The sequence below is a fragment of the Adiantum capillus-veneris genome, chromosome 22 (assembly GCF_014529385.1).
Source record: "Adiantum capillus-veneris isolate H3 chromosome 22, ASM1452938v2, whole genome shotgun sequence".
NCBI lineage: Eukaryota > Viridiplantae > Streptophyta > Polypodiopsida > Polypodiales > Pteridaceae > Adiantum > Adiantum capillus-veneris.
In genome coordinates, this window is record NC_140952.1 from 31,645,692 (window position 1) to 31,717,780 (window position 72,089).

The following is a 72,089-nucleotide window of genomic DNA, read 5'->3' on the forward strand; positions in this document are numbered from 1 at the left end:
AGGAGCCTGAGCCACAAGAAGCAGCAGGGTCTGAACAACAAGAAACAACTACTTCCAAGCGAGCCAAAGCAAAGGAGCCAGAATCCAAAAGGGTAGCAAGTCTTGAACCAGAGGAGGCAAAAAAGTTTGAGCAAACAAAGGCACAAGAACCAGAAACCACACCCTCTACAACCACCCAACACAAAACGACAGAGGCATCCATGAAGCCTCAAGAAGATGAAGCAGCAAAGGCATCCACACAACCTCAAAAAGAGGTACAAACCCCTCCGCAACCGAAAGTAACAGCCAAAGAGCCACCCACCAAGACTGTTGAAACATCTAGGCAACTCATAGAGCAAGAATATTGGCAGAAAAATGATGAAGTCAGTCTCCAAGTAAACAAATATGCCAAGCAGATGTAGGAAATGACCAAAAAAATGAGATCAACAGCACTTAGCTACAGTGCTAAGGCTAGAGAATTGGAGATAGTAATAGATGCTCTACAAGGAGAACAAGAGGATATGATGACTGTCATCACTGAGCTGCAGAGACAGATCCAAGAGTTGAAAGTTGAAGCTGAACAACACCAGCTGGCCAAAGAAAAGCAACAAAAGGAAATGGAAGAGCTAGGTGAACTTCTCACAAAGTTATCAGACCTTCCAAGACTAAAGACGAACAACTGATAGAGGTTACCAACGAACTCTTAACTAAAACTCTGTCAGTTCAAAAGATCCAAGTGCAACTCGACGTGGACAACGCTTCATTACAATATTTAGAGCAAAGGATCAATGATCAGGCAACCTTCTTGCACCAATTAAGAGAAAATTCCGCAGTTGCCTCGATCAAAGGTACAAACGAAGTGTATAAAGCACTAGAAAAGAAGCATAGATATCTCACACTCGAGCTAAATCTAGAGAAGTCACAATGTAGAGACATTGCATTAATGCAGGTACAAAGAGAGGAAGATCTACTCAAGGAGATAACAGAGCTCAAAAGAGTTAACGAGCTACTACGATTTGGATAGCAAGAGATGCATGAGGAAGTAGGTACTTCAGAACAACCTCATGTTGACATTCCCTCAGTCTCTTTTGCTGAGATGGAAACATAGCCGGCAGAAGGGCTTGGTGGAGAAGAAGATTTTCAGGTACCAATCACAGATTCCGATCAAGTGCCAATGGTCCAACTGTCAAAAGCTGAGGAAGATGCACTTAAGGAGAAGATCACACAAGAAATGGATGAGCAATGGAAATCAATGATGGATTGTAGTTGAGAGTTCTTCATTCAGTCAACGTTACCCAACTCACTCCCAACCAAATTAATGCACAATGGCATCAATAATCACTTCCATACCCCTTGATCAAGGTAGAGCTGCTACATATTAAGGAATGACTATATAAAGACATGTAAGCAGAAGGCGCAGATGAAGTCCACCCCAAGTGGAGAAAGAGCTGGTTGAACAAGAATCCCAAATACTTGATTCTGTTCACAAGAGCACCTAATCCCTTTAGAAGGACCCAACTTTTTGTCATGTACTAAGAATAAGGGCATGGCAATCACATGAGGCAATGACAAAGAAGCGGCCTACATGGCTGAATTATCTGAGATTGCCAGCTTGAAAAAAGGGGATGCCTACAGAGGAATACATGGTGAAAACCCTAACGGGCGCCATGTCATTCTTCAAAGGTCTCCCTGATCTCTCATGTGCTATTCTCTACAAAATTTGCCGAATGCTGCTCACATGCATTGAAGCCTTTCACAAGCCAAAGCAAGCAGGAGCATCGTGGATGTCCTTCCTCGAGGGAAATAAGGGTCTATGCTACAACCTAAGCGGCCAACGTTCCGAAGAAGTCCTTTATGGCTTCTACGCCCGCTACATGTTCTTGCCATCTCATAATATGCTGGCATTTGAGGAAGCATTCTACACAAGGTTTTTCACTTGGTGAATGAAGATTTTTGGGCCAGTGATCAGCAAACTAACTTCACTATGCAATTTTGCAGGTTCCAGACAAACAAAGGAAGACTAGATATGAGAAGGCACTCCATGCAGTTAAAGACCGCCTCGCCAACCGTCAACCCGAAGATTTTTTCAGCCCATAAAGTTGTGTCAAGGGAGGAGGGGGGAAATGTTAGCAGCAAGCTAACCCGGATACCATTTTTCGGAGCTCTCTTTGTAAAAACATTTATTATTTTGATGAATCGGGAATATTGTAACTCCTATTTTTTGGATAAACCTTGTAATCGATGAGCCGGGGCTACAAGCTTCCAGATTGTATCAACCTATCATTAGTTAGAGCTCCTAGATTATTAGTTTTGACCGCCAAAAACCTTGGCTAAGGTATAAAAGCCAATTTTTATAAGTTATTATCAAGTTTTTGGATAATGAAATACACAACATGAGCTACGGTGCTCACTTCTCTCCTTCTCGTGCTTCCTAATCCCTTTCCAGTTGTCACATTACAGTTGCGTCTGCTGCGTTGCAATCGCAGGTAAGAGCTCTACGCATTGACGTAAGCATTTCACGGTATTTCGTAGCTTTTGGCGTCACTGACCCGCAACCTAATCTCATCATAAGTAGGAATTTAAGCTTTAAAATCAAAAACTAAGTATAGGTGGGGTATTGGGGCATCATTTCTAAGCATTTAGATGCATTTTGGGTCAAAAACGACTAGGTCAAAAATCCACTGTTGTTACTAATCGCAACTTTTGCATTTGACCTAAAGTGGGATTTTAGACCATAAGCATGTGCGCTTAGGTCTTATAAACATGTCCTAAAAGTTTCGTTATGTTTGGATGTCATTTGATGTTGTAACTGTTGGGGTATAAATCCCAATGTGGTCGCCCAGGTAAGTGGGCGGGCCGCCAGGTATGTACACATATTCTTTTTTTGTAAAAAACCTAATAAGAACTCACTACGCTCTACACATTACAGTAGAGCGAGTTCACCATATCATCGTTCTCTTCTTCTCGCACTCTCTCTCGTGTCGCACTTCCGCTCGTACTCCTTCAACTGGTATCAGAGCTCAGATCGAGGCTCGGGGCAGCACTGCAGGAGGCTAGAGTCACCAGCTCAGATTGGAGTGAAATTCGACAGGCAAAGACACGGCCCCAAATCTTGTGGGATAACTCGTAGGGCTCGGTGTGCTCAGAATTTCATTCTGAGGTCATCTCGGTCACCGTTCGTCTTCGACAAAGTTCTGCGCAGGCCATTTTTGACTACGTGGTCTCAGCGGGTGCAGATCCGACTCTGCAAATTTGGGGTTTTCGGCCTACGACTGCAGGTGCTGAGGATATCGACACTCCCAGAGTGTTGATTTGTGGCTGTCTACACATCGAAGGACGGCTGACAGTTCTTGGAGGCGTGTCACATACGACACGGGCGCATCTACACACAGACTGTAGGCGATATCCACTAGTTCATCAGGTAGCTTGTGTTAACTGCTTGATATTCCAGATTTCATCCTGACATTGCAGGTACTTCCACATGGGATGTAGTGTCAGAGATGATGTATGTCTGTTGAGGGTTTTCAGGTTGTGAGTCACGCAGCAAACAACCGCCGCAGCGGTTACAGCATACAGTGGGAAATTTGTGGATGTATGACTTTGTGGGAAGTCTATGTACTGTCAGATTTACTGCAGCCTTTGTTGAGGTTCAAGTGAGGTTTTATTGAGCTGGGGGATTCTCGAATGTTGAGATCCTTTCGATGATACAGGTCTTGGAGCGATCCCTCGAGCACCCTTAGATATGCAGCTAGGATGTATTTACTGTGCGTTAGACAGTTGGGATTGCATCTTTGCTTTACTGCCGTTGAGGCATTGTCGCAATCTATGCTTACAGGACAGTGACAGGACAGTCAGAGACAGTACAGGTGCAGGACAGGTTTACCCACAGCTTACAGTGTTAGAGAGACACTGGTTTTTTGAGCTGTTTTTGGTCTGTTTTTAGTACACCAGAGCCATTTTACAAAGGAGACTCTGCCAAAATTTCTACAGAATCTGAAGCTTTCTTGGTTCATTTGACAGGTTGATATTGGTTCAGAGGTCAGTTTACAGGGGAAACTCTGCCGAATTTTTCCCAGGAAAGTAAACTACTGTGAAGCGTAGCTATGGCTGGATCACAGGACACTGCTCTTTACAATATCAAGAAGCTAGATGGAATGAATTTCCCATTGTGGAAGAAGCAGATTTGGCACGTGTTGGTACAAAAGAAGCAGATAAAACCTATAAAGCTCAAGGGGATAAAACCAGAAGATATGGACGAAGATGAATGAAGAGAAATGGATGAATTGGCACTTTCTACCATTATGCTGACTTTGGCAGAAAGCGTTTACTTCAATGTCGCAGACAAGAATTCGGCTTATCAAGCATGGTTAAAGCTGAGTGATCTTTATGAGAAGCAGAGTGCAGCTTCACAGGTATACTGGCTTAAGAAGCTTGTTGACTTGAAGATGAAAGAAGGGACACCTATGTCCAATCATCTGAATGAATTCAACACAATCTATAGTCAGTTGTCAACTCAAGGTGTCAAGTTTGATGAACCTGTTAGAGCTATGTTCTTGTTGATCACATTGCCAAAAAGTTGGGACACTTTTTGCACAGCTTTGAGTAATTCTGCACCTCCATATGGTTTGAACATAGCAGGTGTAGAAGGAAGTCTGCTTACTGAAGAAACCAATAGAAAGACAATGGACAAAGGCAAAGGAACAACCTTAGTTGTCAGGGGAAGGACCAAAGAAAAGTACAAAGGTGGAAAGAGGAATCAGTCTCGTAGCAAGTCCCACACTGCTAAAGGCAAGAGTAACATAGAATGCTACCATTGTGGCAAGAAGGGTCACATGAAAAGAGACTGCAGAGAATGGAAAGCAGACAAAGGCAAAGAGAAAGCTGAAGACCATGGTGAGAAGAACAAGTCCTCAGTGAAGATTCAAGAAATAAATGTGACAAACATTGTTGCAGAGGATGGCAGACTAGAGTCAGGAGACATCTACTTCTTGAAGAATACAAGGGACTCAGCTCTTCTTACAGCATCTGATGGAAATGCACTGAGTGACTGGATTATAGACTCAGGGGCATCACTTCATGTGTCTCCAAACAAGGAGTGGTTTACCTCTTATGTGACCACTAAAGATCAAGTTCGGCTAGGCAATGGGCAGACATGTGAGATCTTAGGTGTTGGAGATGTACAATTGAAGTTTCAGAATGGCTCTTCTTTCACGCTGAAGAATGTGAGACATGTTCCCGCAATTACAAAGAGCTTGATCAGCACAGGTTTACTTGATGATGCTGGCTACGTCACCACTTTTGGACAGAACATGTGGAAGATATCCAAGGGTTCTATGACAGTAGCACATGGAGTAAAGTCTGGAGGACTTTACATGATTTATGTATCAAATGTCTCTAAAAATGTAATCAATGTAACCGAGCAGCCGAACGTTTCTTTGTGGCATAGCCGGTTAGGACATATGTCCAAGAAGGGAATGGAAATCTTGTCTCGTTCTGGTTATTTTCCTGGCTTTTCATTTAATGATTTTGAATTCTGTGAACATTGTCTGTATGGTAAGAAAACACAGCAGCCACATAAGCATAGAAACAGTAGAAGAGATACACAGTTGGCACTTGTTCATAGTGATTTGTGTGGACCTATGCCTAACCTATCTCTAGGGGGAGCTTCTTACTTTATGACATTTATAGATGATTACTCGAGAAAAGTATGGGTTTACTTTCTCAAGCACAAGGATGAATCGTTTAGTGTTTTCAAAACGTTTGTGACACTTGTGGAGAATCAGAGTGGCAAGAAGCTTAAATGCTTACGCACTGACAATGGTGGAGAGTATGTTTCAAAGGCCTTTCAGGACTTTTGTGAGTCAAAAGGTATAAAACGTGAACTTACTGCTCCTTACAATCCTCCTCAAAATGGTGTTGCTGAGAGGAGGAATAGGACCATACAAGAGAAGGTCAGAAGTATGTTGTCTAATGCACAGCTGCCAAATGGGTTTTGGGCTGAAGCTGTATCAACAGCTGTTCATCTTATAAATAGATCTCCTAGCAAGGTTTTGCAGAAGGATTTAGTGGCAGAGATGGTATGGTCAGGCAAGGTCCCCTCATACAAGCATCTCAGAGTCTTTGGCTGTGAGGCATATACTCACGTTGCAAAGGAATTTAGGAACAAACTTGAGCCAAAGAGTAGAAAGTGCACCTTTCTAGGCTATGGTAATTCTGGTGAGATGGGGTACAGACTTTGGGATCCCGAATCCAGAAAGGTTATCCGCAGCAATGATGTTCACTTTAATGAAGCCAAATATCATTCTAAACCAGAGAGGGTAGAGGAGATTAGAAGAGTTGTCTTCCAAGAAGATGGACCTGCACGTGCAAGACAAAATGTCAGGGCTCAAGAGGAGCAAGGACAGGATAGAGTGGAACCACAGGTTGTGGCTGAGCCTGAGCCTGAGCCTGAGCCACCTATTGTGCGTAGATTTGGACGTGTCACGCGACCTCCTGATAAGTTTGTTCCATCTATGAACTATGTCATGTTAACTGATTGCAATGAGCCTTCATGTTACAAGGAAGTAGTGCAAATGAAGGACTCCGGGAATTGGCAATTGGCCATGCAGTTAGAGATGACAGCTCTGCATAAAAACAAGACATGGAAGCTAGTTAAATTACCACAGGGCAAAAAGGCTCTACCTTGTAAATGGGTTTACAGGTATAAGATCACCGCTCATGATAGTCAGCCAAAGTACAAAGCAAGGCTTGTTGCCAAGGGCTTTAACACTAGGTTGGTAACCTAACAGGACATAAAAGTGTCCTTTCAGGGTTTTGAAAAAAACCTCCAAAACCATAGTAGATCCACTCATTTTGTGAAATCCTTTCATGAGGTTATAGTTCAAGGCCTACTAAACATGGAAAAAATAAGAAACTTGTAAAATTTCTCATCTTTTGGTCACACCAAGCCTCCAAAGTTGATGGACCAGTGAATTTTCATCAAAACAGTCATTTCTTACGTTTTGTTGCATAAAAATAAGATTAGGGATTTTTGTAGGACTTGAGATAAATTCCCTAGTTAACTTCAATCGGTTGGTGATGAGAACATATGATTGCTTCTCACTCACTATTTTTTGTTTTTCCAAAATAAATAGGTACAAAAAAGTTGAATTTTTACCATTCTGCAAACCTATCATCAAAGTTTCTATAGCCACGTTCAATACAAATAATATATGCATGTTTTCTTATTTCCCTATTGTCCTTTATGTTCATAAGGAGCCATGGAGCATGTCAAAAGAATAATACATCTCTTACCAAGGGGAATCTTGGGGACAAAGATGAAGTGTTAAATACAACAAACATGAAAAAACTGGGTTGAACATTATGAGTTGTAGAATCCCATAGAAACTATTCAATATCTAGCCAAATTTGATCCTTATGACTAGATATGGTTACTACCTACAAAATGCATGTAGTTGTCACAAGAAACTAACAATATTGAAAAAGCTCTACTTGATATACCAGAATGTTTCGTTTTCTTCCATAATTGAAAAAATCAACCATCGTTGTGTACTATGCAAAATAGGGTATTAGGTGCCCCAAAACTCAAGGAATGTTAGCTTTATGTTACTATATGCGACATAGAAAATCAAAAATGAATTTGGATATCATAAAATCCACCAAAAAAATCATAGAAGAGCTAAAATTGGCTAAAAAACAGGATTTGACAATTTTTGTAATTTGGTCATAACTTACAACTTTAATATTTATTTCTCCCTAGAAGCATCAAGACACGTTGAGGACTACTAAAGATAGTTATCTAGCATTATAGACCTCACAAACATGAATTCTAGAGTGGTATAGTTGCAAAAAGTTGAAAAAAACCAAAAATAGGACCCATTTTTTCACACAGTTTAGGTTGTGAAATGTTGTGCAAGGACAATGTTAAAGATGGAATTGATATTCCAAAAAAATGTTGAGTTTTTTTCAGCTCATGAGACAACTTTCTAGATAGATAGCACCTCAAAATCCATTTTGAAACTCTTGACATAATTCAAGGAAAATGGTCACTTCACAGGACATAAAAGTGTCCCAGGACATAAAAGTGTCCCATTACCAACCTAGTGTTAAGCAAGAACAAGGCATTGACTTTGATGAAGTCTTCTCTCCGGTGGTCAAGATGACTACATTGAAATGCTTTCTTCCATTGGTTGCCATATTAGATTTGGTGTTGCACCAAATGGATGTCAAGACAACATTCTTGCATGGTGATTTAGATGTGGAAATTTACATGCAGCAGCCAGAAGGGTTTGTTGAGAAAGGCAAGGAAGATTGGGTATGCCAGTTGTTAAAGAGTCTTTATGGCTTAAAAAAATCACCGAGGGCATGGTACCATAAATTCCACAAGTTTATGCTTTCTCAAGGCTACAAACGTAGTGAGTTTGATCACTGTCTATATACAAAGAAGGCTAAGGATGGTAGTTGGCTGATCCTTATTTTGTATGTGGATGACATGTTGATTGCTGGCAAGCACTTGGAAGAAATTTCAGCTTTGAAGTCAAAGATGGCAAAATCGTTTGACATGAAAGACATGGGTGAGGCAAGTCATATACTTGGTATGCGCATTGAGAGAGACAGATCAAAGAAGTTGATTTGGTTATCTCAAACAGAGTATATTGACAAGGTTTTGCAACGTTTCAATATGGAGAAGGGAAAGGCACTGAGTGTTCCATTGCCACCATATGTGAAACTTAGCAAACAAGATTTTCCTGTGTCTGAGGAAGAACAGGCTGAAATGGATAAGATTCCATATGTGTCTGCAGTGGGTAGTTTGATGAATGCAATGATTGCTACTCGCCCAGACATTGCATTTGCAGTGGGAGTAGTAAGTCGATACATGTCAAACCCAGGTAAGAAACATTGGGAGGCAATGAAAGGAATATTGAGATACCTGAAAGCTACAAAGAGTATGCGTATATGCTATGGGAGTCAGGAGATAAGTGTAAAGGGTTTTACAGACTCAGATTATGCAGGTGACTTAGACAACCAAAGGTCTACGTCAGGGTATGTCTTTACATTGGCTGGTGGAGCAGTATCATGGCGTTCTAGATTACAAGATTGTGTTTCTCAGTCTACTACAGAGGCTGAATATGTTGCAGCATCAGAGGCATGCAAAGAATCAATTTGTCTTAATCGACTAGTAACAGAATTGGGAATCAAAGAAGAGATGCCTGTGTTATATTGTGATAGTCAAAGTGCTATACAATTGGCTCGGAATCCAGTTTATCACTCAAAGACAAAGCATGTGGATGTGAAGTATCATTTCATCAGGGAAATGCTCGAGGATAAGCAACTTCAGCTTGTCAAAGTTCACACCACAAAAAATCCTGCTGATCTACTTACAAAAGGACTTCCCTCAGAGAGCTTTGCGCATTTTCGCAAGCAGTTAGGTGTAGGGTAGTACATCACTTCTCTACATCTCTTGTATATTAGCTTGTATAGTAGCTTCTCTCACACTTAAAGTACCACATTGGACTTTAAGTGGGAGGTTGTTGGGGTATAAAGCCCAATGTGGTCGCCCAGGTAAGTGGGCGGGCCGCCAGGTATGTACACATATAATATCTTTTGTAAAAAACCTAATAAGAACTCACTATGCTCTACACATTACAGTAGAGCGAGTTCACCATATCGTCATGATCTTCTTCTCGCACTCTCTCTCGTGTCGCACTTCCGCTCGTACTCCTTCAGTAACGAATGTGATTTGTTTGCCGATGAGCGATTGGCTTTTGCTGATTTCAGTCACTTGAGTGTAGCCTGAGTTAGATGAGAGTTGTTTGTTGTTTTCCAAGAGATTGACAACCTCTTGTAGCTTCTATGGACTAGTTGAGTCAGCTTCGTACCATGGATTGACAAATTATTCGTGGTTCTCCCTACATCTGCAAGATAGGAGTGAAGTTAGACACCCGTCCCACAATGTGCTTTTTGCGAGCATGAAAAACTGGGTTCCTCGCAACTGCTAATGCGCTCTGACTCTCAGTGTAGATAGTATTGGCAGTGTCCTGTCCAACACCCAAATCAGCCATAAGGCATCTGGGCCATACACACTCAACTGTAGCTATGAAGACTGCCTTGTACTTAGCCTCACAACTAGAATTTCTTCTTGCTCGACCATGATATACATGAACTGCCAAACATGAAACAAACACCACTTGTGGACACTCACATGTCAAAACAACTAGTCCAATCTAAGTTCAAAAAAAGCATGTAAGTCTGGCGGAAATGATACTTCCTTGCGATAAAACAAGACAAGGAATAAAGTGACACTAAGGTAGCGAAAAATCCTCTTGATAGCCTGCCAATGCTTAGACCCTGGGCTATGCATAAATTTGATGAAATGTGAGACTGCAAACTAAATATCCAGCCTTGTGTTGCATACATAAATGAGGCATCAAACAGCAGTTTGGTAAAGAGTGACATTTTCAAGATCACCCGCATCATGAAGACTCCAGTTTAAACATGTTTCCATGGGAGTGGCAATAGGTTTGCAATCCTCAAGTCCAAACTTACATAGCAATGTCTCTATGTAACTTTTCTGACACAAGGCAATACCACCATCACACTACTTAAACTGTATGCCCAAGTAATGATGCAACAGCCCCAAATCTTTCATCTTGAAATTAGCATTCAAATCAGCCTTCAATTCAGAAATATGTCTCTCATTTGGAACAAATCATCTACATAAAGAACCACAATGAGAAATACATCACCCGCACGCTTTACATACAATGTTGTTTCTGTTGGATTGTTACAAAAGCCTCGTTTGACCGAATGAGTGTCAGCTTTCTCCTACCAAGCACGAGAAGATTGCTTCAACCCATACAAAGCCTTCTTACATTTGCACACTTTGTCCTCTTGTCCTTTCTTGACAAAATCACGAGGCTGCGTTACATGAACTTTTTCAAATATGTCACCATTCAAGAAAGCAATAACAATGTCTTATTCATGTATAGCCCAACCAAAATGAGATGCCAATGCACATAGAAAACGCACAGTAGTCATACGACAAGTGGGAGAAAAAGTCTCTTTATAATCTATGCCTTTTGCTTGTGCATAACACTTTGCAACAAGTTGAGCCTTATGGCGATCGGTCTCACCATCTGGCTTGCTTTTCAACTTGTAAACCCACTTCGTACCAATGGCCTTTTTTCCAGGAGGCAAATCATCCATGTGTCATTTTCTATAAGTGCATCATATTATGATTGCATGGCAGCCATCCAATTTTTTGAATTATGTGCTTCATCAAAAGACAGAGGTTCCTCAACATCATGTAAGCTAGACATAGCCAAAGCATAACAATCTGATGCATAAGATTCATGGCCAGAGCCTGAATGAGTACGACTAGACAAAGGTGCATCGAATTTCCTATCACGCAATGTATGCATTAGCCATTTTGGCATACCTTTAGCTTGCTCATTTTCAGCCCTTTCCTCATCAAGTACATCATGTACATCTGCATCAGTAATAGGCTGATTTGTAACATTTTTGGAAACCCCATAGGCTGTACATTCGCCTCATTGGAAGTTACATTCGAACTTCCACCACTGAAAAGAGGCAACAAAGTGTCATAAATGTCATGTGAGCTTACATTATTGTCTCTAGTACATGACAGCAAGGGTTGAGCAGAATCTTCCACAAACACTACATCCCGTGAAACCAAAATACACTTTTTTTTGCGGATGATACAACCTGTAACCTTTGCTTTCAGCACTATAACCAGCAAAAATACATTTGACAGCCTTATCATCCAATTTTCTACGCTATGTTTGTGGCACCAAAGCATATGCCAAACAGCCAAAAACACGCATGTGCTCAATAGAAGGCTTTCTATAATTCCATGCTTCATATGGAGTAATAGATTACAAAGCTTTCGTAGGATGCCTGTTTAGTACATAAGTGGCACACATGATGGCCTCAAGCCAAAAAGAATGCGAAGAAGCTTAACTTTTGACCATACATCTTGCCATTTTCGTAAGTGACATGTTTTTCCTCTCAACAAGACCATTTTGCTGAGGTATATAAGGCACTATACATTGGTGTTTTATCCCATGACTAGCCAGAAATTCATTAAGTTCATGAGACATATACTCCCCCCCTCGATCGGAACGGAGGGTGCCCATAGTACATTTCGATACATTTTCAGCCATAGCCAAAAATTGTTTGAAGCACATAACTTCGGACTTCGCTTTAAGCGGAAATACCCATGCATGCCTAGAGTAATCATCAATGAAAGTCACGAAGTAAAGGTAATTGCCCAAGGATGGAGTTTGCATGGGCCCAAAAACATCACTATGCACAAGCTGCAACCTGCATGTGGCCCTAACTGAACCATCCTTGGGAAACTTCGAACGCTGCATCTTACTCAAAATACAGCCCTCACAAACATGTTTGATGGGTGCTTCAAGAGGTGGCAAAGAAGCAACCATATCAATTTTTTACAAATGCAGCAAATTGGAAAAATTCAGATGCCCAAAATTTGCATGCCACAGTTTTGTATTGTAAACATCCCTTGAATCTGCAACTGTATTTGCATAATTTTGTCCACACTTGTCATACAAAGTGAGCTTATACATCCCACAGCACAAAAGGTCAGATGTAATAATTTCATCACAAGTCCAAGTCTAGCAAGTGCAGATACACCAAATCCCGTTTATATTTTTACCTCACTTTGAAGAAAACTCAGACAAAAGCTTCAAATTTTGACCTTAAAACTGGGAGAATTTCAAGTTTGTGTTCAATTCAAACACCTCCATTTGGAATGGAGAGGAAGTGTTTTACTATTTGAAATCCTCTCTATGCAACGTCCAACACCCTCAGCAAAAGTTATTATGCCAGCTTGACAATGTCGGCAGCGTCATGTGCACACTTCAATGTTCGTTCACAATCGTTCAATAGAGAGTCACCATCATATTGATTGCATCTCACGTGTGCACTATTTTAGAGTCTCTCTCTCTCTCTCTCTCTCTCTCTCTCTCTCTCTCTCTCTCTCTCTCTCTCTCTCTCTCTCTCTCTCTCTCTCTTAAGAGTCTGACTGTAGACATGCTAGGCCAATGAGAGAAATTCCTTGTAGCTCGATGTCACTTTTGAGAAAAGGTAAAGTTCTACCAAAAGAAGTGTCTTTGTTGGTAGACATGATTAGTACGATAATCCTCACTCATGAAGGCCTAGGCCTGATTGCATCGATTTGTCAAGAACCCATATCCTCTATGAGGAGCACTATACCTATGATGGGATTAACATCCGTGGACGTGCAAGGTGTTGGCTTGAAGATCTCCAAATCTTGTGGTAGATTCACTAGTGCTTGCAAAGTTGTGCTTAGTTGTTGGCTTGAAGATCTAATCTCACCTACCTATCAATCGCTTTGAAACAGGCTGAGAGAAGATTTTGCAAGCAAAGATTGCTACGAGGATCACACACTAAGTAGAAAACAAGCAGAATTAAATGGGCTCTATCCTCTTTTAAGTCATCATCTCCAAACTATTCTACAATTGGTTTGTACAGTTCCTTTCCAAACTTATGGTGTTTATGTTTTTGTATAAGCCAATGTTCTCCTAAAATGGCAGGCTTCCTTCAAAAGTGCATTTAATCATTAAATAAGAAAATTATGCAGATAATTCCCATCAGTGTAAATATGCATTAACATAGGAGGTGATGCACTCATAGGCACAATCATGTGAGTCACAATTATGGAAGATAGGTTTTTGTTCAGTTTCTATATATCATAATGTCATCTTAGACCTTTGATAGCTTCCTACTTTATGGATGCAGGAGCTTGGAATTGGAGCTGGTCTCTTCAGACAACTTATTCTAGTGTTAGAATTTAGAGCTACTCGTTATGTCGTCAGTTCAATTAGTGAGACTAGAACAGAGTACTAGACTGAATAGGGAACTAAACTAGAATGTTATAATGAAACAAGAGACATAACTGAAAGACTAGAAATGGTATTTGCAGATTCAAATTAATAGCTCAAGGATGACCAGTACATTATACAATGGATTTAAACTCAGATAATTACAGAAGCAATGATTACAGGGTGAAGCTAGAAGCTAAGAGCTTGTAAACCCAAAAGTGCTTAGAAAGCCAAAAGCCAGAAATACAAGATGCTAAGAAGCCCAATTACAATGTAGTGGGTCCTATTTATAGCTCTCAGGAGTTACTATAGTAACTGCCTGCGGTAGTTATTGCCAGTGTGACTGCTCCCCGTTCGTCGGCCTTCTAAGGGGCAGTCCTCGCCTGCTGGAACTATCTTCGCCTTCTACATCAAGTTGTTTGAAGAGACCAGCTCCAATTCCATTTTGGTGATCAAGGTGGTTAAAGATGTTCAATCTTCGACCAGAAAACTCTTATCTCCTAGTTAGAATTTGCAGCTATACACATGGCACCCAAAGTCAATCGTGGTGGAAAACCATCAACCCAGGTTAGGCACTCATTCCTCCCGCATCGACCCTATTCCTGAGGAATCAGAAAGAGAATTTGATCCTAATAAGGACCCTGAGAGTGAGACTGAGGCTCAGGAGGAGCACATTCATGTTGAAGAGGCTAGGGACTCTCAGCACTCCAATCACTCTAGGAGGAGAAGGACAGAGCATGAGGAACGCAAAACCATGAGTTCTCGGTCTACACACAAGGTAGTTGAGGCTAAGGGTAGCAAGGGCAGTCATCGCAGTTCTAGCAGGAAAGCTAGAGAAGAGACAAAGACTGAAACTAAAGGAGAAGTTGACTAGGATGCTGACATAGATCACTACAGGAAGACTTCAAGACAAAGTCAGGTTCCCAAGGTCAAAAGAAGCAGAGATGATACCGACCGGCATGATTATACTTCTTCATTGAATATCTCTTTCCCAGTGTTCAAAGGAGGAAAGAAAGATGATCCACATGTTCATATTCAAGCTTTTGAGCAGTATGTTGAGTTGAAGAATATATATGAAGATGACTGGAGAGAATATTTTTCTCAGACACTGAAAGATGCAGCAAGGAAATGTTATCACCGTTACCCAGCTTGCCAACTCAGATCTTATAATAAAATGCTCAAGGATTTTAGACTTGAGTATTTAGACAATAAAGGAGATGAGGACATCCTCTGCGAGCTAGACAAGATCAGACAAGGGAAGTTGTCTGTGAGAAGTTATGTTGAATAAATCAAGGAGTTAACGTAACCAGGCAGTTGCAGGAGCACCATCAAAAAAGAGGCTACCCGCATGGTTTCTAAATGGGTTTTGCAGTAAGAAGCTCAGAGAACAAGAGGTACCTGCACCAACAAAGAACTTTAATGATTTGGTGCAGAGAGCTCTGAAGCTTGAACGACAAGCTAAGAAGGAGAGAAGCCACCAGAAGAGGAGGTCCAGCAGTAGTAGTTCTTCCACTGAGAATTTCGATTCTAGTGAGACCTCCAACAACTCTGATAGTAGATCAAATGAAAAGAGCAAGGACAAGGCTAAGAAAGGGTCTTGGTCCCGGAAGCTTGATGAAATGGTCGGCAGATTGCTGAAATCAGTCAGACTAGACAACCAGCTAGGAGAATGGAAATGTGGTGCTCAAGGTGCAAATCTAAAGATCATGTTTCCAATGAATGCCCACAATGTACCTATTGCAAAGCATATGGTCATTTATGGAACAATTGTGGCATTTGCATTCATCACTTCAAGAAGGGAAAGGATTTGTCTCTAGTGTCATTTACCAATGTTGAACCAACTAAGGTATAGACAACCAGTGTACCCCAAGAAGAGAAATCAGGTACCAGTGGCACTTGTATTGGGTGTGGCAAATACCAAGGAGGTACTGGCCGAGGCCGAGGACAGGGTAATTTTCAAAATAGAAGCCTTAATTTCTATACTTGTGGGAAGTATGGGCACTTTGCCGCTCAGTGTCCAGAGGCACCCAATACTGTGGCTACTGAGGCAAAAGCCCCAGAGCTAGTTCCAGTACAAACAGTTACACGCAATAAAGGGGTAGTCATTGAGGAAATCCCATATGAGCCGGTAAAACCAGTCACTCCTGAAACTAGCAAGTAGACTCAGCAGAGAGAGGTATGAAAGGCGAAGGGCAAAGAGGAGATAATCAATGAATGGAAAGAGCATAGAGAATTGGTGGCTAAGATCAGAGAAGATCTATCCAAGAAGCTACCAAAGTAGCCATAAAGTTCTAATGCTTGGATCATTCAAAAGATACCATCCTAGCCTTCTAAGAAAAGACAGCCAGATCAGTCAAGATCTAGAATTTTTGAGACTGGGCTGGCTACAGTCCAAGGACTGGTGGAAGATCCAAGAAACGTCAAATCAGATCTATCTGCAATGGGAAACAATGAAGTGGGCGAAGCAGACACCAGAATAGAGGATTGGCACTATGAAGATAGTCCTGATTCCTCAAGTTCTAATAATAACTCTGATCAAAAGAGAGAAGAAATTCATGTCAAAATCTGTGAAAGAATTCAAAAACTGACAGTTGAATTAGAAGACATCAGGAAAACTTCCTAAAGCAGCAAATTTTATCAGACAGCAAAGAAAGGCTGAAGCCGATGCCAGAGCATTTGACTTGGAAGCTGTCAGAGATGATGAAGTGTCGGTAATCCAGGTAGACTACAAAGTCAGGAAACAATGGAAGCAGCTATCCAATGTCATAATGCATGAAGGGATAGGTGTGAATATCCTGGCGGCACATCTTTAGCAACAAATGGGTATCACAGACTTGAAACCCTTTAAGGTTCAAATGGCCGATCACAGAGTTGTGCAGGCAATTGACACGGCCATTATCAAGCAGGTTCTTGATTCCTTTAATGCTAAGGAAGATAGTTCTATTGTCAATGGTGTAAGAATCACAGCAACACCTGACGATACATTGCCTATGCTTTCAAAATTCCCAATGAGCCAAAGCCAACCACAGCGTCTGCAGAGCAGATAAGTCTAGCTCTGAAGGAGGATGAAGCAGCTAAAAAGAAATGAAAGGCTAGTGCACAAGGGGTTCCAGTAAGCAGCACTGGACGCCCCCCATTAGGAAAAATATGGACTCTCCTTGGGCCTTTTTTATTAGTGAAGGCTTAAGGGAGAACCAATGAGAAGGCTCTTGGGATATCACCTAGAGGGGGAGGAATGGTAGGGGTGCAGCCTAATTGTCTCCCTCTTCAATGCTTGGTTCTTAGAGAGAGGTGGGAGGTAGGCTAGGGGGGGGGGGGGGTTTAAATAGGAGGAGAGAGGTGTCATAAAAGAGGGAGGGACCCCCCAAAAAAAAACGTGCATGCTTAAAAACCCAAAAAATTAAAATTTTTAAAAAAGTTTTAAAGTTGACCCATTTGCCTCCAAAACTGCCCCAAAACATAAACTAACTTAAAAAAGTCAATTTTTCCCCCCAAAATCCACTTTTCTCTCTCTCCTTCATTACTTTTCTCTCCCACACTCTCCCTCTTCTCCCTCCTCCCATTCACTCTCTACAGTCAAGGCAGCCATAGCCAAAAGCTTTCCACCACTCTCTTCCTCTCTCTCTCCATAGCTCCCCCTTCTCTCACACCTCCATCAACCCTCTACAGTCCCACACTCCATAGCCCACAGCTCCACTATCGTCTCTACCTCTCTACCTCTCACTCCTCTCTTTCTCTATCTCCACTGTCAAAGCCACCATAGCCACCATAGGCAGCTCACCTCACCCTCCCCTCAGCTCTTCATTCTCTCTCCACAGTACTCAACTCTTTCAAATCCCTTCCTAAGCCCAACTTCCCAAGCATGTCCATGCATAGACGGCCCAAACCAGAGATAGAGGAGATTGTGTTGCACAACACAAAAGACTCAGAGGGGGTATGGATCCCACAAGTGTTCAAGAAGGGTGCATGGATCTACATGCAACCGTCACGTGCTGGACCTCATCGCGTACGGTGTCGAGGCGTATTGGAACGTCATTGGAAGGGCCGGCTATTGACATTCAAAGAAACAAAGTCCAGAATGGTGGCCATCGTGCAACATGTCTACAGTGCATCCGAGCTCCACCTCAATAGAGCTTCTACTCAATTTGCACCTCATTGTAAGTTTTCATGGTTTAGCTATCCCATGCATATGCCATGTTTACGTTTATGTGATTATTATGTTTAACTAAGGACATTTGTAAAGATGTTTTTCCATCCAGCTTAGTTGAGGAGCAGCCGCTTGAGTGCCTCTCAGGAACGTTCATGGTTGTGCATGCTCACATTGGGGAGCTTATGTTTCCTAATGTTTCATCTAAAAAACTTCATGTACTCCCACAAGTACGTGGTGCCGAAGTCAAGCCAAAGCTATGGTAGGTTAGAAGCCGTGGAGACACCCTCATTGCAGAGTGCAGAATGGCCAACTCCAGACCATTGGGATTTGCTTTCTTTCAAGCGCAAGGTGCTGCAAGATTTCCAAGGGTCCCTAAAGTTTGGTAAGGCAACCAGATCGGTGGGTCTCAGTTGGCATTGTCCCATTCATTTGTTTGTGCATGCATTCCGCTCTCTACCGATTGTAGAAACACCAACAATGTTTGTTTGCAAAGAAGTTGACATAGATGCAATGGACACCATTCTAGGTGTCAATTGGGGCTATGTTGACGGTTTGCATGATGGTGACCGTTATAACTGCAATGTGTCCCCCACACAGCTTTGCCTTCGGTATTTGAAAGCAAGGTGCACCTTGTATGCACGGTTTAGCTATGAGAGGTGGATGCCCAAACGTGGCAAATGGATACCCTTGCAGCTGACAACCAAAGAGATTCAATCCTTTGAAATTCGTGTCCGCATGCCCAATAACGAGGTGGAGGTGGTTGCAGTGAATCCGCATTGGACTCTTGCCAATCTTCGGGAACACTTTGTCATAATGGGATTCGAGGATGTCGGTAATGTAAGTTTCAAACTAGAACAACGCAAGGTCTGCTTTGTGCTTCCTTAGCTACCTTTTCTTATTTTCTGTGGGTTTTTGTATTTTGATTGCCAATTTTTGGTTGTATAGATTGGAAGGCGGATGGAGGCCACTATGCTTGTTTACAAAGATTGGGCTACATACGAAATCATCTTGTCTAAGTGAATTGGCTTGTAACTTTAATCGTTTATATATTGGATATTTTATTAAAGATTTTGAAAAGTTTTAAGGTGTTGTACTGATTTTGTACTTGAGTTTTAAGGTGGTGTAAATTTATTTTTTAAATCCATATTTTTAATTTTTCAAGATAGAATATGTCTATATAAGGAGGACCGCCTCCTCATTTCACCATTTTCATCCCAGCATTGTAGAGAGACCTAGCATACCCAATCACGCAAAGAGAAGACATGGCTGCTACTAGTGCTTTAGATGCATTCCTTACTGAGGTTGGGCATGCAAATCGCCCTTAGCTTCAAGCATTTTTCACAACCCAACCCGATTTGGAAACCACCTTGACCCTCCACTCTCAATCTCTTGAGCACATTACTTCATACATTTCCACGTGCATGGGGAGATTCATTGTTGAGTTACCAAACCGACCAGGGCAATGGGTCCCTAAAGGCCTTCTCCACCACATCTACCAATGGGACAGGCCATTTCATCAGCGGCTTGCACGCTTTGCCACCATAGCACAACCCGTTGGACAATATGTGTGGCTTGAAGCTGATGATGTGCGAGCAATGCGTAAGGGAAGGATCGGAAACACTTTTTTCTTTGTTCAGGCCATAATGATCTTCCTCCTTCACGAGTGCCCAGTAGGCCCTGACGTAGTGCTACCTCACTTGCAGATCGGCGGGGTATTGGCTGATGTGAAGGACCCCAAGCCCGCGGCCATTGACTCATCCGCAGAGGAGAGGACCCTGTAGGGATTCAAGGCCTCTTGGAGGCCTCTCCATCAGTCGGTTCATCCTCGGGACCGCCAGAAGGAACCACCACTCGGGATGCCATCCCTGAGGTAGAGATTACCCGCTTCTCCTCCATTGTGGTGGGTGGGGAGGAGTTTGTGTTTATGCACAATCTGGAGAAATCCTTTGAGCTTCGCATGGATGAGTGTTTCGCCATCCTCGATGCCCATGGAAATTTTGAGCTTGATACCACCACCTCCCATGACGATGATCTCCTACTGCCCATGGGGAATACTTTGGCGGACACAGTGGCGATCGCACAACCCAAGGTGGCAGCGGCCGAGCAGGCCAAGGTCTCTGAGGAGGAGTTTGTGGCCGTGCAAGCCATGTGTTTGGCTAAACGCGCAAGAGTGGATTCACCACCACCTGCTGCAACACCTGTTTTGCTTGATCCAAAGGGGAAGTCAAGCGTGGATCTTTACTTGCACCCGGATGCCGATGAGGAGGATCGTAGACAAGAGGTATAGATGCTCACTTACATTTGATTGTTACAAATGATTTTGTTAATGTTATATCATAATTCTGTGCCATATCTCAGAAAACCTATGTTCTACAGGATGTTCTGGAGGTTGACGCCTGGGCGCAACGGTCAGGGGGGAGGAGGACGCCGTTCGGACCTCAAGCGGCACTTGCTCACTACCTCAGCACACTTCCCACTGGTGTCGTGGTGTTTGTCCATGCCGACTACTCTCCCAATGGTCGCTACAACATTTTTGCTCTCCGTTCACTCTCCAAGGCGTTGTGTTTAACAACACTTGCCCAAACAGCCAACCTTGTAGTGCTTGTAAAGAAAGATTTTGCAATATCCACTTTCAGTGTAAACTTTCGCGAGCGCCTTATTGCCCATGTCGGCATGAACCAAGCTGTAGGGGTTAATGACACCCAAGAAATCACAACCACTTTACTTAACAGGGAGCCACCCCAAAAGGCCAAGCGCCAGAAAATTGTAATTAGAAAGATCCTAAATCAAAAGCCGGATATCATGTAAAGCATTGATTTCTTTAATGAAACTACTTTTTGCTGTCTATGACTCTCTTTCTTGCAAGTTTTTGAATTTCTTATATGTTGGGCTTCCATTGTGTATGAGAAGCACCATAATTTTTGCTATGACTACTAAAGGGTTTGGCAAGCATTAAAATTTAAAAAATGTATACTTTGTTATATCTAGGCTTCCAAAGTTATGTATGTGCCTAGTAAAGGGCTTGGAAGTCCCTAAACAATGCTGCCACAAGGGCGCGCATTAGGGCTTTCCATCAACAGATGAAGTGTGCAAATGCGCGCCCTTGTGGCAGATGAAATTGGACACATCTAAGATCATACCCAAGTACAAAACAGAGTGACAAGGCATTAATACCCAGTTGCAAAAGAGAAACACATGGATACCCAGGTAACCTTAAGCCCATCTTGCCCCAGATACCTAAAGATGTATTAACAAACCACAAAAATGTGGCAATATATAAACCCTTCTTGGAGAATAGGAGCATATCCAGTTACAAAACAGAGTGAGAAGACATTAATACCCAGCTGCAAAACAGGAAGACATGGATACCCAGGTAACCTTAAGCCCATCTTGCCCCAGATACCTAAAGTTGTATTAACAAACCACAAGAGTAAACTTTGTGGCAATATCTAAGCCCTTTCTGGAGTTTAGGATTGACATGGACTAAGGGGGGATGAATTCCAGCAGCATCTATGCTAATTGAAGCATTGAAGCAAACAAAACATACTTATTGCTTGTCAAAATTGTCTGGAAACCACTGGAGAGTGTCAGCAAAGCACTAGGAGAGGCTGCCACAAGGGCGCACATTATGTCCATCCATAGGCCTCTGGAAGCCCCAAATGCGCGCCCTTGTGGCAGCCAACTTGGGGGAATTCCAAGCCATTTTGAACACTTTGTAGATGTTTTTGCCATGCAATAGTGAGTCTTATAGCATGGATACATTAGGAAGTGCATGCCCCACTTAGCCAAGGTGCTAAACGTAGGCAATTTTTCACAATAACAAGCTAATGGCTACATACATACAGTAGAAGGTAGACAAAACTTGAACCAGTGCTACATTGCATGGTACAGAATTAAAACAATACAATGCGCACTGGGGTATACAATAAAAGACGCTTATATTCAAATTCTTCCCAATACAATGCACAGAGTGGGATATAGAATCAAAAGACGCTTGTATTCAAATTCTTCCCAATCTTGGAGTTCCGTAAATACAAAAAGGTTGATGCCTAATTACAAGCTACTCCTCATGGCGCAAACGGCGAGCAAGCTGCATATCCTTGGGCATAATGGTTACACGCTTTGCATGGATGGCACAGAGGTTAGAATCCTCGAATATGCCAGTTAAATATTGCTCTGCTGCCTCTTGGACTGCCTCTATGGCCACGGCGCCCATCCAAAACTGAGTGTTGTACAATTGCAAAACCTCCCTGCATAGCCTTGCAAAAGGGGCCCTCCGAATCAAGAGCTCGGTGCTCTTTTGATAGTGTCGAATCTCCGCAAAAGCACGGCTGCGCTTTTGTACCTTCTGAGGTCGATGTGAAGGTGCATTTTTGGCACGAGTCGGGGCAGCTTGCTTCCTCTTCTTGTAGACAATGCTCTTTCTCTTTTTTTTCTGCACAAGCACTTCCAACACCTCATAATCGGATTCCACCCACTCTCCATCTAATTCGTGCTCTTCACTATCGACCGGATGTGATGGTGTAGGTCCACTCCCTTTAGGAAGTGTCTTACCCCCAATAGACATGTGAGCCTGATAAGTTTGTATTTGGACGCCAAATGATGGGGCATCTTCATCCGTTTGTGTCTCTTTGGAGCCTTCTGACGGCTGCTTTTGGCTGTTTGTTTCTTTCCCCTGGTCGCTCTCATCCTCCCTGTTGCCATCAGAATCGTTGGAGTCCGATGAATAGACAACAAGACGATGCTTCCGTCTCTCTTTTGCTGCTGTAGAGGACTGGCCATGCTGATTTGAAGCTCCATCTTCTTCTGTGTGGACTTCACCTTGAGCTTGTGAAGTTCCAGCTTCTGTTGCTGTACCTTTGAGTCATTGGCCATCCGGCCCCTCTAGATATGCAATCCTAGCCGTTTGTTTTGTTTGTGCCATGGTTGCACCTAGTAGGTTTTTTTGAGATTTGGGCCCTTTCACACTATGCGGCCAATTGAGTGAAACTCAAATAAAGCAATTGAATTGAACAACTAAACCTGGATCATGCGGACGGCTGACGCGATGCCCAAACGCTGCCTTTTCGATATTTAGTTGCACGCCAAGCTTCGTGGCCGAGGGACGCTCGCGAGCATTTCCACTTCTCGGATGCTGCAGTACGGGAAGCGTTGCGTAACTGCTTTGCTAACATCGATTCTCTTGCTTTCTCAATAGTATGAGTTCTCCCAAAGGTGTTCCTAAAAAACCAATTAAACATCTCTTGGAGGTAGTTGGAGTGTGAACTACCACCACCATGCCGAGTATTCTTGAAGTAGACTCCTTTTGCTCGATAGTGGGACTTCTTCATGCCTTGTGTACTCCATATATCAAGCGAACCATAGCGGTCCATGAAGTATGCACCATGCGCATAGAGAATGTGCTAAAACAACCAAAAAGGAGATAAGCGAATAGAAAAGTTACATTTTCAAACATTGCATATGTATTAAGTCCGTTAAAACAAACCATGTAGTGTGTAATCTTGCTTAGCGGCCTTTGTGAATTCATAGCGGCCTTTGTGAATTCATAAAGCACCTTCTTGAACTCCTCTCGCTGCTCAACGGTGGTGCTTGAAAGATTCATCAATTGCACAACCTTTTGAAAGGATGACCATACTAGCTTGCGTTGGTTAGCAACCTCCACATTGGGATCTTTGTCCGTCGTGCATGAACACAAATCTTTCCACAACTCCCACAGCTTCTCACTTGCTAGATCGACACTTGCCTTGGATACCTGCATTGGAGACTTTGACATCTTCTTGAAAAATCGACGTGCTTTGGCTCCATTCATGGAAACCTTCTGTGCCACCTCATATGTCTTCTCCCTACAAGTCTCCGCTACAATGTTCACCCTTGATCGGTGACATCCAATCTCATTAAGGAGCGTCTCCACCCCCTGCAAGGAGTCTTTTGACCGTTGAAGGGGCTTCATTGTGAAAGCATAATCAATGTGATGCTTTAAGATCCTATCAAATATTCGCATAAATGCATGCAATGTTCAAAAGTGAACATTGTTGAGGGAGAAGGGAATTATGGGGTTCCACCCAGGATCTTTGCTATCCCTATTGGGCACATGCAGCATATCACATGAAAGAACCGAACTTTGCCACTCCCTATTTATATGGTCATCATTATCATCGTCCTGACCTTCCACTTGAGTTGCTCGACTTGTCTAGTGCCCTTTCGTACAGAATAGACAGGGAAGTAAAGAATTTGCACCTTGTTTGCATCCAAGCATGCACTTTATGGTCTTTAGATCACCACCTAAATGCCATTCAACATCAAACTCCCCACGTCCTGGAACCATGAGCTTTTCACCGTTTATTTGAGCTTTAATGACCTCTGTGACCCATAGGATTCTACTGAAAATCCATGCAAGGACTTCATGTGTCTCTTTCGGAACTTCAATTGCACCAAGCCACCATATATCCTTCTCTGATTGCACACTAAAAGAGGGCTTTTTCGCTTCACTCGAACTGCAAGATTGCTTGGCATAAGCTAGGGCTTCATTCATAAGCATGATGCTCATTCTCTCCAACTTTCTCCCTTTAACAATTACACACTCATCCAACTTCAGCACGAACACAAGCTTGCCTTCAAGAACTGCCAACAACATAAAGCCTCAGAATGCATGTTATGACACATCATAGAGCATGTAGGCAACTCTAAACTAACCTGCATCACTCAAATTGTAGAAAACAGCCATGGACTGCTGCAATCGTATCAAGTCCACAAAGATATTGTTGAATTTGTTGTAAACAAACCCTTCGGTCCGCAACACACTGTTAGAAACAGCACCACTTCCCTTCCCGCGGCCCTTCCTTCCTTGTGATTTGCTACGGAGCGGCTGAAGAGGCATCGTGTCTTCAATATACTAGTAGTCCCCTAATCGGTGAACAACATCTTCATTTGACACCTTCTTGGAAATCTGCACTCTGTGAGGAAGTGGGAATAGGTTTTCCGTGACTCCTCGACTTCTTAATGCATCTTTTAACACTTGATGTATTGCTTGATAGCCCTTGGTACTAATCCCAATAGCATCACAAATATCCTGAACATCTAGATCAGTGACAATATTAGAAAAATCTCTAAGAACTCTCTTAGTGATTGCGTCTTTCAAGTGTTTTGCCTCTGGAGCATCAAGCATCCCAATAAAATCCTCTTTGTTGAAACAAGAACAAAGTAAAGTAGCCCTAGCTGACGCATTCTCGCCGCCGCACGTTTCTTGGATGAAGTTCCTATTGCCCAAAACAACAATGATGAGCCGTATTAAACTTAAACAACATGAGGAATAGAACATGTTACCTCATAGCTATCACCCTTCGTTTTCTTGCACCTCCACGTGGTGCAAGAGTCTGAATTTCGGACAACTCTTGTTTCCTCACCCTACCTCCCATGGTAGTACTCTTCATGTGTGAAAGAGTATCCTCAAGCTTTTTAATTACATTTTCCTTGGTTGTGATGGTGCTCTTTGCCTCCTCAAGCGCACTAGTAGCTGTTTGCATCTGAGCTTGAAGATTGTGGAAACTCCCATTGAGCAACTTCCAATGACGCAAGTAGATCTCGGACCGCGTAATCTCGTGTTTGTTGAGTCTCTTGCAGTAGCCCAACAAACCTTACTCTCCATTTCCAACGTATTGCAACAGTGATGGAATGTTTGTAAAAGACGGATGAACATTGAGAGAAGGATCCTTTGGATACAAGCATCCGTCTGTCCACAGATCCACATTCTTCTCCCCTTGAGCGCGGCGTTCGTTGGCTAAAGGTAATGTACCCAAGCATGTTTTCTTTGTCGGAACATACTCTTGAGGTAGGCGTAGGAAAAGCCCTGGAGACCTACCACGTGAAGAGCTTGCTGGGACATTGGTCACGTCGTCAAGAGGCATTGTAGGATGGAGAGATGGAGCTTGAAGGATGGAGAGATGGGTGCATAGGTGCAGCAGCAGGTGCAGGTGCAAGGGGGATGGTTGTAGGAGAGGAGCTTAGATTAGGAGAGAGAGTTTTCAATTTTGGGGGGAATTTTCTAAAAGTTTGGAGGGAGTCAAAAAATGTTGAATTTTGAGTAATTTAACTTAAAAATCTTTTTTTTATTATGTGTATATGTTGGGGGTACTTTTTAGGGGGGAATAGAGTTTTTTTGAAAGTTTTTGAAAAAAGTCATTTTTTTAACCTCTTTGACCCACGGATTTGCTTAGGTGGCATGGGAGAGTTAAGAGGCCACTTACAAGTTGGCCAAAAAGGTAGAGAGACAAGACCCCCTACCCCCCTACTTTTCAAATGGTTTACCCCCCCCTTCCCTACTTTTTAAATGGTTACCCCCCCCCCCCCCCCCCCCCCCCCCCCCCCCCCCCCCCCCCCCCCCCCCCCCCCCCCCCCCCCCCCCCCCCTACCTTTTTAGGGGTCAAAGGTGGAGGAGACCCTACCAAAATAGCCCCATTCAAAGCCTTTGTCCCCCTTAATCTTGGCAGGCTTCCTTTAAATTAGGGATTCTTACAAGGCCCATGGAGAGTCCATTTTTTTCCTAATGCTCAGCCTACAAGTTTGTTGTTGAGGCTGTTAGCTTGAAGAACAATCCCACATATGTGTCAGAAAAGCTGTTTGTCATGCTTCTTGCAAAAAGATTAAATGCTATAGATAAAATTAATTTATGTCAAATCTTGTCTCACAATGTGCTACAACAAACTGCCAAGCTGAAATCTCAGAATGTATTCAAAGCCTAGTATCTCTGGAAATATCTATACTGGGCAATTGCTCCAAAAGCCTCTTTCCAGGTAAATATGGCTTGGAGTCTGAAAACTATTCCAGCCACTAACAATGTAGAGCTATCTTTAGATGAAGAGGCTCCAGGCAATCAATTGGCTCTAACTGGACAGAAGAGGAAGGCCACACAAGTGGTGGCCGGTGGTTCAAAGAAACCAAAGATTATGTTGGCCAAAAGCAGTGCTTTACTAAAGCAACTGGAGAGTCAGGTCAAGTCCTTGCCTACTGACAAATCCTCAGCAGGCCAGACTTCATCAGCCATACCTAAAAACCAAACTCCAGTAGACACCAGTACTGGAACATGCCAGCAAGAAACGTCAAGTGTTGAACAGGTGGCGGTCAATAGTCACAAGGAAAAGGGCCTAGCACCTGTCAATCCATCTAAAAAAATTCCTTTCAATGAATTGGCTTTATCCATATCCAAGAAGGATACACTACAGAAGTTACAACATAACCCTCTCAAAGGCCGACTGATTTTCCAACAATTGGATTTAGCAGCATTACCATACATGGCTCCCGTCATGGTTTATGAGCCAATCCAATTTGACCCTGCAACATTAGCTAAATGGCTTCTCGGCGCTTATCCACACATCATGGAACACCATTGTCAACACCTTAAGGTAGATGATGGATGTGTCAGCTTCCAATGAAGAAGTGTCTAAGCTGAAAGAAGAACTGGAAAGCCACTAGCAGCAGATTCAAAAACTCCAGCAGGATATCGGGGCACAATCTCTTAGGCACGGTATTGCTGAAAATCAATCATCAAGAACAATTAAGGAGCTACAAGCAAAGCTATGCAAGCTCAAAACAGAGAACCGGCAATTCAATGAAGACAAGGTAGAAGCCTTAAGAAATGCTGATAGATTTTAGACTATGCTGAGAATGAAGCAGGTAGATTTCAACACGCTAGTGACAACCCACACTGGATTGAAGGCTGGGCCTTATAGAGAGATATATTTGTAATAACCTTTCTGATATTTTGACTCCACAAGGCAATGTATCCATGGATATGGACAATCTAAAAGCACTTATGGAGACCATGCAGAGTGACTTGCAAGAAAAGCTCTCTAAATACAACACAGCCTTAGCAAATCAAGCCATCATGGATTATATTAATAAGAAAAATGATCCTGATGAGGATTCAAAGAGGGAAGAAGAGCAGGATGAGGAAGGGGAGGACAAACCAGCAGATAAACCTGATGATGATGATAATATTCCTCCTTCCCCACACTCATGCTCTGGAGTTGGTGGATCAGCTGCCAAGGGGGCAGTGAACCCAACAAAGACCAGCTAGACCAGCAGTCTGGTGACAAGCAGTCTGATGGTCAGCAGCAGCAAGGCAGTGGACAGAAGGGCAACACTGGAGATTCTCCAGTACACCAGTTGTGGCACATTCCAGAGAGCAAAGGAAAAGACAAAGTTGTGGCTGAATCTTTAAAGGCTGATGAGCAACACTCCTTACAGCTCATCACACTGAACAAGAGATTAAGACATCAGCAAGTTGTGGTTGAATCTTTAAAGGCTGATGAGCAACACTCCTTACAGCTCATCACACTGAACAAGAGATTAAGACATCAGCAAGCTCCTATTACTAGAAAGTATTTGGAGGATGATACTCTTATCTCTGACCTGGAACGCTTTCAAAGACTACATATAGGAGCTAGAGAAATGATTCATCACTGGAAATCAGCTGCCTTTCATGATCAAGAGTTGTGTCAATTACCTGAGCATCCCAGTAGAATCCAGCTACTGGAAAGGGTACTTGAGTGGATGCTGATTTCTGATGATATGACAGTCAATCCACATTGGCAGCGAAATTCCACTACAAACCGACACTCTCTAGCTCTTAACTCTGGATCTACTGCTAGGAAATAGGCCTACTTACAGGTGTATAAAGGAGGTTAGAACTCAACTGAAAGAAGTCTTGCTTCAAATGCAAATTTCCAGAGGATTTTTGGATCAAAGGGTGCAGGCCATCATAGAAGATCAGTCTTCCAGCAGTGAAGTACCTCGGACTCAAATGACAGTAGGAGAAAAGGCAACTGCTCTCCGAAGACTCTTTTAGCTCGTCCAAGTTACTAGGAAGATGATGCAGCAAGAGAACCAAGCTGTTCTCAATTTTTTGGAGTTTGTGCTTGATTCTCCAATTCCCTTGTATGCATTACCTGCTAAAGAGGTTGAACTGTCTAGATTTTTCCCAGCAGATTTTTCCCAACTTTGTATCCTAAACATCCAGAACCAATGGATCGGCTCACTTACTTCAGCATCACTAATGAACTCCAAGACTGTATGAGAGAGCCAGTATGGAATGGAAAGCCTAGCAATCAATGATCATTTGTGCCCTCAAATTCGATACTATCATGGATCTGCAAGGAGAAATGCAGAAGTTCAAACTCTGTATGGGACATTGGAAGATCCAGCTCCATGGATTAGCGAAGATCACAAATCAGTTACTTCAACTGACTGTGGAGTCTTCTAAGATTTCTGAAAAGGATATCACTGCAAAACCAGGACTGGGGCCACAATACAGAGAGATGGCTGAGATTCTCTTTGAAGCTAGAGTTAAGACAAAATTGGCCTCTTCAGCAGGGATGGATCCTGGTATGTTGGTTGTCTTTTCAAATAACAATTTGTTACATTTTCAATCTATAGTCTTAAAATTAGGTCATTGCCATCCTATGCTGCAGAAATGGCAAGTTTCATTTGTACTAGACATGGCTGCTTTGATCAGCCATTGGTGGAAAAGTGAAGGTTACAATTTGTTTTTGTTGATGACCTTGTTGGGCATAGCGATGATACTACAAGTAAGTTTTGATACTACTAATTTTTTGTAACAATTTGTTACATTTTCAATCTATAGTCTTAAAATTAGGTCATTGCCGTGCTATGCTACAGAAATGGCAAGTTTCATGTGTACTAGAGATGGCCGCTTCGATCAATCATTGGTGGAAAAGTGAATGTTACAATTTGTTTTGTTGATGACCTTGTTGGGCTTTTGGTATTGGAGATTATGGGTTGACAATGACATTCTAGTTTGCATTTGGCAACATTTTTTGTGCCAAATTTGGACATATTGCCTTTGCTTGATTGCATGGTTATTTTTTGGTATTGAACATAGAGATTCTTTCGGCTATATAATTAGTGGAATATTTTTTTATGAGATTTTGATATTTCAATACTCATGTTTGGGTAAATGATAGTGTTGTCTCATTAGGCTCTGGTTCTTGTGTTTTGGATTATGATTAGAATGTTCAAGTTTGGTATACATATTCTCAATTTTTGGTATTGGACAATGTAGATTTGTTTTGTTTGCATCACGGTTGAAGTGTTATTTGCATAGACTAGCTTAGATTACTTAGAGGGTCATGTTTTTATATTGAACATTGTAGGGGCATTTCGAATTTAGTTTTTCTACTTAACATAATGACTAGTATATGATTGGTTCAAGGTCTTCATATATTGGCTTTTAATATACATATATTGAGGTTTTGGTAATTGACATTGTGATTTTATTTGGCCTTGCTACACAGATTTCACATTATTACTTTTGACATGTTAACTTTGATTGCAAAATGGTATTGTTTTGGTATTGAGCATTGTAGTTTATCACTCGTCATGGCTAATTTGATATTTGCTGAGTTTGATTAGGTGGCCATAATTTGTGTTCTGCATTATACTTAGTGTGTGAAATTTGGACATTGCATGGAATATTGTGCTTCTTGACAGGCATCATTGTATACTTTCATAAGTTCATTGCTTAAGTTATGCAGTTATGCAATAACTCCATTTACACAATCTTGCAAACAATCTTTTCAACATGTACATTTCTAATGGAAATATATGAATAGACGAGATCATTATATGGAAGCTCATCATTAGTAGCTCGGATGTTTTGTCTTTTTAAACTAGCATACCCATTTGGGAGCCAAGCTCAAGAAAAAAGTGTAATTTCACCTACAAATTTAGAAATGTTACCTCTAAATTTTTAATTAGAAGGTAAGGAAACCTACAAAATATGATGCAATTTAGTATTTAAAGTTGTGGGTCGAGGGGGGGGGGGGGGGGGGAGAGAGAACATTGAACAACTACAAGCAACCTAGAGAACTATCCAATTAAACTAAGAGAATGAGGAGAACGAGGAGGGGAATATAAATATTAATCTCTCTCTCTCTCTCTCTCTCTCTCTCTCTCTCTCTCTCTCTCTCTCTTCAATAGCTATAAAGCACTCCTAGACCCATTGAATAAGGCCTAGAAAATCCTACATAACATGTGAGAGCCTACCAAGCTTGGTATTAAAGGAATATTTGTTTCCACTTGCATGTAGAATTTTTTATGAGAATCCATAGAAAGATGTTTTGAAATATTTTTTTTAACTGCAAGAGAGTGTATACAATAGAATCCATATAATTTTCCACCTTTATAGTTTGTAACAATAGAAATGCATTTTTTAGTTGCAGCAATGCGTGGGTCTTCTGCGGCACTTTTTCTCCATGGAGATCTATTCGATATCTCTCGGAATCACATTTCAGACATCACATTATCAGCTGGCAGTATGTGCTCTTTGAGCAATCTACACAAAGAAAAGAAGAAAAATACTTGTGTACATAATTTGGTACATTATACATTTAGTGAAACATTGAAGTAGACACATTGTAATAGATCACCTGAAAAGTGTTGTGACACTAGTGTCACTCCATCCAAACTTTGTCTGCATGTTGAGAAGAATGAGGAGCGCCTTTAATCTAAACAGTGTGCTCTATCATACAATGGCATATCGGCCTCACTTTTCATGTCATCATAGATAAGCCTTTCTGAATCCATGATCTCTCGATCATTTCGTCAATCTCGGGCTCAAACATAACCTCGTTGGGAATGTGCTCTCCATGATCACCCTTCGAGCTGTCAAAGGCTGCGTCTTGTGGCCTCATGTATGTTGCTTGAGTAAAGCACCTGCGAACACATCTATCAGCTTGCAAGATTGCTGTCTGTTGGCCAACATCAGAGTTCGACTAGTTGTAATTGGAAAACTCGATCTATAATAGATGGGTCAAACTTGTCAAATTTGTGAACGTGCTTCAAAGAAACATGTCTTGTCCATCGTACAACATGTTTGCATTAATTACAAGGACATAAGATCCTTGTTGAGAGATAGGAGTTTTTGGTTGGACGGCCCCACATCGTCATCACTACTCATAATGTATGTAAAAACCTTGAACCTTGGACATAAATTTAATATTCTCTTACTCTCCTCTGTATCTTATCTCTCTCTCTCTCTCTCTCTCTCTCTCTCTCTCTCTCTCTCTCTCTCTCTCTCTCTCTCTCTCTCTCTCTCTCTCTCTCTCTTAATCTCCCTCACAATCAAGAAACCACAGGTCACATTTTAAGCTACCTCAAATTCTCTAGCCATGTGCGATCCTCGCACACCTCGGTCTAGAGGTGCACGGATATCAGAACCACCCCACAGGGTTATAATCTCATCTTTATTGGTCAATGCCTATATTTGTGGGTACAAGAAATCTACATACCCACATCTACATGACAATGCATGTAGTGGAAAAAACCCCTTTGCCTCTTGTTTAGTTGTAGCCATTTCCTAGTGTAAACTACCAGAAGAGCTATGGTTTTAAGTGAGGCCACCGTTTTGTGGTGTGCGCAGTGCGATACTCCTGGTTCTCTAGAGTGTTTTGAAGAAGAGGTTCTTTGCTTCTTGCTCAACATATCTTCATAGCAACTCCTTGTTCGAGGGATTACTGTGCACATTACATAACTGGCTCCATTCTGAGGTATCGTGCCCTTGCCAGTTGCAAATGAAATTGTATTTATGAATTTTTGAAGGTGCATATCAAACCTATGCAAGAACATAAGAGAGAGGAGAGGGAGGGAGCATACCTGGCTCCGCCTCCTCTCCTCGTGTGTGTGTGTGTGTGTGTGTGTGTGTGTGTGTGTGTGTGTGTGTGTGTGTGTGTGTGTGTGTGTGTGTGTGTGTGTGTGTGTGAGACAGAGAGAGAGAGAGAGAGAGAGAAGAGAGAGAGATAGAGAGAGAGAGGACGGGGGGGGGGGGGGGAGGCAAAGTATACCTATTTTGCAGAGAGCATCCAAACTCAGATCTATAGATCTATGTTTTTGGTGCTCTCAAATTATTTTTACAAAGTCGACCTCGTTATAGGCATCGCTATGAGTGTCACTATATAACAAAGACTATAGTGACACCTATAACGATGCCGAGACTTTTCCACGTTTCAATGTCGCACTACGAGCGTCGCTATACTGAAGAACCTTCTTGTAGTGTTATATATACTATATACTATATATACTTGTATTGTATATTATATACTATATACTCTATACATTATATGGTGTGTGTGTGTGTGTGTGTGTGTGTGTGTGTGTGTGTGTGTATATATATATATAGTATATTATACAATATGTATTTTACTATATAGCTAACACATTAATAAATAAATAGTAAATATTGTATAGATATATATCTTATAAAATATGCCATATAATATAGAATAAAAATAAAAATAATAGTAATCATTTATTATAATAAAAATAGTTTATAATATAGTAAATGTATAGATATATATACAAAAATATATTGATGATCATATAAAATAATAATAAAATACATATTTCAAGGATTGTGAAAGCGATGTATTTTTAACAGTAAGATTTGAAGAGATGTTAATTCAAATATATCTTAATAATTATGATTGTGCATATCTAAAAGAATGAATGTTTCAAATCCATTTACAATAGTTTTCAATGATTGCATTAAATCTTTAGAGCTAAATTCTGTTGCACTTTCTTTGTGTCTTATACACACTTTCTATCATCTCTTTTCATCACTTTCTTTGTGTCTTATACACACTTTCTATCATCTCTTTTCATCACTTTCTTTGTGTCTTATACACACTTTCTATCATCTCTTTTCATCACTTTATTTTCCTCAAGCATTCCTCCTACTTGTCTGTTTCAAACATGACAACTTCAGCTATGCTTTCATAGACGATTGTTGGTGCTCTCGTGGAATATAGTGTTTCATTATGAAATGGAGAGCTTTTGCTTAGTGAATATTTCCTTCAAAGCTTGTTACTTCCCTCTATTAAATTTGAAGGGTTACAAGCAATCGTTCAGACAGGAGATCTATGTCTAAGGTCAATGTGGTGCCAAGACGGGATCATGAAGACCAAAAGCATTACCTACTTGATCGTACTTTGTCCTTAGCTTACCACATTCTACATTCGGATCACTATGTTTATGTGTCTAGCAGTTTAGAAACAAGTGAAGATGTTGGTGATGATTCTTTCTATGCTACACCATGTAAGTAACAAAAGTTCAACTCCATTACATTTAAATGTTTGATGAAGATGTAGATGCAACTGTTTTGGAGACGATGGAAACAATCAGGGCACCATAATTTTTTCTAGACACATAGAGGGGGTTGAACAAACGAGATAGGAATATTCAAAAGATACATCCTGGAAGAAAGACAAAGGTAAATCCTGTAGGTTGTCCAAACTACTAGAGATTTATGGACCTCCCAAAATGGTTGATGATCTCCCAGCTGTTTATAATGGCAATGTTCGTTTCGAGCTTCCTCCAGCACATGACAATAAAATTATTCTTGAGATGGAGCAAAAGTACGACGTCACCTTTGGTCTCGACCAACATGGTCATAGATTGCATGGTGCGTTTGAGCTATTGTCTTGGAAGTCTTCAATGTTGCAGAGTGGAATGACCTTTTTACCTTATTGAAAGAAAATACAATGATGCCTTCTTTTATGGTCACCTGGGTAGACAAATCAACATGGGCTATCCTGCTAGTGAAGGTAAATCTAAAATAAGCTGCCACTATTGTGAGAAAATGGTGACTTGTTCGAATTTTTGCAAGTGTATAATATATAATGTGATGCCAAAGGAAGCACCAATAACACATTGGTGATCCATCTTGGGGTGCATGACCACAATGTCAACCAGGTACTAGGAGGGCAACCCTTGAAAAGGTGCACAGTCTTGTTAGATAGTTCTAAAGATTGAGAAGGGGGGTCCTAGAAAAGTACAGATGTTATTTTCTTGACAAATGTTATTCCAATGTTTGGCTAAAGAAGATGATTTAGAAGCCACTGATGCAGAGATTAACCATTCTCTTGAGGAAATGATGCCACTTGTTCAAAATAGGGGATTCAAAAATATTGTATCAAATGCGAAATCTAAACAGGGTCAAGTTGTTGGTAATGGATATGACAATATAATATTGCTGCAGAAGCTGTGTATTTTACCATTCTTCATGGAAGTCATTTTCCTGGTCAGGGTGGTGGACCTAGTGATAAATTTTATGTGTTCAAAATGTCCACAAAAGGACCTGCTTCAAGAGTTAAACATGTCAATTGAATGAGGCGAGGAGGGATAGGAGATTTGAGAAGTTCATGGGTGCACTTTGATCACACTCATCGGATTGAAGGATGGGCAACTATGTCATGCTCGGTTTATGATCCTGGGTAAGTGAGCTTATAAAAACATGTTAGATAGCATATCTTGATATGATTCAGCTTTTAATACTTGCATTTGGTATATAGCATGAGAGAATTGCAGATGATTGCAATAGATGAGTGTAAAGAGGAAGACGAGGAGACACAAATCTTGTTTAAGAGAAATTTAAACACGGTGATGGAGAGATGCGGGCATGAACCTCTAGACTTTGATGGATTCATATCTGACAAAGTTGGAGCTGATTGGTTGGAAATACGGGTTGTGTACAATGGAGGAAGGAAGGGAGCGCTCATGCCATTTCCATTGAGAGCAAAGTCTACACAAACACACTAAAAAACAAGTCGCTTCAGATAGACAAATGCATCACATTGAAATGTGTGAAGCATGGCGCTTATCAAAGACAACAATTGAGGCCTCCCTACTAGCTTCCAGAATACAAGAATGGTGAGTGAAAAATGTGATAGGGGATAATATAAAGTCTTTAGAGCTATAATTTAATTGATGGGAGCAACAAATTGCCCATTGAGGAAGCGCTCAACCAATGGTATATCTATCTTTTCTTTGATTCATATAACATACATGAAAACAGAGAGTAATATATATATGTTTTTTCCCGCATTGTATTTTATAGGCCAAGAAAGAGTCCTTGGGAGAAAGCTCAAATTCCGAGCATAAACTTGTCAGAGAGAATCCATGCAAGTTGGCTGGCAAGTGAAGGTGGAAAATGAAAAGTCTCACTTTATGATGCATGTGTTAGTGATGTTCTGAATTCATTTCTTCAATGTGCAAAAAGATTGAGATACACCACATGCAGATTCACGAGAACTGGCCCTTCCATAAAGAAATGATGGTCAATGCCAAATGCAAAGAATCTCCAAATCCAGCTCATATTGCAAGTACATTGAAAGGCTTGGTTGCTCGCAGTCCTTTGCATGAGGAGCATGTGATGGAAAGTGATAAAGACATTGTGCAATGAAAGAAGAAAGCAAGTGCAACTGATACAAGTTTACATATACCTAGATATGTAATGGAAGCAAGGCAACACAAAACTAGAGGGAGACCACGGAGTATACTTTTTGATAGAGAGGATAATGAAAAGATATATTTCATTGACAATCAATCAGGAGAGAGCATTCCAGTGAAGTAAGGAGAGAATTCAGGAAGGTATATTCAAGAGGTCAGAGTTCCACATGAAGAGTGGGCTTTACGAAGTATGCCAACCAGTTGCGTGAGGAAATGTTTTCGAATGGAAGGGAAGAAAAATTGTGGTAAATTACAGAGCCATCACATGGGATTGGTGGCACCATGTTTTTGGTTTGAGAGAACTTTTAAAGACAAGATGATAGCATAGTGGATATGGTTCTGTAACTATGATGTAAGCCACACAAAAAAAGTACAGAGCCAAGTTAAATTCTCACCTATTGTTCCTACATCCTGGCGAGTGGATATTGGAACCAACTTATCAAGGAAAGAGAGTGACATCTTAGTGCAAACTGATACATGTTTTTTGGTGTGTATCGCATAATAATTTCTCCATTCTGGATTAACATTTTTTGTGTTGTTAGAAAAGGCTCTAAAACTATAGTCAAAAATCTCACAAAAATGGTTTTGATTGCAAAAGCTCAAAATTGAAAGCTCGCAGAAAAAGAAACACACTCCAACAAGGTCCACAACTATTGTAAAAATAATTCAAAATCTCCTAAGCGTGGAGATAACAACACAACAACTCAACCAACAACATCAAAAACCATAATTATGGCATACTTGGTATCATTGCAAGAGACCGTAAACACGCAAGGTGAAGAATGACATGCTAAGAGTTCTTGTTGTTGAAAATGAGAATCTCAAGTGGCCACTTGAGATGCAAACAACATGTTTGATGCAACTTAAAGAGGAAGTCAAGGAATATAAATGCTCTCTTATGGACTTGAATGCTTTGAAGGAACACATGAACAAAGTGGAGTATGACCATGCATTTGACACCATGAACCAGGATATATGTGACATGAAAAATGTATGCCCAAACAAACCTTGGGCTGATGTATGTTGTAGCAATGTGGTTCCTAATTCCTCTCATATGCAAGCTATGATCCAAACAAAAAATGTTGAGAATGTGGATGTAAAGGAGTTTAAGAAACGAGAGCAACATTCCAAGAACATTGTTGTTTGTGGAATTCCTAAAGAGAAGTTAGAGACACCTTCTTCTCTTTCCATTGTTATTAAATATCCCTTCAAAAACCACTTTGGCATGTTAAGAGTTATGGTTTACGGAACACATAGAGTAGGTAAGCAAGGAGCTCCTCGCTCGGGAGAATGGCCATTATATGCACCGTGTCGTATGAGACCAAACGAAACAGTATTCTTGATACTAGTTGGATTTATTTGAGGGATAAAAAATAATTTGTATGTGAAGATCACACTATTAAGTAAAAAAAATATACATTGCAAGGCATGTGAGGAGAGGAACAATAAAAACAAGGAGAACTCTCATGAAGAAAATGTGCCCAAGGAGGAGGCGAGTCCCTCAAGCAAATATGAATGCGTGATGCCATATGAGGCCGAGTTACAATTGAAAGTATTATTTTGGAATTGCAATGAATCTCCATGGAATGCAGGGGTTGACATAAATGAACTAACAAGAAAATTTGATGTTGTACTTCTTGTTGAGACTTGGGGGCATGATTCACAAAGGATTAATGGGTTGGAGGTTGACAAAGTACATTCATTGATGTGGTCAAATAATCTCAAGCAACAAAGAGGGCAAGGAGTGGTAGCATGTATGATTAAGAAAGGATTGGAAGATTATGTATTAATTATGAAAGATGACAACCATAAATGTCAACGCCATATCACCATTGATAATCTTGTCACTTTTGTGTTCTCATGGAAGAAAGTAGTAGGTTGAAAGGCAAGTGATTGTATTCTTTCTTTGTGGACTTCAAGAAAGCCTTTGATATGATTCCTCATAGAAATTTATGTCAAAGGATGGAATAACTCCAAATGCCAAGGGAGTTTATGCTTGCGGTTCTCAAATCTATGAGAAGGTGATGTGTCAATTGCACATGGGAAGAGGAATTTCAAAAAAATTACAAGCACTATTGGGGTTAAACAAGGATGTCCATTGTCAACAACTCTCTTTGGTCTAGCGTGGATCAATTGGAACAAATGATACTTGACTTTATGCAAGAAGAAAGCATTGAAGAGGCCACTATTTGCAAAGTTGTGATTATGCTTTTTTTTAATGCAAATGGTGCACACACTCTAGATGCATAAAAGCTTATGGTTGTCCTAAAACTTTCTTGCATGGTGGGCTGATTGTGTGAATGCAAAACAAAGGTTATGCTTGTGAAAACCAACCATAAGGAGAAGCCATGCATTGTGCACACAACAATGAAACACTTGAAGTTTTTGAGAGCTTTAAGTACCTTGCCCTTGCAATTTCGGCCAGTCACAATTGGCATGAATGTGCTATGCATCATTTGGAAGCCAAGAAGAATGCGTACTATGCATTTGAGAACACGTGTAATGCAAAAAATATCAAATGTGTGGGTTCTCAAGAAGTACCTTTTTGACACATTGGTGACACCAGTTCTTCTTTATGGAGTTGAAGTGTGGGGAGGGAGCATCTCAAGGTCTACTTGGAAAAGATTTTGAGAATGTCCAAAAGCATTTTCTTAAAATCTTTCTCCAAGTTAAGACACAAACACCATATATGCTCCTACTTCTTCAGTTGGGATCTCTTCCAATTGAGGTTATGGGCATGGAAAGTGTTGTGGTGTACATTATAAAGATGCGTCAAAACCCCTCACATCGACTTCCTACAATTGCATGGGAAGCAAGAAAAAAATTCCAAAAGACGCATAAAATCAAGATCTTGAGCACGGGATGGATGCAAGACATAAATAAGTGGTTTGGAAGATGGGATGATGCATTACACTTGCTACATGATGCCTCAATAGGCTCCCAATTGAATGAAGCTTTTCTATGACGCCAATGGATTACGGCTTGGGAGGGATCTAGTGGGTCATGCTTCATACATTACACCACCCATATTGCCCTCGACTACAAAATCGTGTTCTTCACTAAAAGAGGAAACCCTACTCACCCTTATATGGTTGATCCTATCCCCTTGTCAGTGATATGCGCTATTGTAGCCATTTGGCTTAGCTCCCACTCCCTTTGACGTGACAGAGAGCATTGGGGAAATGGAGAAGAGTCAAATACATTGTGGGCATTATGCTCACTACAAGTTCGAGTACCACACACTACTAGAGAGCTTAGCTTTTGGTCACATACTACATCACCTATAACTTTGGTCCCATAGGTCTCAGCCCAAGTGGATGTTAAGTGGGCTGAGAGAGAGAAAGAGAGAGAGAGAGAGAGAGAGAGAGAGAGAGAGTGATAGGAGTTGGGGTCAGCCCAACTTGGGTGCCTTGTATGTGTGAATATGATGGAGAGAGCCTTATTTATACTCTTAGAAGATCTAATGAGAACTCTCTTTTTTATTTTTGCTCTATCCCAACCCCTCTCTCTCTCTCTCTCTCTCTCTCTCTCTCTCTCTCTCTCTCTCTCTCTCTCTCTCTCTCTCTCTCTCTCTCTCTCTCTCTCTCTCTCTCTCTCTCTCTCTCTCTCTCTCTCTCTCTCTCTCGTCTGCTCCAAGGCTCGCTCTCCTTGCCATGTCCATGAGAGAAGCAGTTCGCTTCTTGCTGCAAGCTGTACAAGTGGTATCAGAGCATAGGCCTTATTGTCTTGGGAAATCCTATGCAGTAGTGAATATCTTAAAGCTGAGGAAAGGGGTTGTGAAGGAGGCAATAAGAGCTTGGATTGCTTGTGGATTACACTGGTACAATAGCGATTGATGCCTATTGCAGATGCTTAAAAGCGCAATTGGATGTGGAGGAACTAACGGGTTCAAAGGGCTCACATGTGGTGTGAACACTTGCTAAATGCCTGGTTATTAATAACAAGGTGAGCAATGTGCTCGTCAGGTTGTCTGCAGTGTGTGGGGAGATTAAGCTGCAACATACCAGTGCGCTAGAGCTATTGCAAAGCAACATGCAAGATTGGGCGTGATGGCAATAGGTCCAAAAACCTGTTGTGTCATGAGAGTGAATAATTTAGCTCAAGGGGACGTATGATGATGATCATCATTATACCATTCCCAATCTCTCTCTCTCTCTCTCTCTCTCTCTCTCTCTCTCTCTCTCTCTCTCTCTCTCTCTCTCTCTCTCTCTCTCTCTCTCTCTCTCTCTCTCTCTCTCTCTCTCTCTCTCGTGGAATACCCTTACTTTGTTGTGTTGAATCTTTGACTAGCAAAGTATAGATAATCTGTTATCCCATCAGGTAGTGCCAAAAAATAGCTCCCATCGCCATACCCAAAGCATCTACATGAACATGAAAATAACATTCCAGTCTGGCTTGCAAAGGATCCGCTTCATACTAATGGCATCCTTGAGGGACTAAAAATTGGCCTCACATTTTGGGGTCCAGAAAAATTTAACACGTTTGTTGGGGCACTGGCTTTTTGGGCACTTCAGATCTTGTCTTCAGCTATCTCTATTCCATTTTTGGACACAACATGTCCCAATAGTTGTCCCTTAAAAACCATGAATACCGACTTGAAGGGATTCAGACAGATCCTCTTCTCTCTGCATCTCTCAAATACAATCTCCAAAAATATGCATGTCTTGAGATGATAAAATTGTGAAATCATCCACAAATATTGTCAAAAACTTATGCAAGAACTCACTAAAGATCTCCATCATCTTTAGCTAAAAGGTGGCTAGAGTGAATTACATAAGCTAAACGATGTCACTAAAAACATGAAAAATCGACATTTGGTAATGAATGTCATTTTCACCCAATCTTCTGGTGTTATCTTCATCTGGTTGTACCCATTGCACCCATCCATGAAATAATACATTTCATGGTCAATTATCTCATCTAACATCATATATGTGAATGGCAAATGAAACATTTCTTTGATTGTTTGAGCATTCAATTTATTCTAGTCCACACATACCTTCAATTTTCCATTCTTTTTTAAAACTACCACTATAGGAAACACCCAGTCACTACTTGCCACCTGAGTGATGAATCCTGCCTCTAATATATTTTCAATTTCTTCCTTAACTTTCTTCACATAATTTGGATTCATCTTGTACATCTGAAGCTGTACTAGTCGTGCATCTTGTTTCGGTGGTATTCAATGTTGATTTGTATCTTAGAATTCAATCGTTAGCATTGTGATATTCTAAGAAAAATTTTCACTAAATTGTTTTCTTTTTGTACTAAGTACACTTTTTCTTCCTACTATATCCAATTGAAGGCAGGCCTAGTATCACTTTTCTTTCTATATAGTATACTGGTGGGTTTGATATTATATTGTATAGGAATCTTCTGAGATCTGAGATTGTAATTCATTTCCTTGCTTGGTGCAAACAGAGCAGCAAAATTAGCGTTCGATTTTTAGATTTGAACTTTGACGGGCCGGGCTTGCTAATTTCGAAGCTAACCAACTCAGCCAGCCGCTTTCTGTGATTTCATATCACACCTTTCATTCTATACAAAAATTATTTTAACCCCTTCCCAAGCCCTCGTCCACCTGCGCACTTTGCCGCTCAGCTTCATGCCATGCTCTCTCCCTCCGTCTTGCGCTTCCGCTCCCTTGACCTAGCTTGTTAGTAGCGTTTGATTTTGATAGCTGGGCATCATCTTAGATTTGCTATGATAACGATTTTTTACTTCGTTAGCGTAGTGTCCGTTTTCCTCTCCTTGGCCCCTCAACAGCCCACGTGGCTCCAGCTAATCTCGCTCAAAAGCTAAAAACGTGGGCCTGTAAAGATCTTTAAAAAATGTGGCCTAGCTAACCATGATTGTTGATGCCATCGACAACGTTGGTCCAAATGGTGTGTTGTCAATTGAAGCATCATCGTCCTTTGAGATGACAATCACAGTCGAAGAAGGAATGGAGATCGACAGGGGGTATATCTCCCCTCAATTCGTTAATAACCAGGAAAAGCTCATTGTGGAATTTGATAATGCAAGAATCCTTGTCACTGATCAGAAATTAGCTACCATCAAAGACATTCTATCAGTTCTAGAGAAAGTTTCACAGCTGAATGCTCCTTTGGTGATTGTTGCTAAGGATGTATCAAGAGAAGCTTTAGCAAATCTGGTGGTGAATAAGATAAGAGGAATCGTGAATGTGACTGCTCTCAAAGCACCAGGATTTGGTGAGAGACGGAAAGCCTTACTGCAGGACATTGCCATCGTCACTGGTGCTGAGATCATAGCCAGTGATCTTGGCTTGAAGCCTGAAAGTGTTACTGTTGAGCAGTTGGGGATTGCCCGGAAGGTGACAATGACCAACAACTCAACGACCATTATCGCCAATGCAGCCACCAAGGATGAAATCCAAGCTCGCATTGCTCAAATCAAGAAAGAACTTGCAGAAACTGACTCTGTATATGACCAAGAAAAGTTGTCGAAGAGAGTAGCAAAGCTCTCTAGTGGGGTTGCTGTCATTAAGGTGGGAGCAGCCACAGAGGTTGAGCTAGAAGATAAGAAACTCAGAATTGAATATGCAAAGAATGATACTTTTGTTGTAATTGAAGAGGGCATATATTGTTTCGGGTAGAGGCGCAGCCTTTGTTCACCTTTCTACCTTGGTCCCTGGTATCAAGGACACAATTGTAGATCCTGAAGAGAAGCTCGGTGTTGATATTGTACAAAAGGCTCTACCAACTTGCGCTACTTTGATTGCAGATAACGCAGGGACTGAAGGTGCTGTTGTTATTGAGAAGCTTCTTTACAATGCTATGACTCACAAGTATGAGAACTTATTGGAGGCTCGTGTCATTGATCCTGCAAAGGTGACCAGATGTGCATTGAAAAAATCTGGCTTCTCGTCTTCCCACGTGGCACATGACCGTTCCTTTGCTCATCTTTTTTATCGACATCTCGCTTTCACGCAGTAATTTTAGAGCAGTGGCACATAGCGTAGCGAAGGGCTCTCTCCAGATGCAATCAACTACGCATGCATCTTTTTTTATCGATGCCTTTCTTTTCACGCACTGACTTCAGAGCATCGTGGACTCTTGGAATGCACTGATTGCAGCAGGGCAGAACTCTACTCCAACTGCAATCACCTATGCAGCATGGTGAAGGCATGTGGCTCTACACATGCATCTTAAAAGCATGTAGTTCTACGCAATGTAACATTTAATGGCCTAATAAATTGTGTGTAGTGGAAATGAGCATGAACATAGTGGGCATTTCATTAGAATAGATTCCTAATGAGAATTACAAGAGTTCTTGGGTGGATAGAGCAACAAAAAGCATAACACCTAGTTAGATAGCATCGACAATACTTTCAAAAGAGAGAAAAATTAAGCTAATGACAACAGTTGAGGACTGGATTTGCATGGAGCCGGTCCCCCCTCCAAAAGGATTTGTATTATGGTTTCTCCCATCAAGAGAGACATTGTACAATACAATTCTTTGTGTTCCTTCAAGACTAGCTAGTGCAATGAAGATGAAAGCTTCATGCACTAAGCAAACACTTAGCAAACACAACATGAATTATCCCCGTTCTTAGACCCAAGACCTCACACACCTTCAAAAATGGTGAGAGCTAGCAGGGTATTAGAGTAGATTGAGAGGAAGAAGGAGTATCTTACGAGAAAGATGTACATCTCCTCACATAATCACTCATATTAGCATAGCTTAGCTTAGTAATTAGCTTGGTAGAGGAGATGAGCATGCATTGAAGCTTGGCTCTTGGTTGGATTTGCATCCACATGCCAAGAGAGTGTTGATGTAGGCTTCTATCTCACAAGCTTGGAGTAGGTGATGAGTTCTCCATTAAAGCTTGGAAAGAGATAGTCTTCTCTTTCTTCACACATGAGATTGTGTGAGTGTGTGTGTGATAATGCCTTGCAAAAATCAGCCCCCTCTCTCTCTTGGGCGAGCCCCCTTGCTATTTGCTCTTGCTCCAGCCTCATTGGCCCTCCCCAAGTCAAGCCAATCACAATTAAGCATCATAAGTGATAGCCTTTTGACATGTGTCCCCCTTTCCCCTTTTGTGAGATCTTTAGGTAATTAAATAATTAAACTAAACTCTCATTGGACCCCTTTGCCTCCTGACCAATAGGAATCTGGCAAGCCATTGGGCTACTGAATGCTCATTGGACCCCTTGGGAGACTGCCCAATAGTCTTCTAGGAGACTTAATTCTCATTGGTTTCTTTTATTAAATGTTTTTAAATTAATTAAACTAGATTTACTCTAGCTTAATTCTCATTGGTCCACTTCAAGGGTCATCCAATAGAAACTGGGCACACCTTGTGGGAATCTGGCCTAGGAAGCTGACATGTGTCCCTCAGTCCCTTTGTGTAAAGGGAGCCTGTGTGTGTGTGTGTGACTTTCTCTCTCATCCCCTAGAAGAAGGGCTCGCCCCCTCCCATGTAGGGATATGCATTGACTTTGGAGAGCACACAAAGCATCCAATTCCCCCTAAGCTTTAACCCTTTGGACACAACCTTTGAATTTTGGAACCTTAGCATTTTGGAAGTCTTAATGGGCTAAACCTTAGGGTCTTTTTAGCCCATTGTTGCACATGGATCTTTTGCAGATGGCCCCCCCTTTGGATCCCTATTTTCCCTCCTTTGGATCCCTATTGTGGCCGGTTTTCTAGCTTAACCAATATTCTAGCCTTTTCTCCCCTGGCACTTCCTGACATTAAATGATCAGTTTAATATGAGAAAATCATTTAGGAGAATTAGATATTGACTATTATGACAGTACCTCTCTCTTGAAATCATAGTCGTCCTCAACTATGGTGTAGATAAGATAAAGCATATTCATGAGTCCCTTTCTTAGCGGGTAGAGGATCCCTATGTTACCCTACGACATCATTCCACAATGGATGACTAGTCCATTTGGCACTTGAGAGCCTGAGGCTGCCGCAAGCATGTCTGCACATTAGGCCTATCAGTCTTCCATAGTAGAGTGACAAGCTCTACTTGGTGTTTGGGAGACGTCGTCTCCGCAAACTTAATCTAAGCATGCATACTACTTCATTTTTGTGCACAATAAAGAAAAAGAGAGTCTTATAAGACAAAAACTTTGTTCATTTTTAACATTTTGTACATTTGCTTACTCTTGGGAAGCATTGTAAGCATTAACAAGGTTTAGGTTATCCTTTAATTGTATGCCTTGCTTCCATCTAGCATCTTCAAAAGGATAATTCTTAAACTTAATAAGATATCGTCGGATAGTCTTACCGCCTCTTAGTACCTTGTCTTCATGTCAGAGAATGGACTCGGGCTGTAGCACCTCCTCTTGGTCCTCGATCTCCGGTGGGTCTTCAGTAGTTGGTTCTTGAGGTGGCTCTCCTTTGTAAGGCTTTAATAGGCTCACATGAAAAGCATCGTGTATGAGCCAATGATTGGGCAACTTGAGTTGATAGTCCATCTCATTGATTGTCCTAAGAATCTGAAAGGGACCATAGTACCTTTTTGCTAGTTTAGCATAGTACTTTCGGTGGCCCGTAGGATTCTTGCCCGTCGTGTGCCTTAATCGAGCCTTGGGAAACTTTAACAAGACCCAATCATTTTTTTTAAAGGCTTGGGCTCTTCTGTGCTTGTCAGCAGTAGCCTTTTGCCTTTGCTGTGAGATAGAGATAGCATCCTTAATCTTTTGGAAAGATTCTTGTAGGTCTCGGCTATACTCATCTGCAGCGAAGATCTTCCCATGTACCTTAAGTAGCAAGGGACTTTTTGATCTTCCCTCAATTACCTCGAAAGGTGATTTTCCCGTGGAAGTATGTACAGTGTTATTGTAAGCATACTCCACTAAGGGTAAGTACTTCTCCCATTGGGATCTTTGATCTGTAACTTCCGTTACATAGGCTTTTAGTAGATCGAGAATGGTTAGGTTAGCTTTTTCACTTTGGCCATCCGTTTGTGGATGATAGGCCGAAGAGAAGTTTAGCCTTGTCCCTAAATTCTCAAAGAGACCCTTCCAAAAATTACTGGTCATTCTAGGATCTCTATCCGACACTATGGACATTGGCAAGCCATGGTACTTGAAAATTTGTGAAATAAAGAGTGTTGCCATTTGATGGGCTTTGATAGTCTTTTTGACAGGTATAAAATGAGCTTGTTTACTGAACCTGTCTACTATCGTCCATATTCCCGTATTCCCATGGATAGACTTAGGCAATCCAAAGATGAAATCCATGGATATGTTCTCCCATGGTGAATTAGGGATTGGCAAGGGTTGAAGCAATCCAAGTTGCTTCCCTCTATCAAATTTTGTCTTTTGGCATACCACACATTTAAAAACATACTCTTGTATGTTCACTTTCATGGTAGGCCAGTAGAAATATGTTTCAATTCCCTTTAAAGTAGACTGAATCCCTCTATGCCCCGCATAAGGTGGAGCATGAGATTCATACATTACTTTCTCACGTAGTGAGTTAGTAACGCATAGTCTATTGCCATAGAGAAGATAACCATCTTGTAAAGTAAATGGTTCTTCTTTCTTCCCTAATGCAAGGGCTGAAATAACATCTCTAAAATCGGGATCAATAGCGTACTCATCTATCATTGAAGATAGATCATTGTGAGTTGCTATGGAAACCGCATTCACTCTCGGCCATCTTGAGAGTGCATCAGCTACTTGATTATGCTTGCCAACAATGTGAGCAATATGAAAATGAAATTGCGAAAGGAAATTTGCCCACCTCATTTGTTTGTCGGAGAGCTTGGTCTACGTCATGAAGTACTTAAGACTTTGATGATCCGTTCGCAGAATGAAAGGAGTCCCCAATAAATAGTGCTTCCATGAGTCTAAGGCATGTAGAAATGCAAGGAGTTCCTTTTCATATATGCCTAGAGCTTGCTCAACAGGGTCAAGCCTTCGACTCTCATAGCCTATGGCATGCCCTTCTTGGAGCAAAACATCTCCAAGGCAATCACCACAAGCATCACATTGGACCTCAAATGGTTTTGAGAGATCCGGTAGTGTAAGCACAGGTTGAGAGATAAGCTTTTCGAAAGCATTGTTCTCCTTAGCAGACCATGTATACCTAACGCTTTTCTTTGTTAGGTCATGTAATGGTCTCGCAATTTGTGAGAACTTTTCTATGAAGCGTCTATAGTATGCACACATACCTATAAAGCTTTTTGGTTAATGAAGATTCCTTGGTTTAGGCCATCCTTTTATTACCTCTAACTTAGATGGATCCATTTGGATGCCATCTTGAGAGATAATATGACCTAAATACTGAATCTCTTGCAAGAAAAATTCACTTTTCTTTCGATTAACATAAAGTTTATTCTCTCTGAAAACTTGAAATATTACCTGGAGGTGTTTCTTGTGTTCCTCCAATGAATTAGAGTAGATGATAATATCATCAAAGAACACTCCAGTGAAGGTTCGATGAGGCCTGAACAACTTCTCCATCAAGCGGTTGAATGTGGCTAGTGCATTGGTCAAGCCAAAAGGCATTAAAATGTATTCGTAAAGACCAAATGTGGTGCGAAATGCGGTCTTTACAATGTCTTGATCAACTATCCTTATTTGATGAAAGCCACTTTTTAGGTCAATCCTACTGAAGTAGGTCGATCCTTGTATCTTATCAAATAGGTCTTCTACCCGTGGAACGGGAAACCTATTCTTGATAGTGATCCTATTTAGTGCTCTATAGTCGACACACATACGATATGTGCCATCTTTCTTTTGCACTAATAGCACAGGTGAGCAAAATGGAGATGAGCTAGGCCTAACCATGCCCTTCTCAACTAACTCATGCACTTGCCGCATAATCTCCTCTTGTTGAGCTTGAGAAACTCTATAAGGAGGTTTGTTAGGCGGTGAACTTCCTGGAAGAAGGTCAATTGCATGGTCATCATAACCTTGTTTAGGAGGTGGCTCACAAGGGATGTCGTCAATAAAAACATCTTGAAACCCCTTGAAAAATTGGATAACTCTAATTCCTTTTGGTTACTTTTATTTTCCTTTGCTAAAGCATTAGGTTCTTTTTGAGAATCTTTAACAAAAATCATGTACACGGAAATAGAGCTCTTTATTGACTTGTTGAAAGCTGGTGTATGTACAATGGGGATAGTGTTACCCATTTCCTTAGCATCTATATACATGTCTTTTTCCCTTAACTTAAAGGAGATTCTCCTTTCAAGAAATTTAACATCGACAGCCAGGCGGTCAGACCATGGTGCCCCTAGGATTACATCCTCATGCTTGAGAGGAGAGATAAAGAAGTCCTCTTTGTCCACATAGCCTTGGACATGAAGCCTCAATTTCCCAATTAAGGGAGTGACTGAAGCTTCTTGCCCCTTGAAGGCATTGTCTGCAGGTAGGACATCTCCCATCTCGTAGGATTGTATGCCTAGCTTGGTGGCTAACTCCATAGATATAAAATTGTGAGTAGAACCAGGGTCAAAGAGAATAAAAGCATCATGTTCTCTTACCTTTCCCCAAGCATGGCATAGAGGAGATCCTTTGTGGTGAGTTTGGTGAGTCTCCTCCTCTTGGATTTCAACCAAGGAAGCTCTAGGAGGATATTGGCGGTTGTTCTTTTGGGGACAAGCGCAGTACCCATGCCCTTGTTCTCCGCACTTGAAACACCGGTTATCCTTACGATAACGCTCAAGCTCTTCAGCAGAGAGTTTATTCTTACCTTTGTAAACTCCCTTCTCTTTAGCTTTGTTGGAGTTGCCCTTAGGAGACTTTTGGACATTGTCCTTCCCCTTAGGCTCATTGGAACCCTTGTTTTCCGGGGGCTTATTATTTCTTTTAGCCCCCGTTTGAAAATTGATTGGAGAGGCCACCATAGTATGGTGTATTACCGCCGATATGGTACGTAGCCTTTGGGAGTTGACATACTCCGCCATTTCTTCGGTTAAGCCCGCACAAAATTGTTGCTTTTGCTCTCCAAATCCAACTTTTTGAAGACAATGGCTTTGAGTTGTAGGTCCCAAAACTTGTCTACATATTTGTGGATGGATTCATTGGGAGAGAGCTTTAAGCTTCACCATTCGGTAAGTACTTTGTCTTTGGCATCGGTGGCCAAAAACTGCTTCATAATGGAAGCTCTTAAAGCTTTCCATGTTCGTGGAGCTTCACCGTTGGCTCGTAGGCTAGACCACCATTGTCTGGCGGACTTTTGAAAGTGCATCGCTACATGGCGTAGCTTAGAGGACTCCGTGAAGCCCTCATATCCAAACGCCGCATCGAATTGCTGGATAAAGGCCAAGACTTTGTCCGTAGCACCAAAGGTGCCATCATAGGTAAGGAAAGAGATGCTCTTCCCTCCCTCTTTGAATTTCTTCATCTTGGACAACCTCTTCCATGCAGCATAGGATTTCCTATGGCCTCTTCTTTTTGATGGTTCAAAGGTTGCACCATCACTTTCTTCAGAAGGTGAAGAATTTGAAGAAGGTGGGGAAGAGGGTGACCTCTTTCTCGCCTTTTTCTTGTCTTGATCTTTGTCGTCTTCACCATAGCTTTCATAAGAAGAAGAGGATGAAGAAGATGGAGAAGAGGGTGTCCTCTTTCTCGCCTTTTTCTTCTCTTGCTTTTTATCATCCCTCTTTGAATTATGGCGTGAAGAAGAGTATGATGGTCTTCTTCGCTTTGGTGGTGATGGAGAGCGTTTAGCCCGCCGTCTTTGTGGAGCCATCTCCACCGAGGTGGTGGGAGACTCGCTTCTTTCTCGTTCCTTCGGTGGAGGCTCTTGAGTTCTCCTTTGGGAAGGAGATGCATCATCAAGAAGTAAATTCTTGAGCCCTTCGTATGGATTCTCTTCTTCTTCCCGAATCGGAGAGAGACCTCTTTTGGTAGTCTCACGAGGAGGCTTCCTATGTGTTCTCTCGTCATGGTGATGAGCTTGGAGAATCCCGTCAGCACGAAGCTGCCATTGCACTTCGCTTTGGAGAGATGGATTGCCCATGGCTTGTTGAAACCTAGAAACAAGATAGTTAACAAGCATTGAAGCATCATTAGTAGCTTGCTCATGAGCAAAATCAAAGTTATCAACATTAATTTCACTCTCTTTACTATTGTCAGCCATTCTAACAACTTTTAGGTGTAAACTTTTTAGGTGTACTTTGGCACTTCAAGCCCTAGTTGCTACTCCTCTTTACACCTTTAGAAAAAAGCACTCAAGCTACTGTACCCGCGGCTAGAATACCATTGATTGCAAGGAATAGAAGAGAGGGTCTTTCAACACCAAAACAGCACCGGCTCCTGTCAAGCTTCTAATAGCTCAATAGTGGTTAAGCCGTAGGAAAGCCCCGTAGGACTCCACTATTAAAACCATAGCTCTCGACGGTGATGCCCCGTTAACTGTACAAAGGCAGGCGCACTGCAAGGCTGAAAAATCCCTATTCTACTTACTCACAGGCAATTAATAACACCAACCATTTGTAGCTAGATTGAGGACCTCCCTTCTTGAGCAAGAAAAGAGAAACCTTGAGCTCTGATACCAATGTAACATTTAATGGCCTAATAACTTGTGTGTAGCAGAAATGAGCATGAACATAGTGGGAATTTCATTAGAATAGATTCCTAATGAGAATTACAAGAGTGCTTGGGTGGAGAGAGCAACAAAAAGCATAACACCTAGCTAGATAGCATCGACAATACTTTCAAAAGAGAGATAAATTAAGCTAATGACAATAGTTGAGGACCGGATTTGCATGGAGCCGGTCCCCCCTCCAAAAGTCTTTGTATTATGGTTTCTCCCATCAAGAGAGACATTGTACAATACAATTCTTTGTGTTCCTTCAAGACTAGCTAGTGCAATGAAGATGAAATCTTCATGCACTAAGCAAACACTTAGCAAACACAACTTGAATTATCCCCGTTCTCAAACCCAAGACCTCACACACCTTCGAAGATGGTGAGAGCTAGCACGGTATGAGAGTAGATTGAGAGGAAGAAGGAGTATCTTACGAGAAAGATGTACATCTCCTCACATAATCACTCATATTAGCATATCTTAGCTTAGTAATTAGCTTGGTAGAGGAGATGAGCATGCATTGAATCTTGGCTCTTGGTTGGATTTGCATCCACATGCCAAGAGAGTGTTGATGTAGGCTTCTATCTCACAAGCTTGGAGTAGGTGATGAGTTCTCCATTAAATCTTGGGAAGAGATAGTCTTCTCTTTCTTCACACATGAGATTGTGTGAGTGTGTGTGTGATAGTGCCTTGCAAAAATCAGCCCCCTCTCTCTCTTGGGCGAGCCCCCTTGCTATTTTCTCTTGCTCCAGCCTCATTGGCCCTCCCCAAGTCAAGCCAAACACAATTAAGCAGAATAAGTGATAGCCTTTTGACATATGTCCCCCTTTCCCCTTTTGTGAGAGCTTTAGGTATTTAAATAATTAAACTAAACTCTCATTGGATCCCTTTGCCTCCTGGCCAATAGGAATCAGGCAAACCATTGGGCTCCTGAATGCTCATTGGACCCCTTGGGAGACTTCCCAATAGTCTTCTAGGAGACTTAATTCTCATTGGTTTCTTTTATTAAATGTTTTTAAATTAATTAAACTAGATTTACTCTAGCTTAATTCTCATTGGTCCACTTCAAGGGTCATCCAATAGAAACTGGGCACACCTTGTGGGAATCTGGCCTAGGGAGCTGACATGTGTCCCTCATTCCCTTTGTGTAAAGGGAGCATGTGTGTGTGTGTGACTTTCTCTCTCATCCCCTAGAAGAAGGGCTCGCCCCCTCCCATGTAGGGATATGCATTGACTTTGGAGAGCACACAAAGCATCCAATTCCCCCTAAGCTTTAACCCTTTGGACACAACCTTTGAATTTTGGAACCTTAGCATTTTGGAAGTCTTAATGGGCTGAACCTTAGGGTCTTTTTAGCCCATTGTTGCACATGGCTCTTTTGCAGATGGCCCCCCCTTTGGATCCCTATTTTCCCTCTTTTGGATCCCTATTGTGGCCGGTCTGCTAGCTTAACCAATATTCTAGCCTTTTCTCCCCTAGCACTTCCCCACATTAAATGATCAGTTTAATATGAGAAAATCATTTTGGAGAATTAGATATTGATTATTATGACACGCAAGGTGCTGATATGGGCACGGAAATTCACGATTATATTGTTATTCAGAGGCTGTTGAAAAAAGAAGCCGTGCTTGGCTTTGTCTTCGTTGATATGTGTGCCACTCAGCCGATACAAAGTGAGGGTCTCTCTTGAGATTCAATCACCTATGCAGGATTTTGAAGGCATGTCGCTCTACACATGCATCTAGAAGGCACTGGCAGGGCACAGAAATTCACCATTATATTGCTAATCAGAGGCTGTTAAAAATAGAAGTCAGGCTTGGCACTGTCTTGGTCGATATGTATGTCAAATGTGGTGCGCTTGAGAAAGCACAAAAAGTGCTTGAGAAGCTTCCTATCTAGAACATCGCCTCTTGGACTGCATTGTTGGCAAGATGTACTCAAGGAGAGTAGGGGCTAGAAAGGTGTGGGCTATTTTCAACAGATGCGAAGCGAGGGCCTCTCTCCAGGTGCAATCACCTACACATGCCTCTTGAAGGCATGTGCCTCTACTCAAGATGCTGATGTTGGCAGAAAACTTCACAATCAGTCGAAGACTCTTGAAAAAAGATGTTGTGATTATTACTACCTTGGTCAATATGTATGTCAAATGTGATGCGCTTGAGAAAGCACTAAGTGCTTGAGGAGCTCCCTGTCCGGAATACCACCACTTCCAATGAACGCAATGATTCTAGAATGTGCACAACGAGATCATGGTGAGCATCCATGTGACTGTCTTCTTTTTTAACGTTTATCAGCTATGTGGGCAATCTCTTGGTCGATATGTATGCCAAATGTGGTGCTTGAGAGAGCACAAAAATTGCTTCAGGAGCTTCCTATCTGGAATGTCAGCATTGATTGCGGGATGTCGCAATAAGAGCAGGGCCAGAAAGCTCTTGGTTGTCTTCATTGGATGCAAAGCGAGGGCCTCTCTCAAGATGCAATCACATAAGCGTGCATCTTTACTGCATGTGGTTATACGCAAGATGTTGATATGGGCTTAAAAATTAACTCTGAAATTGTTAGTTAGGGGCTGCTGAAAAATATTTCCGTTCTTGGAAATGCCTTGGTCGATATGTATGCCAAATGTGCTACGGGAAATCTGTAGGTTGTTTTCAACGGACACAAAGCAAGTATATCTCTCCAAATTCATTCAAGGCATGTGGCTTTGCGCAAGTGCTCGAGGAGCTTCGTGTCCTAAGTGTCAACTCTTAGAATGTGCTGATTGCATGATTTGCTCCACAAGGGCAGGGCCAGCAAGCTCTATTTTGTTTTCAACAGATGCGAAGTGAGGGCCTCTCTCCAGATGCAATCCCGTACACATGCATAAAGGCATGTAGCTCCACGCAAGAGGCTGATATGAGCAGAAAAAGTGCTTGAGGAGTTTCGTTTCCGGAATGTCGCCTCTTCAAATGGATTGATTACAGGTTGTGCAAAACAGATCGCAAGAAGGGTCTCTATCCAGACACAATCAACTATGCCTACACAGGAATCTAGAAGGCATGCGGGTCAGCAGATGCAATGACATACACAGCCATAGATATTAGAATTCACGAGATGATCGCTAGTCAACGTTTGTTGGGAGTACGATTTCATGCTTGGTGGTGGTTTGATCGATATGTATACAAAATGTGGTGTTCTCACAATAGCACAAAATCTTCTTGAAGGGTATCCTCCCAGGGATGTCGTCTCTTGCAGCGGGTTAAGTGCAGGAGATGCCCAACATCGTTGATACATTGGCGATAGACATTCAATCGTGCGGTGAGTAAACATTATTATTTTCTGATTTTTGACACTCAGAATGCAGTTAATGAACACACTGAAAATTGCACGCTGCCGTGGGAATGGCACGTTCCCTCGTATTATAAAATTGGGGAGGACTATGCAAACTCCCCCATGCAACGAGACTTGCATGTTTCCTTTTTTTAAAAACATAAAAATGGAACAACAAACAATTAATAACATTGTATGATCATAAACATTGAGCTTGACAAAACTCTTAACACTCCTTGTGGTTTTTGGCGAGGTATCCCTCTGAAGCACTACGATCAGTAACCAATTTATGCAGAGCTACACGGCTAAACCACGATGATCGGTATCCCAAACAATCTCACGTAAAAAAAACTAACACTCTTTCATGAAATCTCTCTCCCTCTCTCTCTCTCTCTCTCTCTCTCTCTCTCTCTCTCTCTCTCAGTTTCCAATATTTTGTTCGATCTCAATTCGATGGAACAGAGCTAACGAAGCAATCTAGTTTTACTTGGTGAGCCAAAGGCTCTTTTCCCCCTATTTGATCGCACAAGCCACCACATGGCAGCTTTTCACGCTAGCAAAAAAAGCTAAACACTACAACAAAAGAAGGTGTTATCGACGCATATATGGACGCTGCCCGTCGCTATGCGCATTGCTATATGCGTCGCTGTGAAACCAGTCGCTATTAGCGACGCGCATAGCGACGCATATAGCGACGACCATAGCAGAAAAAAAATTTCTTGGGCAGAGGGCAGGTAGCATGGCCTGTGCCCGTTAAAAGATGGACACAGCCACAGCTAGACTTCCTGCTCTCTGCCCAAGAAAGCAAGTAGCACCAAAATATCAACCATGCTCCCGCGCGCAGAAATTTTGGCAGAGTTCCCTTTGTTTTTACATAAACTTTTCAAAAAAAATCATATCATGTATACGCCTCCTACATGCTATCCATGTAGGATCTCACATGAGATTTAAGGCCAATGAAAGACAATCGTACCAACTGAAAAGCATAGCCATAACTTAAAAGCATAACCATAACTTAAAAGCATAACCATAACTTAAAACCATAACCGGCTATAATCACTTTGATCAAAACCATAATGCAGATAACCATAACCATAAACAAAATTAACAATAACCATAAGCATAACCAGAAAGAGAAACAATAACTGTCTATATAATGACAATGACAATAATCATAACCATAAGGGAAACAATAACTGTCTGAACACTAACTGTTTGTACAAAAAAGAGACACAGAAGCGTGTCTGTGTCTCACAAAGCATATAGATGAAATCTGGTCCACTAATGACTAGGCATCGCAACCTGCACATAGGACAACTCACAAAATTAGTATTGATATTACTTCACATATACTGACTTAATTAAATCAACTCACACATATTAACGTCTCACCTCAAGCGATCAGCGAGACTGTAAGGCCTCCCAGTCTACAGGCTCTCCTGAAGCTTCAAGATCATTCAGTACTTCATAGATACCTCTGCGATATCCATCTGACTCCTCCTTGCGTGATGGAGCTCGATGCATCGCAAGATTCTGCATTTATAGAAAAATCAAAGTAATAAGAATACATGATTCATCGCGTTTTAAAAAACGCCATAGTTAAGATTGGATTAGAAACTCACAAACTCATAGCGAAAGGTGTCGAAGCCTCCGCTGCCAAGATGAGATGTCCCCCTAGTCATCTGTCGTACCTGCGCGGCCTCATGCTACTGTTTGAACCGCGTGGCTGTTGTCCGCTCATCCTCCCTGATCTGCAGCCACGTCTCATGTGGGATGCCCGAAGGCTTCGGCGAGCCGGTCCTGAAAGCCTTCCGAGCTGCATCTCGTCGATGTTTGATGGTGTCCCGTGCAACACCCTTGATCCACCGCGCCGAAACAACGGAAGAACCCGGAGCAGGCTTGTACTCTCTCAGGATGGTCTCCACTATGTAAGTGACTTTTTCCTTTTCTTGTTGATCCCAAGACGTCAGAATGCTGGTCGAAAACTGCAGCTCCACGAGCTGGCGAATCCGCTATCGCATCTCAGTCACGACTCTATCCATGTCAACAGAACCATCTCCCCGTACAATATAGAGCTTGGAGGCACTAGGATCGTGTGCCCCCCAAGGTGTCCGAGGTGTGCCAAGAGGTGTGTCGAGAGGTGTGCCTGGGTAAGACGGGGGTGGTGAGCGAGGAGGGGTCAAAGCATCTGTGGACCCTCCTCCACAGCAACCACCACCTCCACCTGACGATCGCCGAGATCGACGAGTGCGCCTGTGCTGCGGAGATGAGGACGTACCCGCCTCTGCCCCACCCCTAGGTGTCGAAGCGGCCGTGATGGGAGAAGAAGGCGTCGTACCCATAGGCGTCCTGAACCCCGTAGGCGTCCCCCCCTAGGCGTCGGTCCCTCCGGTGTGAATCCCGGAGGTGTAGTACCCGTGCCTCTGGCTACCCAGTACTGAGAAGCCTCTGCCATCTGAGTAGGCGTCATCCGTGTAACAAAGCCCATGAATGCATCTGCACTCATGAAAGCGGGATCTGGAATCTCGTCTGCCATACTAAAGTCCTGCACAAGAAAGTAAAATAAAGCGTCAGAACACAGTTGTTTAAATTAACTTTAAGCTTAATTTTAAATCAAAGTCTTCACACAAACACTTACAGGCCTAGGCCTCGACGAGTGAGGCATCATTGATAAGATCTTGCACCGTATCATCATCTATCTCTAATTGCAAACATAACTCTGCCCCAACTCATTCTGGCAGATTGTCTTCATCCATTGCATCTTCATCTACAAGTGTCAATTCTGGCTCGTCTGCGTCATCCCTCGTATATCTGTCAGCTTGCTCTGCCATACCTTCGTCCATCTCATCTAATGTCACAGTAGTATGGACGTCGTCTGACTGACTTTCCTCCAGGAGATCTTGCCCTTCAAATACTTGTTTATTTCTTGGAGCAACCTGAACCACAAACCACCATTGTCGCTCTCGAGGGTCCAGTACAAAGACCACTTGCTCACAATGTTCGGGGAGAGCAAATGTGTCGCTCACATCTGTCCAAGTCTTTGTAGAATCTATTTGCACAAGTTTGTTTCCATCTGTGCGTACCGTTGCATTGCGACCAGAAGTAATCACCTTGAACCACTTCACATCCAACAAAAACATCTCAAACCGCCTGAAGCTTATTTTCAGGATATCTGACACCATACCACAGTAATCCAGGTTGCTAGTGCTCTCATTCGTGTCTCTAGCACTGGCCCTGCTCTTTTGCATGAAACTAACCATTACCCCACTGTCAAACGTGTTTCTTCTGCTATCAATTTGTTGTGTTCTGAAATGCTTTCCATGCGACCACAGTGCCATGTATGTATGATACTTCCAGTCACATCCAATAGCCAGCTCTTTCTCTTCTAGAGATATGGGTTCTCCGATCTGTCGAGCTCTGGCATCTTTCCAACCGACTGCAAATCATCTCGTGAAGCTTGATTGTCTTTCATTCCCATGATTGTCTTCCAGAGGAGCTCTCCCACATTCTTGAATATATGCATTGGATCCAGCAAATGGTTAATTAGTAGATCACCCCAGTACGGCAATGTATGGAGAATGGACAAACGTTTCATTCCTGGAACAGGTTGCCCCTCATGTTGCTCCCATCGGCGATGCCACTCTTGTACATGCATAGGACGACATTTGATGCAACCAAGCTGGCCTTCACGCAAGTGATGGCCATCTGGAAGATAACGGTGGTGGCCTTGATAAATTGTCTTTCAAAGAGAGGTAGAATAGCGCACATCCAAAGACTGCCCACAAATTGGACATGCATTGTATCCCGAAGTTGTTAGTCCTGCATATATCAAAGCATGAATCATGCCAAGGCAAAGGGCTTGCGAATAGCGAGAATTTTGTAAATCAATAACCATTACTAGAAGCTTCTCCGTATCCTAGCCAATCATGCATAGTCCACATAAGAAGTCCATGGATCCTTGCATGTTGTTGTCCTACTGGTTCAACCGCATTTGCTATGTCGATCCCATGCCATAACTCCTGGAGCTCGTCAACTAGTGAAGCTAGATACACATCCATGTTTTTTGCCTTGAACTTACCAGGTACAATCAAGCTTAAAATCAAATGACCCTTCTTGATAGCAAGCCACGGCGGGAGGTTGTAATTGATAAGGCACACAGGCCAAGTGCTCCATGATGAGCTTCTCAAGCCAAATGGATTGACTCCATCCATTGCCATGCCCAAACACAAATTGCATGGTTCACTCTTAAAATGTGGCTAGGTATCTTCAATGTGCCTCCAAGCCTTCGAATCAGCGGGCACCCTAAATGTTGCGTCAGTGGATCTATTCGTAGAATGCCACCGCATCAACTTTGCAATGGAACCACAACGAAACATGATTTTTATCCTAGGAATAATAGAGAAATGCCACAACACTTTAGCTGGCACTGTCTCGCCAACTGCATCTTGTTTGTAGCGCATTGCTCCGCACTTAGGACACGACAGACAATCTGCGAATTCATTGCGAAAAAGAATGCAATCATTTGGACATGCATGAATCTTGTTGTAGTCCAAGCCAACTGAGGTCAGAAGTTGCTTTGCGTCTGGCCTGGAGGGGGGCATTTCATTGTCAGCCGGGAGAAGTTGCTCCCGCAATAACCTGTTTAAGCCACATTAAATTAAAAAGCTCTCCGAGCACATCACCGTTGCAATCGGAAAATCTCTTTTGTAAATTACGTACCTAAAAAAAGCAGTGACGCTTGCATCCGACCACTCGTACACTGACTGAAGATTCAAAAACGCCAGACAAGTACGAAGCACAGATATTTTGGCGCCTTCATAGATTGGTTGACGTGCCAACTTCCTCAACATGTCGTCAGGAGATAGGCGCACGGCTTCTGGTGCTGCTTCGTTCGCGTTCTCCTCGCTTGTCTGGAAGAAGGCATCCAGCATCTCCTCCATGCCGTCATCTTCTGTCTGTAAGCCCTTTTCTGCTTCCATCCGTGGCTCTATATTGGTTGGACCTTCACGCATAATCTTTTCTCTCTCTCTCTCTCAAATGTAGGTGCTATGTCGCGAAAATCAATGCCCGTTCCGTAGGAGTCGTATCGCAGATTCTGTACGGTTTCTCTAGCAAACTCTCCGTACTTGTGCACATGCTCATTACATATCCTACGCTTGCACAGGATTTGATACCTGCAGAGCGTGCACGAGCATGCAAGCTTTTCCTCCATGTTAGTTGATGACGTTGCCATCTACAATGATTATGAATGTTGTTTTAATATATATATACTCCTCACAATGTAAACTACCTCGCATTCTCTAGTCTTGCCCAATCTCCGTACACCTCGGTCCAGAGGTGTACGGAGATCAGGACCACCGGGTCAAAATCTCGTCTTTATTGGTCAAATCCTATATGGGTAGACACATACGTGCACTCCCAGGTGTACATGGCAATGCATGTAGCAGGCAAAACCCCTTTGCCTCTTTTAGTTCCATAGTTTCTTCTCTGTCTACGAACCCACCTGCCTCCATTCCGAGGTAGCATGTCAGAGAAAGCTTTCCAATGCGGCACTTGATGAATCGTATATTAAAGCATGACCATTTTTGTCATTTTTGTAATGTTCCGTCTATTTGCAATTTTTTGCACAGGTTTTTCCAAGGATATTGTGCCCATCCTGGTGTTTTTTTCACCACATGCACAAGCCATGGAAGTTCTCAGCCCAATGAAAGTTTTCTACCTGATTGTAAACCGGACGGGGCCTCCATGTCCAAGCCAGAAGATAATGTGGAGATGGATGAGCAACTTGAGAAAGATTCAGAAGCCTTGCATGGTTCTTGCTCAAAAAAGCGATCTCGGTCTCTCTTTCTCTCTCGATCTCACTCTCGCTATCTCTCTTTCTCTCTCTCTCTCTCTCTCTCTCTCTCTCTCTCTCGATCTCGCTCTCTCTTTCTCTCTCTATTTCCTTATTTTCCTATCTCTCTCTCTGTCTCGCTCTTCACTTCCCTACCTCTCTCTCTCTCTCTCTTTCTCTATCTCTCTAGCTATTTCCTATCTCTCTCTCTCTCTCTCTCTCTCTCTCTCTTTCTCTATCTCTCTAGCTATTTCCTATCTCTCTCTCTCTCTCTCTCTCTCTCTCTCTCTCCTCTCTCTCTCTCTCTCTCTCTCTCTCTCTCTCTCTCTATATATATATATATATATATATATATATAGATATATAACTCTCTTTCTCCATCTCTCTAGCTATTTCCTCTCTCTCTCTCTCTCTCTCTCTCTCTCTCTCTCTCCTCTCTCTCTCTCTCTCTCTCTCTCTCTCTCTCTCTCTCTCTCTCTCTCTTTCCTACACACACACACGATGTAGAGAGAGAGAGAGGGCTTGGGGGGGGCATAATACCTGCGCAGCAGGTGGAGGCCAAGATTTGAGCAGAGCGCAGGCGAAAATGGCCCCTGCTGCTCGCGGGTTTCTCTTTTTACCCCCAAATTTTTTTGTGTCTCTATACGCGTCGATATACGTGTGGGAAATAATCCTTTCCACGTGTATATCGACGCACATTGCGATGCGTATATCGATGCGTACATCGATGCCCGCTAATTTCGTCGATATACGCGCGTCGATATCTCCATGTAGTGTTGTAGTAAAAAAACCCCGGTGCCCGCTTAATAATAAAAACACCGCAATGAAACAAGTACAGCAACTTCGCAGGCTCTTCAGAAGCAGTTTGCAGACAAAGGCGTGCAGGAGTTCGCAGGCACCACAGGCAATTCGCAGGTTCCCCACAAGCAGCTCGGATAGCCAATTCCAGTTCGTAGGCTCTCTAGAAGCAGCAGGTTCTACTCTTTGCGAGAGAGAGAGAGAGAGAGAGAGAGAGAGAGAGAGAGAGAGAGAGAGAGAGAGAGAGAGAGAGAGAGAGAGAGAGAGAGAGAGAGAACCTACTGCTTTTATCTGAGTTCGGGTATACCAGATTATGCCAACTGATCATCGATCAAGATAACTTCTGTTTCAGTAGCACTAGAATAGACCTCTGCCATGGCTTGATCGCACGAAATATCTCCCCATGCCTAATTCTTAAGATTCACACCAATTCTGGTCTGCGATGTTTGACCATGCAGCAGCAAGCCGAGCAGAATCAGAAAGGAGTACTGGAGACCTTGCAAACCCTGGTTATATTTCACAGATCATCAAGCTGGAAGGTACTTCAGATGCTTGCCGATGTGATGAGCACTACCTACTGCATATCATTTCCATGAACATTCAAGGATGGCCGAGGGCATAGGGTTGTTGAATCTGTATAAGCTATACTTGGAGTGGCATAATGCTGACCATAACTAGTTGTGCTCGCAGAATTAGAAATTGGACATACTGTTCAGCTGGCCACTGGGTCTTATTGCACACAAAGCTACTATGATCTTTACGTGGGGAAGGTACTAGTAGGCTTATAATAATTAGGTAATGAGGCTTCACCACAAAAGAAGCCCGATTCCAATATGCTGATGGGGCAAACAATGACATTGTCGACCTTGCACTATTGGAATGAATAGGGAGGAACTTGGCCTACATACTCTATATCTATTACTAAAGAATGCTCTTGTAATGTTGACGAGGTAGGATTTTCTTCATGGCTCTTCGCTTTCATGTGAAGATGTAGGTTCCACATTTGATGGTTCCATTAAAGCTCATGTGCAAGCAAAGCCAGCATCGTCTTGTTTTTCCTTGTGGGTGATTTTCAGGGGTTTTGGGTTATCTATGGCTTGTGAACGATGGAACTGTTTCTTGTCAGTCAAATACAATACGTTGTGTTGAGAATGTGGGTCTCATGTGAACGTTAGTTGTGAGCAAGGAATCATAAGAATGCCTGGAAAATTAAAAATATACGCAAAAAGGGACCAAGTATATGCAAATATTCACAAAGCTCTTAATCAAGGAGTTGTAAGCAAGGGCATGGGATCCAGTTATGATTTTATAAATACTTTGCACTTACCCAAAACCCATTCCTCTGAAACCCTTTTCATTCAGGAATGTTAGTGGTTGCTTATCTCCTAGACATGAGGGCATCAACCCCAGACAAGATTTTGGTCAAGTTGTTGGTCCCCATGTCGGTGAACGTTTGTGTGGTCACGCGAGAGCTATTGGTACCCATAGCACTGCCAGTTGGACGTTGCAAGGGATCGATTAGCCGGTGACACGATAGAATTTGATAACACTTGAGTGCAACCGTAAAGCTGTACGTTTTTGCATGCCCTACGTGGCGAGCGCGTTATGGAATCTTTGCTCTGGGTGGCCCTTTTGAAGCAAAGCTGGAGTAACTCTACGTGGCGGGCGCGCATTAAAATCATTCTCGATCGCGTTTTGCAACTATGCCATAATTTGCATAGTTGGCTATGGCATACATAGTTGTATAAGCAAACTTAGTTATTTCCACGTGACCAAAAACGAGGCTTAGTAACTAGTGCAAATAACTAGAAACTAAGCCTCGTGTTACCATGGCCTAAGATCCATTACATCAGCAAAAATTCAAGGAGGGTTGTCTGGCAGGGGTTGGTTGGGGTAGTGTGGGTTAGAGGGCCGCTAGCGCTTGAGAAGAAAAGTTGGCCCTGTGGGGTGGTGGTGACGACATCGATTGGACTAAACATATGGAATCTGGTTGTATGCAAAAAAGGGCTAGATTTCTCGCAGGCTTCATGCCGCCACCTCAATTGCATCATTAACAGGACTACTAGTACCTCCCTCTGTCGTAAGCACTGGCTTCTACGTCTTTTGGAGGAATTGTACCTTGATAGCCTTCAAGTTGCATCTTTTGACTAGAAACATTAGTTTCTAATGGATGGATGTTCCGCCCCCTGCACACAAAAAAGTGGTTATTGGATCTTTAGAGTTTATTTTTTCTCATTACTGCTCAAAGCACGAGACTCATGGAAGTTCAGAAGCATACGGCCAATGCAAAAAACAAATCTATTGCTCTTGAAAGTGAGATCATTGTCAAAAGAATCAATAGATCTTTTACAGCTGTTGGTGACGAGCTTGAGTATATCGGCTCTATGGCCACAAAAACACACTCATTCCACGCTCACCTTCGAGCAGTGTTGAAGAGAATTGCTACTCGATTGAGACCTGATTGAAACCCCTTGGAAATAGCACACGTCAAATGGAATGACAAATTTGGCGTCATGTTGCATTGAACCGCAGGTTGATGTGTTGAGTAGTATAAGGTTAGGCATTTACAAATTCTAGTTGTTCATAGATTGCCACTATGCCTAGTAGGGAGTTGAATGCAAGGTAGTACAGGCTTCATAAAACTGCTAAATATGACAACGTCCCCTCCACTTTCTGGCTCTATTTTGAAGGTGAATGATATCGAGTGGAACGCCACCCGTACTAATGTCCATGAGCGTCATGTAATAGTAGTATGCCAGCTGTGTGTTTGGATTATTGATGAGCGGACTGAATATGGTGCCTTCTGCTATGAGGATGTTGACCTCAAGATGCTTATTATCATGTGCAGTTAGGAAGCACGATACATAACATGGCTAAGTCAGCAACAAGGTAAGAAGATATAATTGATGATCGAAGTAGCTTATAAGACACACACACACACACACACACAAAGAGAGAGAGAGAGAGAGAGAGAGAGAGAGAGAGATAAGGTAATACACACACACACAAAGAGAGAGAGAGAGAGAGAGACAGATAAGGTAATATTGATCACAGGACATAGAACATAAAGCTACATCTGCGTGTTTTATGTATGGCAGGGAGGACATATATTCACAACACTACATGTTCCAATTGCGCAAGCACGAATCCAGCTTGACAACACTACAAGGTCCATTATCTGCATCAAATTTTCCATGCGCATGCGTTTGCTTGGCGCAACACATAAACGCTACGGAGCAGGGCACGACTTCCATTTTTTATAAATTTTTGGAGAGACCGCAGTGCCAGCTTTCCACCATACTCTTGTATGGCACCTCTGTATGACGTGCACTATATGCCTTGCACTTTCAGTCTGTGATGTTTCATTGCAAGACGATATGTTTAACTATTCACATTGTTCTTTTGTAGCTTGACTCAAATATCCGCCTGTACTAGATTGAACAATCAAAAAGCAACAGTACAACATTGCAGGTCAGTAAAGCACCTCATTTATTGTTGCAGTTTATTCATGCTTTATCTATTAAGTTTTTTAAGAATTTTCCGTACTACTTCCTTTGCTTCGGTTTCTTTGGATCTCGTTTCCAAAACCATACACTCAATGTCGATCAACATCTAAACATATTAGTTACACATGCAACTCTTAGCATACGGTTGCTAGCCAATGGATGTGATGTATTACAATAGTGAATTCACAAGTAGTGAATGCATGTGGTGTATTAGAGTATTGAATTCACCTTGTGCATCTTTACTTCAGCTCTAAACAATTGATACCATACTAGGTGTCTAAATAATTGATGCCATACTGTATATGTCCTCGTTTCTCCATACTAGGTGTTTGTATGAAGTTCTCAAGACCTAGAAGATTACACTCCAAAGTGTCAATAAGCTAGGGAGCAGACTGTAGCCAACTTGAAACTAGCTTATCATCCATATGCTAGGTCATGGTTTGAAATTACTGCATTGTATAAAGATTGGAGCATGCAACATGACATCTTTTCTCACAATCTAGAAATATATCTCTCCTGCATGGCGGCATACCTCACATATATAGCGATAACTGAGGTTGACAGACACATGAAATACACTCCTACTATCCTCACTTTTATATTATTATTGGGTGATTTTTGCCATTGGAGCAGCAATAACAAGACACTATTAGTAGCAGTATTGCATCTACAATTTTATTACCAATTCAAGATACCAACCACAAATCAATAGTATTCCCTCTCTATTCGTGAGACCGATGAGCATTATTTGGACATAAAAGAGGCATATATTATAATTATAGACGAGATTCGATGAAAATTTTATTTTTGGAATACTTTTTGTTTGCAAGAATTTACATGTAGCATGTATGTCTCCTCCCATAAACATTATAGCATTTTTCATATATATATCCCTTTCACTTAGTGTGGCCCTTGCCAAATTAGTCATGCTCGTGTTCTTTTCAATGCTAGATGTTAAATGTCAATTTGTATGTCCTGCTAAATTCTATAGATGTTGTATAGCAAGGCCCACCTAGCAAGACTAGTTAAAGGTATGAGTAAGCATTGAGAACAATGTTAGGGAAAAATGTGTCTCAGCTTAATATTGTGTCGTTTCCAATTTCAAAAATGTCGGTTGAGTGCAAGGGAAAACGGAGAAATTTCGTGCCAAAATAGAGAAAAATAGTGTAAAAACCTGAAAAAATACCCCTAACATGTTAAAATTTCCTGTTGGCAAAATCAAGGAGAGGAAGTTTGTATGTTTGGAAAATTCATTTTTCCCGAACACTAATTGAGAATGATGCTATGAAAAAATTATCCACGTTACGATGTCACAAGGAGGAGGGACACAAGCATTCACACTTAGCCACTAGGCACAAGAATGTATCTATGGAGTACTTAATTATGAGTTGTTTATCTCACAAGTGCAGGTGTAGGAGAGCAGGTAAGGTATACCGATGAAAATGGGAGATAAAGTCACATCTAATCAAATGGAAGGGGGCCTCATTCTTTGGAATCTACACAAACATGTGCTATTTGTAGGCTAGGGATGTACTATTAGGTTTGGTGATAGTATCCATGGGAATGTTTTGAGTTGGGTGGGCTACTAAAGATACTAGAGTGGGATAGATCGGTTGATAGATCAGTTTGGACCGCTGGTGTCGTGAAAGAAGACAGTTTTGATCATGTTAAAAACACATGATAATTCCAAGTATTGTAAAATAAACACACCAGTATGTGCCTTGCATTTTTTTTTAGGAGAATCTCAATACATGCTGCTGGAGCTTTGAGGAAAAGAACCGTGGGGGAGGCACGTGTAGAGAGAGAGAGGGAGAGAGAGAGACGCCACATGCCGACAGCGACTCTGTCATGTGTCAGGATGCCTGTGGAGAGAGTACCAGATTTTTCTAGCTAAGGCCTCGCGTCGGGCAGTGGACAAGAGGACGAGCACGCATTGCAGACGAGTGATCTCGCGGGGTGGTAGACAGGTGCGGACAACTCGTAGGCAGGTCTTGGACCGACAGCAACAGGGATGTGTGTGGAGGGCTCGCGATAGCCATTCGCTGTTGTGTGGGGAGGATTTCTGCAGGAGGAGCAAGCAACAGTCGACAAGCTAAGTCGCTCTGTGTCTGTGAGCTAGGCATGGAGACCACTGGCATAGAAACCGCACTCGTTCTCGGACCTAGAATGGCAGAGGACAAGGATGAACTCGAGCGTGAGATGTGGGGATGGAGGCACTGCGTGGGAATGCGGCAAGAGAGAAGTTTTGCTTTTGAGAATGAGAGGCCGGAGAATCTTCACTGTTAATTAATTAATGGCTTGCACGATAGACCCAGATACGTATCTCGTTTTCATTCAACAATCCATCCAGCCCCAATTAAGGTACCTTAAGGTTCTTAAGGGCATCTTGAAAAAGACCTTATAAAGGAAAATAGTGAGGCTATTTTGGTATTTGAGTGTCCTTAGATTGCTACGCTTTCACATTTCAATATCTTTGACAAAAAATATACCAATTTCTTGAGATAAGGCACTTAAAAAAAATTAGTTCACGACTGTAGTAAAATTATTTTGCAAACTAAAATTCTTTTACTTTGTCCCTTTAAATAGATAGCAATTAGGTCTTTTGCAAACTAAAATTAATTTATTTTTGTCCTTTTAAATAGATAGCAATTAGGGTCCACGATTTTGAAAATACATGGCTATATATTAGTGTGGAAATTTATTAGTGCTTTGCATTTGCATGCTAAGCCTTTTTAGGAATGGTAATTGTGAGTGTTCCATCCTTGAAGGAGGCATTGATTCCATCAGGGTGTGCTTTAGGGGACAGCTCGAACCGTTGTCGATTGTATCCTTGTAAGCTCACAATCAAAGTTGTCTCCTCTTCTACTTGAACTTGCATATCTTCAACACGTGCTCCATCTGATGCAAAGAACTATGAAGGTGAAGTTTTTCTAGAAGAGAGTGCTAGTTGAGTGAGATATGCATGCTCTCTCTCTCTCTCTCTCTCTCTCTCTCTCTCTCTCTCTCTCTCTCTCTCTCTCTCATACACACACACTCACTCACTCACTAGAAATATCATAGTTCCTTATTCTTTCATCCCATTATTCTTTTTTTGCCAAACCCACAATATGCAGGTGATTGTAGTAGATAAAACCAAAAAATTACAAGATAATCGTCCTCTGCACGAGCCAGTATGTGCCTACGATTTTCATAAAATCGCTCTTGTAAGATCCTCTGGTTAAACCTGTCACACGCGAGGCAAGAAGGATAGGGAAGGCAAGTGCCCCTAGCAGGTGGGACAAAAGGCAGCGCATACTAGCAGTAGACTGCGCGGTGCGAGGCGACGGGAGGGCCCGAGGCGAGCGAAGGAAGGCGGCTACAACAGCTAAATGAGGTTCGGGGAAGGGGTTGCAGAGGTAAGCCTTTTTTTAAATTAAAAATGGAAGGCATGTTGACAAGTACTGCAATTGGTTGACGTGGTTAGTGGAAGAACTGCTTAGTAGATCGAGTCGAGCTCAAATCACAAATCGTAATAATTCTTTTGGTGCTTGTACCTCATTGCTGGCGTACGAATCTGGGTATTTGGGAAGATTCGAAAGAAATATAATAAGCAATATAATATAATATGACAAAGGTCGATTGTAATTCAACCCCCTTATAGAAGTTCGAGAGATTATTGCCTAGGTCGAGTGTTCGGGAAAGTCTTTTTATTGTAGATGGCCATGTTTGCTCCTCTTGAAGATGAAAACAAAAGTCCTAGCAAAAATTTCCAAATTTGCAAAACTTTTAAACTATTTCCTTGCAATTTTTTACCTTTTTTTTTCCGTTTTCCTCTGGTTTCAAACCGACTAATTTTGATTTCGGCTCTATGCTAAGCTGAGGCAATCCTTTCCCAACATTGCCTCAACCTCTACGCCACCAACTTTGTGTGTGTGTGTGTGTGTGTGTGTGTGTGAGTGTGAGAGAGAGAGAGAGAGAGAGAGAGTGGTGTGTTTATGCCGAGTCAATATAACATCTCCACTCACAATTGTGAGTATGGCCAACAAAAAAAAAAGGGGGATATTGTGACTTTTCACCTTCTTAGTTACTTAATTAAAGGGGCTCATGTTACTTCCTGTTTTAGAATGCTACAAGAGGCTCCACCTTTCCCCAAATCTTGCACCTAAAGTTGCATGAGACTCTCTCTCTCTCTCTCTCTCTCTCTCTCTCTCTCTCTCTCACACACACACACACACACACACACCTACCTGGGAGGATCACAGAGAAGACGAAGGCCTCAAAGATCTCCTCTTGAATCACATGAAGAGTATTTTTTCCTGTTTGGTGAAGAGCTTGTTGCGCCATCTTACAAGTGAAGAGGGTGACAAAGATAGGGAGACAGAGGGAAGTGCTTCTCCTCTCTGGCTAGCAAGCTAGAGAGAGAGAAAGAAAGCACACAATGGTGTAGGTAGCATGGTGATCACTCTCTTTTATAGTATGGTGATAAGTGGAGGCAACCAAGAATAAGGGCAATCATCTACTATGGTCCTCAGCACTTTGTCCTCTCCTTTTGGGAAGCCCCTTTCAATCACACTCACCATGCCACTAAAAGAAAACAAACAACCAATAAACAGGTATATGCCAAGATCCATAGGACACCTTTCTTTCCACCTTTTTTTGAGATGACTTACTTTAAATTCGAGAATAGGACTCTAAAATTTAAAAAAATGACCTACTCATGAAAGGACACGCGTGCACAGACCACACACACACACACACACACACGCATCCTAGCACAGACCCTTAAGGGTGAAAAGCTAGAGAGTCCATAACATGCATTCTTGTACACTCAATACTTTGAAGTCCACGAGGATCTTGGGGGGGGAGAGAGAGAGAGAGAGAGAGAGAGAGAGAGAGTGAGTGGTCATTCTTCTTCTGCACCTTTTTTGGTGTATGAGGAGAGCGGTCGAGCGTGCCTTACCCGACTCTGAAAACAAAACAAAGAGAGAGAGAGAGAGAGAGAGAGAGAGAGAGAGATCTAGTGTTTCTATGCATGCACATATGGGTGTGTGTGAAAGTGGTTCTAACTTTACAGCATGATGAAAGCATTTTGTAATTCTCAAAATCCTCTTTGGATCTAAAGTTGAAAGATGAAAGTATCGAGTTGAAACAACTATGGCCTTAGGAATTTAATGATAAGAGGCTTCTTCTTTTTGTGAGAGAGAAAGCAAGAAAGTGACACTAAAACATTTGTTGCATTATAAAACATTTTGTTTCTTGAAAAAAAGTGTAAGAATGAACTATTTAGATTACAATATATTTCAAAGATATAAAAAATAATGATTGAAAAAACACTTGGAAGCAATGTAACAAATTGACAAAATAAAAAGAGAAAGAGGATGAAAAAGATTGTGTGTGACCAAATACTTAATGCCTCTCTTTAAATAGAGAGGCACAGAAATATCAACACCCTCTCACAAAAGGCTTACAAAAAAATTAATAGAAAGTAAGTTTGTTGCCGTGTGCCACTAATCAACAAGCTTTATCCAATGGTCCACAATTGCACTCTACCCTTTACTAAGACCAAGCCAAAAACCCCAACGTTTCATGATGATTCCAACTTTATGGCATGGTCAAAGCGTTGAGAGATGGAAGACAAAAGAGAACCGCATTTGACGGTAACAGAGCTGGTGCAATTTCTTTGTTTTCTTTCGTCGGTTGGAGCCAAGATATAGCACTGTGTGTCACCAAAATATCTCTCTCTTTATAATTGGACAAGTGGGATACTCCAAGTTGCCTTTGGTTATAATGTCAAACATAATCATCATAAGTAATTATTATGTGCCTACGGTTGAAAAGAACAAGTGATAAAATCACTAGGTCTGCCAACTTGAGATAGTAGTGTTGAAATTGTATTGTTGCAAATAAGGGCAAACTTGGAATTCTACCGGTTTCTAGGGCAAAATTTGAAGCTTTTGTCAATATTTACACTAAAATTTGTGTAAATTTGTCAGTTTTCTTAAAGGCAAGCTCAAAATCTAATCGGGATTTTATTATTTTAGTCAACTAAAATACATTGTATCCCGATTTTTTTCTAATACTGGTTGTGGTAGATGTGTGTGTGTGTGTGCGCGCACACATGAGAGAGAGAGAGAGAGAGAGAGACCATCATTAACTAAGATAAGAAACTCTTATTTTTTTTTCAAAACTCACAATGGTGAGTGGATTATATTAATAGATCCAAAAAATTATATATTCATACCATGCTCATGTGACGAGCCATGACCACTTCAACGGATCGTAGATACATCAGTTGATTGAGGGAGCCACCCCATGACCATAGCATGTTGCTTCCCAACGTTGACTCCTCGCGAAGTTGGGTTGACGAGCTCCTGCTCCTCTGTGTGTGTGTGTGTGTGTGTGTGTGTGTGTGTGTGTGTGTGTGTGTGTGAGAGAGAGAGAGAGAGAGAGAGAGATGTAGCTCCATCCATCTCTATCTCTTGTGAGGTGTGCCAAGTGGCAGCGATGACAGGCTGAGATTGGATGTGGTGTGCAAGGTAGGGGCGAGAGCTACGAGTCCACCAGTCAAGGTCTCATGTACTAAGCACGATGCTGCAGGGTGAAAATATTGGGTTTTCTGTTAAGAAAGCAAGTATGACAAACATAGGTGTTGCTAATATGTGAGATGATCGGTGGGGAGAGAGAGAGACAGAGAAAGAGGGGGGAGGGGAGGGGAGGGGAGGGGAGGGGAGGGTGTGTGTGTGTTTGTGTGATGGAATTAGTCTTTTAACTTGAGTTGGAGCAGAAAGTGAATAACATATTGAACATTTCCTTGAGCATTCCTTTGTGTGTAGATGTAGAGTGAGGAAGAGAGTGCTTGGATGGAGAAAGCAACACTAATACATTACTTCATTAACATGGCCTTATCAATACTTGTAAAAGAGAGTGAGAGTTTAGAGAAATTGACACCAATAGAGGACTCGATTAGTTGGAGCCGGTTCCCCCTCCAATAGGCATTTGTATTATAGATTCTTCCATGACGGAAGACTTGTTTACAATACAACTGATTGTGTTTCTTGAGACCTTCTTGATGAAGTGAAGATGGAAAGCTTCGCTCATCAAGCATTAGCATAACAACAACAATAAACATGATTAGCATGAACTTGAAAAATGCCTGGCCTCAATCCCAAGACCTTAAACACCATGAAAGGTGAGGAGAGTTGGTAGGGAGTGAGGAAGAAGAGAGGAGTAGAAGTGGCTCTACGAAAAAGCAATACCCCCTTGCACATAATCACTCATAGCTCTTGTAGCATAGCTTAGCATAGTGATAATGGAGATTAGAGAGATTGATAAGCAAGCATAAGCATTCTCTTGAATGGAGTTGCATCCATAGCCAAGAGCTTGTTGTAGTAGGCCTCAACTTATCAAGCTTCGAGAAGGAGATGAAGTTCTTGCTCCACAAGAGTGTGTGAAGAGAAGAATGAGAGAGAGAGAGAGAGAGAGAGAGAGAGAGAGATGTAGTTAGGTCGACCCCCTTTCCTAGGCTTCCCTTGAAGCTTATTGGGCCATGTAACCCTCTAGCCAATGAGATATTGGCTCCCTTTGGGGCAAGTTGTGTAGTCTCTTGACAAGTGTCCTTCTTTCCCCCTTGTGAGGATAACTAGCACCCCCCTTGCTTAAGCACAGCCCTTGCTTAAGCACAACCCTTACCTACTTGAGCAATGTGCCTCTACACTTGAAATGTGGCCCCTTTCCTTTCATGAGAGTATGGGCCCTTGGTGAGGTGCATACATACTACTTACATTCCTTCTTTGTAGGGCTCGCCCCCTTCTTTGTAGCAAGTTCTTTGA

General features: G+C 41.9%; 2 protein-coding genes and 1 pseudogene across 2 annotated transcripts; 1 reads left to right on the forward strand and 2 right to left on the reverse strand.

Moving 5' to 3' along the window:
* The first annotated feature begins 42,160 nt into the window (after nucleotides 1-42,160).
* On the forward strand, nucleotides 42,161-43,268 carry LOC147429118 (ruBisCO large subunit-binding protein subunit alpha pseudogene; annotated as a pseudogene).
* A 12,043-nt stretch (nucleotides 43,269-55,311) lies between these two features.
* Nucleotides 55,312-59,518, reverse strand: LOC147429119 (uncharacterized). The gene is made up of 3 exons (XM_086495318.1): nucleotides 55,767-59,518; nucleotides 55,537-55,677; nucleotides 55,312-55,446 (listed from the first exon to the last, which is right to left on the reverse strand). Exon 1 carries the CDS (start codon nucleotides 57,480-57,482, stop codon nucleotides 56,874-56,876), a length of 609 nt encoding a protein of 202 aa, XP_086351444.1. The 5' UTR covers nucleotides 57,483-59,518; the 3' UTR covers nucleotides 55,312-55,446; nucleotides 55,537-55,677; nucleotides 55,767-56,873.
* A 7,363-nt stretch (nucleotides 59,519-66,881) lies between these two features.
* Nucleotides 66,882-68,703, reverse strand: LOC147429120 (15.4 kDa class V heat shock protein-like). Its single transcript, XM_086495390.1, has 2 exons — nucleotides 68,508-68,703; nucleotides 66,882-67,179 (listed from the first exon to the last, which is right to left on the reverse strand). Exons 1-2 carry the CDS (start codon nucleotides 68,602-68,604, stop codon nucleotides 67,004-67,006), a joined length of 273 nt encoding a protein of 90 aa, XP_086351516.1. The 5' UTR covers nucleotides 68,605-68,703; the 3' UTR covers nucleotides 66,882-67,003.
* Between the last annotated feature and the right edge of the window lie 3,386 nt (nucleotides 68,704-72,089).

What these genes read in the sequence shown, in the direction of transcription:
- LOC147429119 (XM_086495318.1), bottom strand. Translation starts at nt 57,482, where the DNA reads ATGGCACTGTGGTCGCATGGAAAGCATTTCAGAACACAACAAATTGAT.
- LOC147429120 (XM_086495390.1), bottom strand. Translation starts at nt 68,604, where the DNA reads ATGGCGCAACAAGCTCTTCACCAAACAGGAAAAAATACTCTTCATGTG. An exon ending in CTTCTCTGTGATCCTCCCAG is followed by an intron (nt 67,180 to 68,507) that starts GTAGGTGTGTGT and finishes TCTTTGCATCAG; the next exon opens with ATGGAGCACGTGTTGAAGAT.